Below are 72,089 nucleotides of genomic sequence, written 5' to 3' on the forward strand. Positions count from 1 at the left end.
ATGTAAGGGTAGATATACAAAAGTGTTTTATAAACAAAAGAGTGGGGAAGAGGTAGCCTGGTCTGTCAGGCATAATAGCAAACATAATCATCACATGAGCACGAGACATCGTGCTCGACAAAGAGTGGAGTATCTCTGATACCACTTAAATGTCACACCCCGGTCCAGTTCATAAGGGCCAAGTGTGACTGGATGTCTCTGATATCCAACCAATCCACTAGGATTGCAAGTGCAGTACCCTATTTACAACAATTATCACAACACAGAATTTAAACGCAGCTGAAGCAATTTAAATAATAGGAATAATGGCAATAATAAAGAAATCTAGTGATAAAGCAGTTATATATATATAAAAGTGAAGCTTTGAGTTACACAGAAGGATTTACACCGTAACCCAAGACAAAAGGGTACAAAACTATGTAAGGGTAGACATACAAAAGTGTTTTATAAACAAAAGAGGGGAAGAGGTAGCCTGGTCTGTCAGGCACTAAGAGAAAGCATAATCATCACACGAGCATGAGACATCGTGCTCGACAAAGAGCGGAGTATCAACTCCATGAGCTGTAGGAGGGTCCTGAGCAGAAGAAGCTCCCACAGAAACAGCCACAGCAGAAGAAGTATCATCTGAAAAATAAGGTTAACTACAAGAGTGAGCTCCACTGAGCCCAGCAAGGGAAAACATACAAGCATATGCCGATAGTCCATGATGTATGACATAAGTTAAACATGCTCCTAACATGGATATTAGGTCTCATGAGGTATAAGTACTACTGTAATAGAATGATAGCCTCGGTCTCGGAAACACATAACCAGACATTGGTCACCCAAGCGAAACCATTCTCCTACGGGGGAGACTCGGTAGCTCAGGCATTATACATCTGACACTAATGAACCCCCAGTGACTAACCCTACTATTTGTCCCCATTCCTGTAATGTTCTTCGGATATGGGACAGTGAATGGCATTCCAAAATCATCCCTTCAGACCTACCACGGGTTATCCAACACCTCTCCCCTGTTGGTAAGGGTCGTCGTACTGGGTTCATACTAGTCCTAACCATGTGCAGTTTAATATGATGACATATATTTCTATAAGAGTAATATAATAAGCTGTCCAGTGATATCATCATAAACCATACAATTCCAAGAACAATAATATGTGCAATGCAATATGCAAATGCATCCTAAAGCATGCATATCTAATGCAAAGAAATAAAAGCTAACAAACTATATGGTTAGAGTTGTAAGAATGATGCATGATATGGCATACTTAACAAAATAGCAATTAATTTCACAAACACACCAAATTAAGGTCAAATTCCCTTACCTGAGATAGAAGATAATCCTAGATAGAAAGAAACTCAAAGGCCCAAGAAATCCATAGCAAAATAGAGTAAAACAGTCCTAGGTAGACACAAAACATCATCAATTAGTTATGGAAGGAGCCCTAGGTCAAAGCCCTAACATCTGGGTTCAAGACTGGGCCAAAATAGTGAACTAGATTCACACCAGGGACCCTACGGTCAACTGGTTGCAAGCCTGTAAATCCATCAGGTCCACAAACCAGAATTGGGGATTTTTGCTGTCTTCCATGGATCTAGACATGCAAAGGTTCAATTTCATAATTCAAGCCTTAATTAAGGTGGGTTAGCAGTATTGAGTTAATTAAACTCAAAACCACATACTAATTTGGTGATTTGTTCTACTAGTTGCAAAACTCTTGCAAGTAGACTTGGCAATCAATGAGGTATTATCTGAATTCCCACTTAGACTCACAGAAGCATAAGATATAATCTTAACAAGAGATTTGTTGCCAAAAGTTCCACTCCACATACAGAAGCATTGGTTTTACTCTTGGCCCTAACACCAACCGAAACCCCACCATATCTTACATTTGTTGAAGTTCCACTAGCCCCTCCAATAGCTGAAATTCTATATTCAATAATATCAAGCAAACTTCTAACAACTATAGGTCCAACAATAGCCCCAACAATAGTAGTAGCAGTAGCACCAAACTTTTCAATAGAACTACTTTTGACTCTGCTATTAGCAGCACCTCTTATAATCTTCTCTCTGTTCATAGTCCATCTCAAGATCATATACATGCAATTGGAATACATCAGCATCATGCGAATTCAACAACCCAAGAATAACACTATCATCATTCAACTCTTGCACTGTTCTAGTTGGGAAGATACATTTCATTTTGAAATTGAGTGTATGGTCAACAAATTCTTCTCTTAACACTGTGTTGTAGATGTCACAGACCATGTCCAGGTAGTTATACATGTCTGGATCTACTATCTTCTGTGTAGATTTACCTTGCCAATTAAACTAGATTTTACAAATTAATTCCATGGTGCTTCATATATGAAAATACAAAGGGAGATGCAATCAAGTTAGCTAGGCAAGAAGATATGAAATGAATCTCATACCCTATGAACACATAATATGTAGGCAAGGAAAGGAGAATCAAATTGATGCCAAATTGATGTCTTAGTTAGGGAATGAAAATGGGAAATCAATTAAACAACCCTAGAACTTCAGCCACTAAACTTCAGTAATCTAATTTTAGACAACCCTAGAACTCAAATTGATGTCTCAGTTAAGGAACGAAAAATGTGAAATCAGTTAAACAACCCTAGAACTTCAGCCATTAAACTCCAGTAATCTAATTTTAGCCAACCCTAGAACTCAAATTGATGTCAAATAGCAAATGGAATTAAGGGGAAAATCTTACCTTCAATCTGAATTGGTAGCCACCTAGCTTTACAACTTTAGGAGAGTTGAGGAAAAGTAGCCATGTCGCTTCAGGTAGGTGAGCAGTTTAGACTTGCAGAGGAAGAGTAGCCATGTCGGAGTGTGAGCAGTTTACATTGGCAATGTCCTTGCCAGTGTTCGACGATGGTGATGGCAACATTGGCAATGGGAATGGCGATGGCGACGTTGGTTGTTCAGCGATGGGAATGGCGATGGTAACTCTGTGTTCAACTTTTACGTTTGAGAAGCTGGTGTTTCAAACAAATGTGGGTAAATATGGAATAACACCTTCATTAAGGGTATTATGGGCATTTAGTTTATATTTGGGTGATGACATCATCACTTAACTGTTCTCATCTAATGTTAGGGTTACATTTGTAAATATCTTTCAAAATACAGGGGAGGTTTATGAAATAGATGAGATTTTAGGACTGGTAGACATAATTAATTTCAGGGATGGTAAACATAATTATTTGAAAACACAGGGATGGTAGCCGTAAATTTTCAACAAAAAAAAACAAATGAGGGAAACCCAGATTTTTATCGTCTCAAGTACACGTCAAGTGCACCCCTAGGATGAAGACGCGTGGCAAAGGGAGATCCAATGGTCTAAATTAGAATGGAGAATTTCACTTTCATTTGACGTTTCAAATTTCCCTCCATTCTCTCTCTGTCTCTCCTGTCTCTGCTCTCTTAAGACGATGACCTGAATAGAGCTCCACGGTGGAGCTCCTCTCTCACGAGGACGACCTAACTAGATTCACCGTAAACTGCATCCTCACACTGTCGTTCATCTTCCTCGTGTTTTTCGTTTCTAAATCCCTAAATCCCTCTCTACCAAAACTCCAGGCGTTCATCTTCCTCACACAAACGAAGCTCTTTGCCCCTGCTACTTCAAGTAAATGGGAGTATTTCACTTGAAGTTTTATTTAGGTTTGCCCTAGACCTAAACCATTCTGAATTTGGGTTTGTTTTACAGACCAAACCCTCATCTTACAGACTCCTCTCCTCCAAGGCGTTGGAGGCGACGATGGCAACTCCTCTCCTCCCAGGTGATGGCAACTCCTCTTCACACTCCAGGTATCCCCCATTGCTATCTCGCCCTCTCATGGTCTTTCCTTCGTTCTCTGTTTCCTGTACATTCCCTTGGTTGTAATTTTTATGCACACATGCTCCTGTACTTTGAAGACAGAGATATATTTTATAGTTTTGGTTTGCATCTAATCACATGCTTTCTTTTGAATTTTAAGTGTTGAATAATTAGAATGTTGAAATGGTGACCTAATGGAATTTCAGACATTTTTTTGTTTCTTTGTTTGAGTGTCTTGCTTTCTTGTTGGTTTGTTTTTGTTAACTAAATAAATGGTTCTAGGTTTCGTTTTTTCACTCTATTACTTGGCCTTCTTTCCATCATATTTGTGCCACAATGTGTGTGATATATTATCTCCCATATATTTAAATACTAGGAGTTCCATCAACTTGGCCATGGATATGAGGGTTGAAAGTTGAGACAATCATTTGAACTTTAAGAAAGTTAAAAGTTAGGAACTGTAGTGCCATAATTGATGTGATAGTCTTATATTTAGTTTGCTCATCAATGTAGAAACTTAAGAATCCATCTCCATTTTTTGTTGGAATTGTGTGTCCATCAAACCTGAATTATTAAATTATTGAATTTAATTTTTACATTTTATTATTTTATTTGGGCTTATAAGAATGTTCCATAGGTCTTTTACCTAAAACTGGTCTGAACTGGGAATGGGGGACATCCTGTTTATATGGTTTCCATATCACATATCATGAGAAATGGTGATTTTGGTGCATGGATGTGGGTACATGTCGAGAATATGTATAGATGAGAATCTGGTACGTATATCTTATCATTTGCTACTGGTTGTGAGTGTGATATACTTACCCGCCACTCGATGGCCCTTTGACCTAAGAGATTCCATTTGTTGCAGTGTGGCATTACGAATTTTGGTAAGCCAATGGTTGATGTCCAATCGGACTATAAACCAGTACACTGGATTCATGATCCTGCATTATAAGCAAAGAGGTTTCTCAACATGGAATCCACTACCCGTTTATGGGGAATATCTAGGAGAGAGAAAGCCGGTGATTGGTCAAACAGAAATCTGGATCCAGTGTTCATTCAAAATGTTTTATAAATTTATTTTCAATACAAATTATTATATAGAATATATTGAGAATTAATTTCAAAGTTTTTCATCGTCCGATCATGATCACATATTCTCTCGATCAACGTACATGATGAATTGGGGATTAGTAGCATTAAAGTACATACCCGATAATTCATTATGAGATATTAGGAAAGTAGAAGGATTTATGTGTAATAAAAGAGTTTATTGGACACATGGCATCATAAGGGAGAATAAAATATTTATGGTTGAATATCTTTTTATATTATGGCAAGAGATATTATGACAATATCTCATGAACCATAGTTTAGAAAGATTGTATCCCTTTTGAGATTCTATGTCTTCACTTTAGTAGCAAATTGGAGTTGCAAAAATTAGAAGATTCACAAAACACCAAAATGGAAGGTTGAGCCAAAGCCAAGATGGTAGGGGGTTTCTTGAGATTCAAGGATCTCCCAAATTATAAAAAGGGAGAGGGAGGAACTTCTCCATGTTTTTTGGCAGTGCTCCTCCCCCCCCCCCCCCTCCACGTTTTCTCTTCTCTCTCCCTCTCACTTGGTGTGGTTTTGAGTTAGATAAAATTTTGATTTTGGAACTTAAAGGCTTTGGTGATTTGGCTTCTTCTACAACTTGCAAGGATTGATCAAGCTTCAAAGTGTTGAACAAGTTTTTCAATCTCCATATTTGCACAAGTTGGAAGACCTATTATCTATAGGAGAAGTTACACTTGCGACTCTAACCATAATTTTATTTTGAAATTGTTTCATCCCTACTCTTGATCATGAACTACAAGTATTGATCCGATCCAAATTTTGCTACGCATCAGGTTTATTTCCAACATTTTTCGTATCAGTCTGTGTACTGCATTTCTTTCTGTGCATCTTAAATGATTACTTTCCCTGCATATTCTCTCAGTGATTTTTCAGGGCGCTTGTTCCAGATTGGGATTGACTCCTCTCCCATTGCATCTTAACTTGGGTTTGACATTTTTTATGCTAATGTTTTATTGTGCTAATGTGAGTTCTGTGTTGGATGCTAATGTTCAACTATTTGTTGGTTTATTTTTTGTGCTAATGTTTTAGTATTGAAGTGTTATCTGCGGGTTTATTTTTTATTTTTTCTCTCTTGGTTTTTTTTTTTTCTTGTGAATGGACGTTTGTGTTGGCTGTTAAGCAATTTTATATGGATATTCTTGAATGAAGAAGAAGGAGAAGGTATGACTAAGCATCCCACCTACTTGATCTTAAGTGTTGTATTTGGAAACCATCATTCATTAGCCTTTTTTCTTGGACAATTTGAACTAGTTTGACTCTAAGGTCATGTAGGATTTTTCAAGGTACTTGTGGAGTCTTGGAGAATATGGAGTTATTCCCATTTCTCTGTCAATTTTATAGAATAAAGTGTCTATTAAATGTGGAGTCTTGGAGAATTTACTCTTATCATATTAACTGTGGCTTTATTTTGTTTGTTTACAAGGATTGCACTGTGAAACTGCTGAGGAATTCCGTGAAAGTCTTGCGAACCCATACTCAAAGAGGTTCTTGTGGGCAGAGAGCACTCCAAGAGGGCCTACTTGGTCTTATGTGGATGACATAGTTGTTAGGGAGAATTATTACAAGCGTTCTATGAAGAAGAGTACTCCAAGGGGCTAGAAGCTTATTTTCTGGTTTCATAATTCTTAATATGGGCAGACCAATTCAGTCAATTGAAGAACTGTTATCTGTACTTCATCTTGTAAAAACTTTTATAAATGGTTGATATGTGAGGATTGAGTTCCTTTTTTTTGTCTAGTTTGTCTGAAAATCCAAACTTTTATAAAAAAACAGGTTCCTTTGACTTCTCTTTCTTGGGTTTTCTATTTCTAGTATGTTCTTCACTCTTTTACTCATTCTGGGAGTTTGAAGTAGTAAAAGAGATCTATTACTTCATATCAAGGCAAGGCCATGCTAGTACTAAGGGAAGCGTAATAGTTTATCCAAGGTAGCTTCTCTGTGCTTTTTTTTTATTTTTCTTAATTTCAATGTTCATACTCATGCTTTCATGGAGGTATGTGGGCCTATTTCTGGAAATCAGATGATTAGGTTGTTCATCTTAATCTTGAAGGACTATTGGTGCATGTGAGTTTGGTTGGTGAGAATATTTCCAAGTTAAAGGGAAATTGTTGAGGAGGATACTATTACTATGTCAGTTTGGAAGGATAAGGATAATATTACTATGCCAGGGATTTTTTAGGATGCTTGAAATGTATTTATGTTTTATGTTTGTTGGCTTCCAATTGTAGGCCAAACTACGGTCCAGGGATAAAACCATGGTTCCCTAGGGAAACCAATTATAAACCAATTAGGGTATTGCACACCCTGGGTTAGCCCATGGTGTCCCATGGCCGCCCCATTTAATTTTTAGGGTTTCCCATGGTTGCCCATGGGAACCTTGGTGCAACCCTGTTAGGGTTTCTCCTTCCCTCATGTGTGCCACGCAATTATAGAGCCCATTAGGGACAGAGAAATAACATCTCTAATCCATCACAATGCAAGAGGGATCCATCCCATACTCGAATGCGCAGCGAAGATAAATTGATTCGAGTTTCTTTCACATCCCATAAATATTAATAATTAATAACTGAAGGAATTAAACAAGAATTGCTAACCTGGTGAGCCTCAAGTGTTGCTCCTCCAATAGACAATGGTTCTTCCTCCAGTGACCGCTCCAAGTAAACAGATTTGAACCTCCAATGGTGCTACCAAGGCTCTTCAAGCCAATCCCAGATGCTCTCAAATTCTTTAGCACAGATCTAGGGTTTCACAAACCCTAACTCCCAAAACCAGATGAGAGACACTAGAAGAAGAAGAAGAGATCTTAAAGAGGGAGAGAGACCAAAACACAAAAGAGGGGTCCAGGCAAAAACGTGGAGCACTGCCCCCGTCCTACGTTTTCTGATCCTTTTATAGATCTGGGGTTTTAATTAAACCTTGGATGGATTACTTTAATCCCAGTGAGAGTTTGTCTCTCTCTCTCTCTCTCAGTTTGGCAGTTCTGTTTAAACTTAAAGTGCTTCAAAAAGGGAAAGAAGCAAAATCTTATAGGGACAGTATTAATTAGCTACTTTATTTAATTATTAATGGATAATTACAATTAGCACCAATTCCATTAATTAAATAAAGAGCCAATTAAATTAACAAATTCTAAATAACTCCCTATATGATAACTATTATCATATACAACCCCCCCCCATTAATCAACACCATCATTATAGAATCTAGGGCATGTACACATATACTGCCAAACCCCAATCCATGGTACAAGTCCATATGCGAGGTCTGTGCATCTGATCGGGTCCCGCAAAACTCGATAAAATACTTTGTTCAAATAATTATAAATAATGTATCTTTTTATGTAAAATAGATTTTTGTAAAACCATTTCCAAAATGGCACTGGATCCAGATTCTGATCCGACCATGCACAGATAGTCTCTATCTTGGTGTTCCCTAATCAGGCATTGGTGACTAGTTGGATAACTCCTTCACTCACAAAGTGTTCACGCATTCCCAGAACACTGGCTTTGACTCGCTTGAGTCTCAGTCATTGATGAACCAAAGAATGCGATCACACTTTGCAGTGACAGGGTTCCCTCAGGTACAGGGTGTCGGTGACACATGTCTATCCCTTCCTACATCTGGCAGTAATACATGTGGGAATTGACAAAGTAGATTATTCATCAATGCACACATCAAACATGTGAGCACTCGCATTCGTACCCTGACATCACATGTCTAGGCATACCCAATGCAACGACCATATGATAAGGGTGCCTAGCCCAAACCCTAGTCGCGACTACCATTTTAAGTATAACTTACGGACACATAATGCTCAAAAAGTTTATATCGCTTGTGACAATATTAAACTAAAATGTATAAATGTTCAATACAAAGGTGAACCGGGTCGAACCAGACTGAATCGGGTTTGATGGACACACACTTGTCCAACAATCTCCCACTTGTACATCAAAGCCAATTCCCCATAAATTTTAAACCGATGCCCTTCATGTGTTTCTCAAACACTCCTGGTGACAAACCCTTTGTCATGGCATCAGACACATTTTCAGTTGTGTCCACTTTGGAGATACTCACGTCGCTCTACTGGATAATCTCTCTAATGAGGTGATACTTCTGCTGCATGTGTTTGTTCCTCTGATGAGCCCTAGGCTCTTTAGCTTGTGCAATGGCCCCTCTGTTGTCACATAACAGGGGAATAGGGCCCTTGACAATGTCAGGGACTACCTCCAAATCTGATAGGAATTTTCTCAGCCAAACACCTTCTTTTGCTACATCACAAGTTGCAAGGTATTCTGCTTCGATAGTAGAATCGGCTGTAGACTTTTATTTTGCACTCCGCCATACAATGGCACCCCCACCCATTAGATATACCATCTCGGACGTGGATTTTCTGTCATCCTTGTCAGTTTGAAAATCCGAATCTGTGTACCTCAATACTAACAACTGATCAGATCCAAAAACCAAGAAATATTCCTTAGTCCTTCTCAGGTACTTAAGGTTATTCTTGACGGCACTCCAATGCTCGCGTCCAGGGTTAGATTGATAATGACTTACCATACCTACTGCATAGCAAATGTCTGGCCTCATACACAATATAGCGTACATAAGACTCCCTACTGCAGAGGCATAGGGAGTCCTCTTCATCTCTTTAATGTCTGTCTAAGACTGAGGACATTGAGATCTGGAAAGACTGACTCCATGTCTGAAGGGAACACTTCCCCTCTTGGAGGTCTCCATGCTAAATCTGGCCAGGACTTTGTCTATATAGGTAGCCTGTGACAAGCCTAGCATCATTTTCTGGTAATCTCTTACGAGTTTGATCCCAAGGATATAGCTAGCTTCACTAAGGTCTTTCATCGAAAACGCTGTGGATAACCATTGTTTTACTGATGAAAGAAAACCTACATCGTTACTAATCAGCAATATGTCATCTACGTACAAAACAAGAAAACATACTGCCCTCCCACTGATCTTCTTATAAATGCATGGTTCATCCATGTTTTGATCAAAACCAAATGATTTGATTGATTGATCAAACCTGACGTTCCAGCTCCTGGAAGCCTGCTTCAGCCCATAAATGGACCTCTGCAATTTGCACACCTTTCTTTCTTCCTCCAAGGAAGAGAACCCCTCTGGCTGTTCCATGTAGATTTTCTCTTGAAAGAATCCATTCAGAAATGCAGTCTGCACATCCATCTGCCAGATTTCATAATCAAAGTGTGCAGCGATAGCCAATAAAATCCTAATGGATTTCATCATCGCCACTGGTGAAAAGGTTTACTCATAGTCTATACCTTCTTTCTGGGTATAGCCCTTTGCCACCAGTCTCGCTTTGAATCTTTTGACCTTTCCATCTACGCCCTTCTTCCTCTTTAAGATCCATTTACATCCAATCGACTTAACGCCAAGTGGTGGATCGACTAGAGTCCAGACCTTGTTGGAATGCATCAAATCGATTTCAGAGCGCATTGCCTCTAGTCACCTAGTGGCATCAATATTCTTTAGAGCCTCAGAGTATGTCATCGGATCATCATCCGATTCAACCGATACCATGTGGAACTCTTCCACAGTTTTCTCTTCGGTTAGAAGAGTAAGCCTGGTGGGTGGTCTAATAGTCCTCCCACTGCATCGAGGTTCTTCAGGTATTGGTATTTCAGCGGGTATGCCAATTAGTCTCACTTCAGGAAGTGAAGTTTCTAAGCTATCTGATAGCTCTTTAATGACTATTGGTTCGGACCTCTGGGTCATCATTTCTTCCTCAAAAAATATGACGTGTTTCCTTACAATGACCTTCTGGTCAATTGGGTCATAGAAATAATAGCCTATCGTGCCTTAGGGGTAGCCTATGAAATGGCATCTTGAAGCCCTGGATTCCAACTTGTCCGTCTGTTATTTTCGCACATGTGTTAAGCAACCCCATACCCTAAGATGTTGAATACTAGGCTTACACCCTTTCCACAACTCAAAGAGTGTCTTGGCTACAGACTTGGATGGAACCCTATTCAAGATGTAAATTGCCATTTCTAAAGCATACCCCCAGAACGAGAGAGGCAGCTCACTATAAGTGAGCATCGTCCGGACCATATCTAATAGGGTCCTATTGCATCATTCGGATACATCATTTTGTTGTGGTGTGCCTGGATTAGTTAGCTGACTAACTATCCCTTGGGATATGAGATGATCTTTAAACTCATCCGATAGATACTTCCCTCCACGATCTGATTGTAAGGATTTGACGCGTTTATCGAGCTATCTTTCGACCTTGGCTTAGAATTCTTTGAATTTATCAAAGGCTTTCGATTTTCTATGCATCAAGTATATGTAACCATATCTAAAGTAATCATCAGTGAATGTGGTAAAGTACTCATACCCATATCTCGCTTGTATGTTTATGGGTCCATACACATCAGTGTGTATTAACTCTAACAGATTTGTGGCTCTCGTACCTTTATTGCTAAAGGGTTTCTTGATCATTTTGTCCTAAAGGCATGACTCACAGATTGGGAATGGTTCCACCCTCAGACTCTCTAAGGGTCCATCCCTCACCAATCTACTGATTCGGTCCACATTAATGTGACCTAATCTTAGATTCCATAGATATGTTGAGTTCACTGGAGCTGCTTTCCATTATAAATCAACATTTGAAACAACATTCGTTCTAATAGGGAAATCTAGAAAATACAAACCACTTTGCATATATCTAGATGCCACAAAGGAATTATTAAAATGAATAATTAACTTAGAATTAAAGAAAAAACTATATCCGTTCAAAATAAGTTTTGAAACTGAAATTATCTTCCTCTTGAAAGAGGGTATATACTAGCAATCCTTTAAAACTAAACAAGCAGAACTAAAATTTAAAATAAAAGTTCTCACAACCATCGCCATGGTCTTAGCTCCAGTGCCTATCCGAAGACGCACCTCATTTCTTTCTAGGTTCCTTATCTCCTTGAACCCCTGCAAATCATTGCAAATGTGAACAGTGGAACCACTATCCACCAACCAACAATTGGTCGGTTCAATAGATAAATTAGACTCATAAAGAATGTGAACATCACATGTACCTTCTTTAGCAGCCTTTGTTTCATCCGGCTTCTTATCTTTCATAGTAGCTAGGTAAGCATGACAGTTTCTTTTCCAGTGACCCTCCTTCTTACAATAAAAGCACTTGCCTTTGCCTTTATTGCTAGACTTCCCACCCTTGGGTTTCAGGGTCTTACCCTTACTTCTCTTTTTCTTCTTCTTCCCACTTGAAGAAGGCTTTGCCTCAGTTGCATTGACCTCAGCCTTATCCTTTTTCAAGGATGCTTCAGCCTCTACCAGTGCATTAGCAAGCTCGGTGAGCTCCATCTCCTTATCGGACATCTTGTAGGACATCTTAAAGGGTGCATAGGCAGAAGTGAGTAACGCTAAGATCACATCGGTCTTGTATCGCAGGCTAAAATCAATCCCCATGGATTCCAGTTTTTCAAACAGATTGATCATTTTCATTACATGATCCATCATTGGAGTCCCTGGGACATCTTGGTGTTGTGGATTTGACTCACCACGTCAGAATGGGCGTGTGTCAACTGCCTGTTGAACAATTCAGCAAGCTTATCCATCTTACCCCCAGCAGTGCGTATATCCTTGACCGAGTCCAAAACTGACTTTTTCAACGATCCTAGGATATAAAGTGACGCCTTAGAATCTCTCATGAGGAACTCCTGCATCTCTTCATTTGCCTCAAAATCGTTCGGGTCGGGTTGAGGAGGAACTTGTTCATCTAGAACTGTATACAATCCTTCAGTAGTCAGGAGCAACTTAATGCTCTGGTACCAATCGACATAGTTTGTACCATTAAATTTGTATTCGTTAATGAGTGTCAAAAGGTTAGAATTAACGGCAGTCATTGTATAATTATCTACACATGCACAAGTGAATAACCACATGCTAATTAATAACCATTAAAAATAATAAATTGAGCACACACATATCAATGGTCTTTCATTATTTGGGTTTCCCTCATAACCCAAAAGATGAATTGGATACCTACAACCCTTGCATGCATAACTTACCCTGTCGGGAGTCATTATACACACCGTGATAGTGTGGACCAGGCTGTCCGCCTCATGGGTTTCCAATATTTTTGGCCACCTGGGTGCCATGTCTAGATCCTGTCGGCTGACATACACCTAAGTCATATACTTATCTATTGCATTAGTTAGAATCATGGAATCATGAAAAATGGCCCAATGTCACAGTGCCCTCTCACTATCCATACCCTAACGTATCTAGATAGAGGTAAATATAGATAAGTATGTGACAGTGGTCTTAGCAATGTCCTGTCGGCGTATGCGGGGCATATCACACAATCTCTATATTTATCTTCAATAGGAGGCCATGGTCATGTCTACCGATTAAGACTAGCCCATATCATACATGTATTATGATTAAAGAGGGATTAACCAACTCTCACATACATGGATAGATTTAAACAATATAATGAATCAACAGTAATTAAAAGTAATTATAGGATGGCGGTATTTTTATCAGAAGCAATTAAAGAACCCTCCCAATAAAAATAAAACTAATAACTTTTGGTGCATTTATCATGCCAAGGATGCCACGCCTCAATCATCTCCTCCGCCCGATCATGTCTTCAAAGTAGGTGACTTGCATCTCCATAAGCTTTGAGCGCCACATGTGGATCACCATCTACATGCCCTGGGAATCCTAACTCCTCTAAAATTACAATAGAAACTTAGAAAAAATTCTATACACTTTTCTTTCTATAATAATAAAGAAACCCCGCATGGAGAAACCAATCCACCATTTAGGCTGCCCATGGGGTAGAATACATTTGTTTATAAAAAAGATAGAGGGAGAGAGAGAAAGAGAGAGAAGCATCACATCCACCCATAACCTCATGTATCACATACATAAACAATCCATCCATTTATTAGAATGTCATTCCCATAATCACATCATAATATAATTTCATGCATGGGCATTAAAGCAAGTAAACCAATAAAAATTACATGGATTCCTTCAATTATTGAACCACCACATCACATGTGATAACATGTATCCAAGCTCAAAAATTAAAATCATATTTTAATTGCAAGTGAGTGGAGGGAGGGATCCCTTCACCCATCTTTTTCCTTTAAAACCAAAAATTCTATTTTTCCCGTAGGCAGTAGCCACTGGCACCGTAGGCAGAATCGACTGGCACCGTAGGCAGTAGCCACTAGCACCATAGGCAGAAGCTACTGGCACCATAGGCAACAACCTATTAAAAAAGAAAATATGCAAATGGGCAGGGAAAAAGGGGAAGGGGTGTGCATAGAAGCTTGGCAGCGTGTGCTCCCCCTTTCCCCACACATGATTAAAATTTAAAAAAAAAAAAAATCATCTATTTGGATACATGCTTCAATAATTGAAATAAATAAATCAATAATCAAATCCATCATACATGGGTAGGTTGTTACACCAACAACCTTGTAACTACCCATGTGTACATGGGAAGGTTGTTACAACAACCATATTCTAACCACCCATGTGCCAACTTGCATCCCACTCATGATAATCATATTAACCATTAATTATTCAATATTCATGGGTGGGAAAGGTGGCTCTGATACTACTCTATAGGCCAAACTACGGTCCAGGGATAAAACCATAGTTCCCTAGGGAAACCAATTATAAACCAATTAAGGTATTGCACACCCTGGGTTAGCCCATGGTGTCCCATGGGCACCCCATTTAATTTTTAGGGTTTCCCATGGTTGCCCATGGGAACCCTGGTGCAACCCTGTTAGGGTTTCTCCTTCCCTCATGTGTCCCACGCAATTATAGAGCACATTAGGGACAGAGAAATAACATCTCTAATCCATCACATGGCAAGAGGGATCCATCCCATACTCGAATGCGCAGCGAAAATAAATTGATTCAAGTTTCTTTCGCATCCCATAAATATTAATAATTAATAACTGAAGGAATTAAACAAGAATTGCTAACCTGGTGAGCTACAAGTGTTGCTCCTCCAATAGACAATGGTTCTTCCTCCAGTGACAGCTCCAAGTAAACAGATCTGAACCTCCAATGGTACTACCAAGGTTCTTCAAGCCAATCCTAAATGCTCTTAAATTCTTTAGCACAGATCTAGGATTTCACAAACCCTAACTCTCAAAACCAGATGAGAGAAACTAGAAGAAGAAGAAGAAGAGATCTCAAAGAGGGAGAGAGACCAAAACGCAGAAGAGGGGGCCAGGAAAAAACGTGGAGCACTGCCCCCCTCCTGAATTTTCTGATCCTTTTATAGATCTAGGGTTTTAATTAAACCCTGGATGGATTACTTTAAACTTAGTGAGAGTCTGTCTCTCTCTCTCTCAGTTTGGCAGTTCTGTTTAAACTCAAAGTGCTTCAAAAAGGGGAAGAAGCAAAATCTAATTGGGTAAGTATTAATTAGCTACTTTATTTAGTTATTAATGGATAATTACAATTAGCACTAATTCCATTAATTAAATAAAGAGCCAATTAAATTAGCAAATTCCAAATAACTCCCTATATTATAACTATTATCATATACAACCCCCCCACTAATCAACACCATCATTATGGAATCTAGGACACGTACACATGTACTGCCAAACCCCAATCCATAGTACAAGTCCATATGTGAGCGTCTGTGCATCTGATCGGGTCCCGCAAAACTCGATAAAATACTTTGTTCAACTAATTATAAATAATGTATCATTTTATGTAAAATAGATTTTTGCAAAACCATTTCCAAAACGGCACTGGATCCAGATTCTGATCCGACCATGCACAGACAGTCTCTATCTTGGAGTTCCCCAATCGGGTAGTGGTGACTGGTTGGATAACTCCTTCACTCACAAAGTGTTCACGCATTCCCAGAACACCGGCTTTGACTCGCTTGAGTCTCAGTCATTGATGAACCAAAGAATGCGATCACACTTTGCAGTGACAGGGTTCCCTCAGGTACAGGGTATCGGTGACACATGTCTATCCCTTCCTACATCTGGCAGTAATACATGAGGGAATCAGCAAAGTAGATTCTTCTCCAATGCACACATCAAACATGTGAGCACTCGCATTTGTACCCTAACATTACATGTCTAGGCATACCCAATGCGACGACCATATGATAAGGGTGCCAACCCAAACCCTAGTCACGACTACCATTTTAAGTATAACTTACGGACACATAATGCTCAAAAAGTTTATATCGCATGTGACAATATTAAACTAAAATGTATAAATGTTCAATACAAAGGTGAACCGGGTTGAATTAGACCGAACCGGGTTTGATGGACACACACTTGTCCAACACCAATTTATCAAATGACAAGCACCATAAGTCAAAACTTGGAAGTTGGGCAGAAATGATAAAATTCCAATAAGTTGGAGGGGGAAAATAAACCCAAGTTATTAGTTGTATTTGTCACGTTATGGTTTAGCTTCTATCCTGGAACCTTTGTAAAAGCTTGGAGATATAATGCTTCTTTGCTTAAGCTTTGTGGTTCTATCTAAATTTTGACCCCTTTGGTTCCTACTTTTTTACTTTTTCATGATCATTCTCTTTGGTGATTGATAGCTCAATGAAGACAAAAGGATTTGAAGAGAGCTACAGCCTTAGGGCAAAAAAATTGTAGAAGGAAAACTAGACTGTCCCAATCAAACCAAAAATTGAAGAGCCTGAACTAGCCAGGTTTAGGACCCTTTGACTGAAAGGAAAATGCAATGAATTGCACCTTGAATATTGTAGCATTTTATTCTCTACAATTATTCCATTGAAGTAACTACAATTAGTATCTTTTCGTTGCAACTAAAGCATTTATTTATCAACAAAGAAAAACAATTGGTAGTTCTAGGGCATTATCTAAGATAAGCCAAAATAGTTAAAGGAATGTGGCCCCATTCTAACTTTCTTCTCTAGTCATTTTCATCCTACAGAGAGCTGAGAACTCAAATTCAAATTCATCAAAATCTTCTTCCTCTTCATTCTCTTCCATTGGCTCAAAATCACTAGCATCTTCCTCAACTTCAGCAGGACCAACAGGTCTTACAAGATAATCTGTTCCCATATCCTCCTGTGTAATTAACATACCATAATGTCAGAAAACAAGACAACTAGAACACGAGATCAAGAATGCAACGCAAGAAAAGTATGCACATTAAGAGGTGAAAAAAAACAAGAGCGAAAGAAAAATATTCCAAGCAAATCATCAGACTCCAAAACAAAAACAAAATACATATATGTTATTATGTATGGATCTCATATGCCAAAAGAGAACCCTATTTGGGTGAACCTAACAGGACAATTCATCGCATACTTAAACAAAAAGAAAAGAAATGTAGGGAGAGAGCTAAGGGAATACTAATAAACCAGCATATTAAACAGGACAGCATACACAACCAAAAAAACCTATAAATAAAAAAAAATTAAGATTACCCACGTGTATTTGAAATAACCAACACCGCAATTGGAATGGGAAAAAAATGTGTTACATCCACACTCCAGCTAATCTATTCTTGAACCCTTACTAGTAGATCAAACCCATGAGGATTAGACTTCACAATTGGATTTGTGCCTTGAGAGTTGAAGGTAAGATGATTCTCTACTTAATTGGATGATTAGACCTCATATCATTTTATTTAAATTTTTTAAACCACGTGATTTAATTCTCTTTATGCAAGCTCTTTGATATATATTTTATGTGTATTATTGTTATCCATTTATACCCATTAAGACCCCCCTCACATGTATATACATTTATGAGAAGAGCCCCCAAGCCTTGGAGATTAGTCTAAGCCAGAATACCCTCTGCGGAGGCACGATCTGGGCAGCCTGCAGAGCCTCCACAAGGGCTAAAAACAGTCCAAATCCGATTGGTGTTGCTTTGGATCATTTGGGCTCGAGCTTGGGGCTTCACCCTTAGTTGACCTAACTCATTTATGACCTAATACACTTATCTAAACCTTGAGATGGGAACCTTAAGTCCTATTTGGGATTCCAACTTCTTAGAACCCATTTTGGACCTTAAAAACTCCCTAACCAAACATGCCCTTAGACACTTAGCTAAACTAACCCAAAACCCTATTCTTCTCCTCATTCTCTCTTTTCTAACATTCAAGAAAAGGAAGAAAACATGGGAGGCTGAGGAAGAAGGAAGGAGGAAGAAGAAGAAGAGGAAAGGAAGAAGGAGAGAGAGAAGGAGGAGCCCCAACACCATTGGAGCCCCTCTTGAGAGCCATCTTCACCCCCAACCAGTTGGAGATCTACCTCTTGGCCTAGGAGCTCGTGGAGAAGGAGGGTTGCAGCCCATTTCTAGCTTGGAAACTTACCCCCTTTGCTGTCCTAAGCTAAACTCTTTGTAACTAAGCTAAACCCCATCAATCCTAGCCTAGACTCACTTGGATTTGGTTGAAATTCATTCAATCTTCAACCAAACCATGGGGCCTCTTAGCCTACTATAAAGGAACCCTATATTTAATGTTAAATACATCAGTTAATGATCCTAGAATACCCATATACAGCCCCTTGGCTTAGATGCCATGAAACCCCCTTGTGAAACCCTAATGTGGGAACCTTTGGAGAAGTAACCCATCCAATCTCCAACCAAATCTTAGGGCTTATTGTCCTACTATAATTAGATCTCCTATTTGATGATTTTAATAGTAATTTGTGGCCCTAAGCTACTATAGAACCATTCCATGGCTGAATCACCATGTGAGACCCATTGTAGGATCTCAAAATAGAAAGACCTTGATGCTAAGACTTGATCCAATGTATGGATCCTATTGAGGATTGAACCCCTATGTAAATAGGAGTTTAGAAGGCTAGAATAACCCTCATGAAGACCTCCAGCAAGCCCTTTAACCTGAGCCCAAAGCAAATGCCCAAGTTGAGGTAAAGAACAACATTTCTGGGTTGTGCGGAGGCAGTTTGTGGGGATGAATTCTGCCTCCGCATGTGCCTCCGCAAAGGCCAGAATGAACTAAAATGCTGCTATTTCTAGGTTTGACATCTGCTTACTATATCAACCATAACTCAGTCGATATATAAGAAAATGATGCAATTCAAATTGCATTGTAAACTAGACTTAAAGGGCTTCATTTCATATGAAGAAACATTTTACCCAATCTGAGTGGAAGACCTATTAAAATGAGTCCAAAGCGGGCTGTTATGCATTGACAACATTGGTAAGACTAAAATTACCTCGGTGACCTCGTCCACTTCTAGGAGGTTTAAGCAAAGGTTGTGAGGGATTTTAATGGAAGTTGTTTATAAATATTAACATCATCTAAACATATTAAATTAGTCAAACACAACTGTCTAGACTGATCGTACGAGTACGCGTGCGAATCGGATTTTGGTTTGAATCACCGATTTGAAGAACAAGGTGAGTGGATTAGATATTTGGACTTAATTTATGGAATACTTTTGTGATGACCTGCTTTGAATTCCATTCATGTCAAACCTGCCCCAGACTGACTGGGATTTTGAATGAAGGATAGAAACCTGTAACCAGTCACCCAAACACACTGTGGAGCATCACTCCAGTGGTTGAATTCAGTAGAGAACCCCCGAGGATGTCATCCTATATGCCTGTTGGAAGATGGGTTGTAGACCCATGCAACTGCACTACTCACAATCTGATGTACTGCTCCAACTCCAGGTACTTTCTCTCCTACCCAAATATGTGGGGTCCCACACCTGTTCAGATGTGTGTCAGGCCTTGGAAGGGGTGTTGGTGCAATGCCCAAGTCATAGGCTTAACACCTGTGCAAGCCTAAGGCAAAAACAACAAAGCTGTATTCTCTGGGCGATGCATTAGGCGATTGGCCCAAAGGCCTAGTGAAACGCCTAGAGTGCCTCAAACTGGTTTATTGGACTCCAAACACCTAGGGATCATACACATAACCTGTGAACACCCCCCAGAGGTTAATGGGAATTTTTTACGCACCCCTGGAATCATGTGGACCCCACCAGTGCAGCCAGAATGCACTCAAAAATGCATTCTTGGGAAGTGGGACCTAAGGACAAACAAGCCTTAGTCATCCTAAAACTATAAATAGGGAGGACCAGCTCCCATTTTCGTTTCCTACTGCTGCTAGTGAATTAGAAAGAGAGAAAGAGAAGGAGGAGGAAGAAGAAGAGAAGGAAAGAAAGAGAAGAAGGAAGGTGAGACCTGAGCCATCTCTGACATTGAACCAGCCTGCAAACAAGATCTAGGCAATGATCTCAGCCTCTGTATACTATTGTTCACCATGATTGACCATAGTTCTCTAGTCTAATTGATGTGTCTCTGACCTGTATTGCTCAGAACACCACTGGGATGCCTAGGGAAGCTTGGGATCTTACATGCTTGATCATTGCATGCAAGATCTGATCATTAAATGGAATGGTATGCTGCTGTTTCTACAGCTAAGACTGAAGTCAGTCTCTGTGCTTGACTGCACTGCATATTTGCACCCAGAGCATGCAGTCTTGGCATGGATCTCTGCATGCAATGAGATCTTTGCATACCTTAGCATAAGATCAGTGTTATTTCATGAAAATACATGTAAAACAAGCCATGCATCCAGCCAAAGCTAGATCTAACCTGTGCTGTCAGAGCTCCCCCAGCTTCCAAATGGGAAAAATAAACTTGAATCCACTTGGACCAATGGATTTGCTTTATTTTTCATCCATGGTCATCCCATTTACATTCTTGATCTAGACCATGGCTGGTCCTACTGCAAAATCCAAGATTTTGAGCCTAAACTCGTGTTAAACAGGCTCTGGGCGATGCACTGGACGATTGGCCCAAACGCCTAGAGATGGCATTTGGGCTCAGATGTGAATTTTGCCTTTTGGACCTTCACCAATGGACCTAGGGCAGTATGGGAAGTATGTAAATGACCAAAATACCCCTCTCTACTAGTCCTTGCTGTCATCCATACCCCGGATGCTCAAGTGGGCCCCACAGGGCTAGGTAACCATGCCCAAAGCTGGATTCAGCTGGGCTGTGAACCCTTGCATTGGTTTGAGAGGTTGTTTGGGCCATGCATAGGCAGGCTATGCTATGGAAATACCAAGAAATGTGAATCTTACATCTCTGGTTGATGCACAAGGAGATAGATCCAAAAGCCCAGTGTAAAACCCAGAGAATTCTAGGTAATACCTGTATAAATACAAGGTCAGTACGATTAAGCCTAGACCAACTCTAGGACACTAATGTAATCTTAAACTTTATTTGAAACACTTTTATGATCCAATAAATTAGGTTTTGATCCCAAGGTCGAGGTGCATAGTCAATTACCAACCGGGACCGAGCCGACAGCTGAACCAGTAGGACTAGAATAAGGTGAGTGAAATTATACCGTGTGTGTAGATGTAACATGGCTATCGAGTCATGACAAATTACAATGATGCTACTTACTCTATTTATTTATTTCAAATACTGTAGATTCTATTAAATAAGGAATGCTTGACTGGTGAATACTGTGAATGAACAATGAATTGCTAGACTAGGTGCCATAGTCAGCTTGAAAATGAGACCTGTGGTAGCCCATAGAATAGGATGCGGCTGATATCACCTGACTCATACTATGCCATATAGATGCATTGGGCTAGAGTATCATCACCTGTGCTACGCACCCTTGCCAATAGGGGTTAAGGTGTTGGATGCCTATGAGAGTGACCATATAAAAAAGAAAAGAAAAGAAAAAGAAAGAAAGAGAAAAGAGATGAAAATGTTATGCACCGAAAAGGTGGTTATGAGGCTATATGCCAGCAAAAAAAATGTGATATGTTGAAATGTGGATGGATGCCTCACAGGTTAATCCCAGAGGGCTAGTCAGGTTGACCTTGGTGACTGATGTGGGAGTTGATCGATCCTCTCTGATAACTCAATGGGTATATCGAGGGAAGGGGTTAAAAGTCCGCATCAGGGATACATGTATTGGGGATTGTAGTAGCACTTACCCGCCTTAGTTGTGATGTTAGGTGGCTAATAAATAAAATGAACTGCACATCATGTAGGACTCATATGGTTATGCTTGCATGTGCATGTATGGTGATATTTCATTCACGGGCTCGGTGGAGATATATTTTTGTTAGATGATCCTGCAAATGGATGTCTCTGTAGCGGGGAGGTTCATCTCCTAGAGATGGGCTTTGGTTACCATGACAATATTGCTATGGACCCGGACGGAGGTCATACCACTGGTGCGAGTCTTTTCAGTGATAGTTGAGGAGGACCCGTGAGGGGTGTGCAGTTGACTCTATTTTTGACTATGGGATTTCTTTTTGGTTTTACTGGGGATCCCTCTTTTGTACAGCTTTGTTTTGGGCTCGGGTTGCCTTGCCCTATTTATATTCTTTTGTAAAGCTGGGTCGAATAGAGTTGGGACTGCTGATGTTCTGAGAGAGAGAGAGAGAACTAAAAACAATGTTGGTTGTACATATTTGCTTTCTTTTGTTTTTCTTTCAAGCTTAATGTAAATATTAGTTTTTTTTTTCCTCAGCACTCTGTGTTATACATCTTGTATTATTGTGGATGTGTGTGTCTGTAAATGGATTAACAACTTCTAGATCCTTGGAGTTTGACGGATTGCTACTGTGCAATTCGGGTCACCTACCTAATCCTCCCAGGGGTGGTTTGAGGGGTGTGATAATTCATGCATGTATGTGATAAATGATAAGATGATCTATGCTAATTTCAATGCATGTTATTAATGATGGATCATGGTAAGAATGGTTTAAGATTATCATGTTGAATGCTAGATGCTTAAGGATTTACAATTATGCTTGAACTGTTATTGTAAATGTGAATGATGGATTTGTATTGCGACATGAATATGAGATATGATTTTGTAATGATTATGCAATGAGATGTGGATGTGAATACTGGTTATGTGTTGGACATGCGATGTTTATGTGATGAGTTGTACGGGTATGTGATCGGGCTGACTATTATTCGATATCACATCCATCGTACTCCTGCATGTGCATGTGTAAGCTAGAGGGGGCGAGAGGATAGCCGGACCGACTGTGATTTTGGTACTATGGACTTGACCTCTGGCTTATACATGAGGGTGCACCTTTTCATAGATGTATGGTTAGGATTACATATTCCCTTGTGCTACACCTCTTACCAACAGGGGGAAAGGTGTTGGGTAACAGATGGTAGCTTCCAACGGACTGGGGTGCCATTCTCAATAGACCACCATTTTTGGGTGAGAGCTTGGGTTATCTTGGGAGCTTGCAGATAACTCGGTGAGGGGGTTAGGTCTTGTAGGTTTCCAACCGCAACTCGGGTGTATCATCGGATTGTTACCGTATTTGACTCATGGGGGATACAACCTAAGGGATGTTGCAGTAGGACTTTACCTCATGGACTAAAGCATTTTGATTGTTAGGTGGATGCATATTAAAACTGAATTCATTATGCATGACTATAAACTGAATCTGATGTGCGAATTGTCTTGGTGGTATGGAACGCTGTGGTATTCATCTGTCATGTCATGTGAGTCTAAGGCAAGCGTGCCAATGCGTGCTAGGAGAAGCGGTGAGCTAATGTAGGCGTACTTATTGCTATTAGAGGTGCGAAGCGGGGATGAAAGTCACAATTGTTTGCCCGGCCGGATAAACTGGAGTTAGGAGTGGAGAGAACTCAGTCTAGTTTGCTCTGCCCTTTCAACAGCTAACCTTCCTTTCTATCAATCGCTTATTGAGAATTTGACATGGCACGAGAAGGAGAACCTTGTCTATAGTTGCATAACAATTTGATCAAATTTTAGTAGGAAAAAGATGCCAAACTCATATTCGAAACCATAATGGTTACCTCTTCATGCATGATTTGCTTAGGCTTGAACTCATTAGACTTTAACCGGATAGCTTCATCCTGGGTTATCACCCACACGTTCACCAAGGCAGTTGCTCTTGAGTGAGAACACAAATAAAGTTCAGCCAAGAAATCATGTTGACTGGATTATGTTGTTAAGAACACTGATCTTGCAAAGAAGACAGACTAACACATCTGATCTCCTGGCGAGTAAGGCATGAAGCATACCACAGCTTAGCAACTACGCTTGGCAGTTGTTCGTATATAATCATCCCCATAAAAAATAATTTGAAGTTAAAATGAAGAGTTATAAATTTAAAACGCTACTTCTAATAATAGTTACAATGTTAAGAACAGTGATCTTGCTAAGAAGACATACCAATACTTCTGATCTAGTATTCGCTCATTGGCTCCCCCCTGTTCAACCAGTTGGACTGGTGGGAGGTCAAGATGGCTTTGACCCTTAAAGCTAAAAAAATTAAATGTATAAATATTGAGAGATATGTCTAATAATAAAGGAAAATGTGTAACACAAACAAAAGTATTGCTGCTTTTTTATCTGTATTTAGGTTGTAATGGGTTAGATATGCTCAAAACTTGCTAACAGCAAGTTACAATTTACAAAGTACGCATATTCCAGATGCCCATTGTTTTAATAATCCAGCTTTATAGGCCATCGGTTCAACCATCTTTGATGGTAGGTCCGTTAAACAAGTTAATATGCTTGAGTGAAAGTGTGGCATTAAGGTTGACCATTCCTTCTTGTGGACGATAGTAAGTTGAACAGTTTAAAAGTTTGGATTCCACACTAATTTGTCAGCAGTACACGTGCATATGCACATGTGGCTGTATGGTGGAGTGAGAGAAGTTATGTTGTGTAATCTCAAATTATTAGCCTACAAACTAACCCAAGATCTCTTCGTGAGTAAGGCATGAAGCATACCACAGCTTTGCAACTACGTTTGGCAGTTGTTCGTATATAATCATCCCCATAAAAAATAATTTGAAGTTAAAATGAAGAGTTATAAATATAAAACGCTACTTCCAATAATAGTTACAATGTTCATTAACATCAATTCTGAAATAACTTCAAAATACACAGTTTTTCGCCATGCCTTTTAGCTATGCCTATCTATTCCTTCTCAATTCTTATCTTCTTCTTTTGCTGATCTTGATTGTCTTCTAAATCAATGATTCTCTTCTTTTCTGCATATCTCCTTGAGTTTCTCTGGAACAATTCTTTTTGATGTTCTACTTGAATAGTTTATATTATCAATTTTGAAGTAGAAATCATATATTTTAGATATGCAACACTTTAAAGAATCTTTGTGCTGCAAAATAAAAAATAAATATTAATTGTTTTATATTTAATTTTAGTTTTTTTTATTTATTTAATAAATTAGTTTTTCAAAATTAATATAATTTATTTATCTTCTCTATTGATTTTGTATATTCAACTGCTGAAACTCCGGTAATTGTTTCAATATCATTAAATATTGTCACAATTATTGTTCCTGTATCATCTGAGACCTTGAATTTCACCAAGTACCTGTCAATGTAAAGTAATTATTTATTTAAAATACTCTTCAAATAAAAAAGTATTGTATTAATTTATTGGTGAAAACGAATCTTACTTCTGTGTGTACTTTGTATCATCATTTGCACATTTTTCGCATGTTACTTTTGCTCCTTGGAGGTGGATTTTTTTGCTACATTTTGTGCATGCGTTGTACCATGGTTCTTCAATGTCAAGTTTTTAGATTATTCCTGTAATATATTAATATTTTTTCTGCAAGTTTGATTATGTTAGAATCCTCAAAGTAAAATGAAAACAATAGTTATGTTTAATATTTTACTATTTAAAATTATAATATATTAACTTATCAAATTTGCAAAAAATGATTTGTCTAATAGATCCTCAATTTTAAGAAGCTCCGCTTCTTTGTATTTTTGTTCTTCTGATTTTGCTTGATTTATTTTTTTGATTTCACTGTTTTCTTTGTACCTGTAACATCATTTTAAAAAATTGAGGTATATGTATTTATATATAATTTTTGAGACATACGATTTTCTAAATTCTTCATTTTTTGGATTTTGAGACATACCATCTTCTTAATTCTTCAGTCTCTGAAATTTTCAGATTTATTTTCGTTAATGTTGCTCCAGTAGTATTTAGTGAGAACCCTGTAATTTGAAAAACAGTATTATTATTATACTTTATGAAAAATAAGTAAAATTTCTAATTTGTACATTACCTTTGTAAGTTGATGTTGCAATTGATGAGAAGGCCACAATTGGATTTTTTGATGCGAAATTCATTATTTTGCTTCCTTCATTTGTAGTATATTCTCCCCATAATGTTAACATTATTGGGTCCGAACTATTAATCAATATGAATAATAGTTAAAATTAATATTAGTTATTGTCTAAAAATATGTTTTAAAAGTATTTAGAAAAACTAATCTTACTCCATATTGATGATCTCTATTTCTCTTTTATCCTTTTTTCCATTGTTTTTTGTTGCTATTGTGACCACATTTTTCACTTTTGTAACTATTCCAATAACACCTGTCAAAAGATAAAAATAATAATTAAACAAATATAGTTAGTATATTGAGTTCATCAACAACTAAATTTAAGTTAATTTATATATAATATTTAATTTTTTAAACATTATAATTACTAACCAAATGTTGTCTCCTTTTTCTCGACTTGCTTTTATAAATCTGTGAGGTTGCTGAAGCTGTATTTCATGTTGACTATTGATGTCCCATCCCTAACTTCTTCTATTATTGACGTGTTGGTCAAAGTTAATTCATGTTCCTTATGAACATTTGGATAATTTAAATTTACCTTTTTCACCAACCCAACCGTGATGAAATATGTTTTGTCAACATTTAGTGTATTATGAAATTTATCTGCAATGTCATTATACATCACTATATGTATTTTTGTTCCCTGCAAAATCAAAATTTGACACTTCAATTAGATATTCTACTAATAAGACTTAAATTTTGGTTTTGAGTGTTATATAAATAAATCACGACATAAAAGTATTTATAAATTTATTTAACGTACCTCATCATCACTTACAGTTATCTTTTGAATTTTTTCTGATCCTTTTTTATTAAAATATTCTTTGATCATATTTTTGTGCAGTACCACCACCTTCAATTTTCAATCTCTTTCGTTTGTCTTTAATTGATTTATGTAGACAATATTTATCATTTTTCCTGTAAAAAATTATGATTTGTTAGTAGGACTTAACATATTGAATAAAAAAAATTTAAAAAATAAACATTGAATTAGAACTTTAATTGTAAAATGTGACAATGATATCTGCAAATATTCTACCATCAAAGGAAACTGTGAGAATAATGATTAGATACCAAATTTGCTTATGACTCTTATATTTCGTTTAGTCAATCATCATTCTTGCCATTTAATGCACATCTTTTTATACGGTCACATTTAATATTAGTTATGTTTTTATCCAAAATTAGTCATTTATAATTTTCTTGTCTCTAATCACTTAGGAACTGTGGTGCATAAAAATCCAATTTCTTGATATCGACATTTACTGCATTCATAGGTAATGACATAAAAGACAGCAAGCTAATATTTTAGCATTGAAGTAGTGTCTTAAAAATAAATGTTTAAAATATATTAAATAAAATAATATAGCATACTTTATTAATGTACATTTGTACAGTTTGTATGTATAACTCTCAAGACGTTGACGATCCCCCTCAGCTTGATATTCTCATGGTACTCAATTTCTCATTTTTCCTGTGATAATAGAAAAAGGTTTAATAGCAAATGATAATATATTTCTATAATTTGAACAGTTTATAATTTTTTTAAATTATATGTACCTATTCTGTAGTAATACTTCTTTGTAGACCACATTTTTGGTATAAGATCCCTTCTCTTTCCTTTCCTTGTCTTCTGGTACTAAAACTTTTATTGTTGACATGGCTATTCCTCTTGATAAAATTACATACAGCTGGCCATGTGAAAATACCGATTGTGATAGATATACTCCAACATGTGGTATAGTTTGGCCTTGTGATTTATTTATTGTCATAGCAAAGCAAAGTCTAATTGAAAATTGCTCTTTTTTTAGATGGAAAGGGTATCTTTCATTTTCTGCTGGACACAATGGTATTCTTGAAAGAGGGGCAAGGTTTCCAGAAATTGTCCAACTGCTATCTCTGCTAGAATAACATTTCTTTTGAATTCACGGCAAACTAACATTGTTCCATTGCATTCTCCCTATGATGGATCTAGATTCCGTAGCAGCATTATTGAACAGTTTTTCTTTAACACCAATCTATGAGGTGGAAGTCCATTAGGCGCCAATAAATTGAGGAATTCTTCTGGGTAATTTGTTTGTGCATCATTAGTTGCTGAATCGAAGCTATAATACGTAACACTATCTCCAGAAAATTGATCAATAAGCTTCTCATTCAATTTATCTAGTGTTTCATTTTTGCTTGCCAAGATTGCCCGTTCTTTAATATATTTAGTCGAATGAGCCTTTTCATGTAATGAAGGAAATATTGTCTTTATCAATTCTTCTTCAGCTTCGATCAAATCTCTGTATTGGATCAACATTTCATCTGGAATGCGTATCATACCTTCTGATTCAGTTAGTTCTTCACCGTTTCCTACTCATAATAGGAATTCACTAAAACTTGAATCAAGTCTTGCCCTCATATTTGCTGTTAGTTGCATCTTTATCATTTTTTTTACCATAGATATGACATTACCAAACTTGCATCTACCATTTCAGTTCTTGTAGCTCGAGGAACAACTGGGAGACTTGTCTGAAGTCGCCTCCGAACACCATGACTTTTCCTCCAAATGAGTATGAATTTTCTATAATATCTTGTAATGTTCTATCAACTACTTCTATTTCTTGTCTTTTAGCCATTGGAGCTTCATCCCATATAATAAGTTTTGTTCTACGTATCAATTTAGCTGTGATACTTTGTTTTGAGAAACTGCAAATACTTGAATCATTGATTTTTGTTGGAATTTTAAATCTTAAATGTGCTATTCTTCCTCCTGGCATTATTGCAGCTGCTACTCCTGAAGTTGCTGTTGCAAGTGCTATTTCATTCTTTGATCGTAGTGTTGCTAGTAGTGCACAATATAAATATGTCTTCCATGTACCTCCTGGCCCATCAATAAAAAAAAATTCCACTCTTTTTGGATTCTACATACTCTAGGATTATATTATAAGCATGTCTTTACTCCAAATTCAGCTTATTTGGTGCATTATATTCTTCCAATGTCATTTCTATTGCATATTCATCTGCAATCTCTCTTGGTTGAGAATCCTTTGTATGTTCTGCAATTTTTCTAATTTTTGGCAAGCCAGAGTCATTTATGCTTCTGCCCACGCTCTATACGAAAGAATTTACATCTGTTATTGTTTGTAATAAATGAGACTCTGATGTCCCAGCTGTTCTTCTGATATCTTCTGACATTGCTTCAAAATTATCATTCCATAACTTCATAACATCTGTTGGCTCACAATAAACAAGTATCATTGTAAAAAGTTTTCGAACAATCCTTGGCATTTGGAAGTGACCTGATTCTTTTAGACATTCAGAAATTGCATCATCACTATTTAGCAGGCCTCTTCTTTGAGCAGCTTTTTTAAAAGTAGAGTATTTGACTTTATCTACACACAATATATCTGTAAATGATGTTGGTCCTCTTATGTGATTTAATAGTAGTCTTAAATAAAATCTTTCCCCTTCTGTAAGATTGGCTGAATTAACACGCCTAATTGATTCCTTTATTTATCTTGTTGTTCAACATTTCGCTTGTTTGTTCCACACATAATGCTCTGGAAATTCTCTATAGAGATATTTTGTCATTTATGGATAAATAGAGTTCATACGAAAAAATTTTGTAAGCATTGTCTTTGATGTATTTTCTGAATGTAGCACATTTTGCAAATTCTGCTTCTCCCAGTACTATATCATTTGTTTATCAGGTAAATGCAATTGCAAGTTGATGACATAAGGGAACATTTTTAATTCAAGTTGAATTCAAAAATTCTCTATATTGCTTCCTATGCAGATACCCATCTTCCATCTCTGAACTGCTTAATTTCATCCATCATGTATTCACCATTATTATATGATACTGAAAATGCCACACGGTCATGACCTTTGTATACATATTTGTATAGGTACTTTACTGCCTTTAAACCAGAGCATATCTCAACATTGATGTGGCAGTCATATCTTGTGAGTAAGTAAGGATTATAAGGGGCAACCCATCTATTATCCAAAAAATGCTTACGTACCTTCACTTTTCTTCCATTATTTCATGTCCTGTAAATAGGATCTGAATCTTTTCTTTGCATTGTTTTCTCATTAAAAGATCTAGGATATCGATTCTTACATACTCCATTTCTCATACAAGCAATTTTCTTATTAAGATATCCGCAAGGTCTATACATCATATGTTTCACAACCTTTTCATATAAATCTGAATATTTTTCTTCCTCAGAAATCTCAGCACAGACGTATCGATCAAATTGATCAGGATTTGTGATCTTGAAATTATTTTGAAGAATGATCAATATATGTGCATGTGGTAATCCCCTCTTCTAAAATTCTATAACATGCACATATCCAACTACTTTGCCAAAGAAGGATTTCTTGAATAATTTATCTTCCAGATCATGTAACTTTGCTCGAAAGATTCTTGCTGTAAGATCTGGTCTATCTTGTGGAATCTGCCCTCGGTATAATTCTTCCTGTATTTCTCTCCACTCTGGGTTGCATGTCATAGTAATAAATAGATCTGGTTTTCCAAATTCTTGAACTAATGTCATAGTATCCAGGTATCTATGCCTCATATCTCTGGGTCCTCCAATAAATGATGCTAGTAGAACAACCTTTTTCCCAATTCGATCACCTCTTGTTTCTCCAGTTAATACACTATTAACAATCCCTTGATATAGTTATGCTCTGATATTCGATTGTTTTGATCGATAGTAATCCAACCTTGTTGATTCTATTTTAATATACATATCAACCACAAATTGATGTAGCAATAGGTCAGCATACAGTAGAATAGATTGATCAAAATCTCGTATTTGTAGCCTATGACATTAATATGCTCTTGGAGATATCATGTTTTTCTTATTCTCATCAAAGTTTGCATATAAAAATCATAAATCATAAATATAAAATATTATCTATAATACTTTTGTTACTGCTTTGCATATTTTCGACCCGAACACTAACCCGAATCCCATTGTAGGCCCAGAACCCGAAGTCGTAGCCCCATGTACCCTGTGGAACGTGGATTGGATGTTTGAGCGAGTAGACACGGAGTTGGAATTTTGGCATCGATACGTCACCTGCCGTTAAAATGACGTGTACCTCCCCCGTGCAATTGTAAAGTTTACAAACAATTGTACAACTCTCGGTAAGCGACCCTAACATGACCACACTCTGATTTAACACTATTTATGCTATTTTTTTTTAAATAAAAAAAAATAGTAATAAACAATAAAATAAAATATTACTTTTTAATAATGCAAGACTTGTTGTGTTATTATTAGTGTTAGTATTTGTATTTTATTTTATTTTTATATATATATAAATCTTTCATATTATAAAAGAGTTTTTTTTTTTTATTTAACTATAATACCTAAGGATACATATATACATGTAGGTATATGGATATATACCAAGTATATAGAAATTTGTATATCATATTATATTATTTTTATTAAATTGCTTAATATGCTAAATAGGTCTTTGACATGTGGAGGAGTGGGTTAGTGTCTTTCTCTAAAAGCAAACACATGGCTTAGGAGGGGTTAGGTGTCATTGGGACTAAAAGAGGAAGATTTATCTAGAGGGTTTAGAAGGGGTAAAAAGGGAATTTCAGGGAATGGATTTCAGATCTGAAATCATAAAAAGCAAAACAGAGAATGGATTTCGTTTTTTTTACATCTCTGTGATTTTGGGAAGGTGTAGAAGAAAGGAGAGGAAAGAAAGAGAGAAAAGAGAAAAGAAGAGAAGAAAGAAGAGGTTTAAGGGAGCAGTTAGAAGAGGACCAACTCTTCTCCATAGGTATTGTTTTTTTTTTCCGTTTCTTTATTCTGAAATTTTCTGAAATTTTTACCTTCCTCTGAATTCAGATTTGATAAGGGAGGTAGAAGAAAAACAAAAGGATTAGTGAAATCAATGGAAGGAGTAGGAGAGGATAAGAGAGAGGATATGGGTTCTAAAAGGGAAGGAAGAAGAGAAGAAGAGAAGGGGAGGAGAGAGAAGGAAAAAAACGGTGGAGAGGGAGAGGGAGGTTCGGCCATGATGCTCAACCCCCACCTCTCCCTTCTTGATATTGGGGATGCTGGCTCCTGCCGCCTGAAACCAACCACCACAGATGGTGGTGGTTGTGCCTCTGTTCAATCTCAGTTTAAAAAAAAAAAAAAAAGAAACAAAAACCTGCTATACTCCAAGAAACGGAAATGAGAAACAGAGGTTGAAGATCTAACTAACTAAAATCTGTTTGGTACTATCACTAAGTATAACTATGGGCCCAACTAATATGTTATAAAAAAACCAAACAGGACTTTAAACAGTAACTTAAAATATGGTATGAGGCTTGTTTGGGAAACAGCAAATGAATGTGATCAGAATCAAAAGCATGAATTGAGTAACCAAACGGTACTCAACACATGAGACAAAAACAAAACAAAACAAAATTCCAGAATGGACAACCTATACGGAAACGGAGATATCTCACTCTCGAGGACCTCAAATCCGCTGATTCCAAAACCTGTGTAAACCAGACTTGACGACACACATTTTTCGTTCAGGAACCGAAATCATATTTGGAGTTTATGGATCTCGTTTCGGCTGGTGAACATACCCGATCGACAAACTAGAATTTTTGAACTGATCTAATGGAAACTGTGATAACTCACCAATGGTATATCGTAAATTCACGAAACCAACGCCAAAATTTTCGTAACAGAAGCATGTTCGAAAACCATGTTTCGGTCCAACATCCACTCCAAACAAAAATTCCCCAAATCTGATATCGAAGTCAAGGTTTAGACAAAGGCATGGATTTTGGAGAGTTGGGCTATGTCAATCATGTGCCCCTCACCGTAAATGACTTTAGCTCGATTCTAGTCCTGTTAAAATCACAACAGAAAGAAATACCATTTTCATAAAGATGCTCAAAACCGAAACTTAATTAACATTTGAGGTTCGACAATACAACAAAGTCACCTGAAATTCAAATGAACAAGAAACAAATAAAGATTTAACAAAATACCGATTACGGATTCTAATGAACTAAACCTTGTAACAGGAAGTTAAATATTCCACCAGGACCAGATCCGAAGCTCATCTCTGACCCAAACTCGGTAGACTCCGTGCTAAAAAGAAAAGGTAAGTGGGGATAGGCTTGATTGTTTTAATAATGTTGATTCCATTCTTATATATAATTGTCATTGTTTAAATGCATATTTAATTCCAGTTTTACATATTATGATCTTATTATTATGATTATAAACGTGAACAATGTACTGTGAAATGATATGCTATGTGAATGTTTGTGATAGAATAGACGCCGTAGTCGGCTTGGAAACGAGTGGTATGGTGTGCCATAGTATGGGATGCTGGAGCACAGTACACCTCATACGATGCCATTTAGATGCACATGGCTAGGGATATCAATTCCTTAATGCTACAACCCTTACCAACAGGGGTTCGGGTGTTGGTGATCGTAGCGCCTTGTCCTGAGGAGTACATGTCGGGGGTGGGGTCTAGGCTATGATTATCAGGGGTCTACCCACGGGAAGGTATACCGTACTGATGATCGATGTGGGCCTCATACAACAATTGAGGTTACATCTCGGGGAGGTGCAAAAGGAACCGAGATTGTTTCCCGAGTTGTTGGCGTGGCATTAACCTAGTGACTTAGGCATTGCTTGTTAGGTGAGAATTAAGATTAAAATTGAATTCATGCATTTAGGATTCATGCTAGTGTATGTGTGGTCTATCCTTCACTTTCTGGGCTCGGTGGAGCTCACCCCCGTGAAATTTTATCTTTTTAGATGATACTGCAGGTGGATATTATGGTGGCGGAGAAGATAACTTCGAGCTTGAGGGTTATGGTGATGGTATGCATGCTGATATGGACGGAGAGGGGTGTGAGCCCTATTATCAAACGATCAAGGTGTCCCGGGAGAATAGGGACTAGTGATGTAGACCGACCTTTCCATTTCTTTTGTTTTTCCCTTATATTCTTTTGATGGATGAAAATCCATTGTAAATACTAAATAGGTTACCTTCTTCCTTTCTGGGATGCTATGTATAAAGGTAATCTGAATGTAGGGACTAGGATGTGGACAATACAACTGGAGCTTTATGTAAATATTACAACTTGGGCGCACTCTGACAATAAAACCATATTTATATTTTAAACTTTATTTTGCTTGTGACTTGTATTTACTGCATCTGGATCCTGGAGGTGTTTGGATACCTCGGGTATTCGGGTCAACCATCGGATCCTCCCAGGGGGTGGTTCCGGGGTGTGACAACTTTATTTTTAGTAATAGATTAATGATATAATCTTTGTATACATACCTTGATCGTTGACACTTTCATCATCAAATATAGCTTTCTCTCTTGTTATATCTTGTAAAACAGTACATGGCTCAATTTTCTTCTTGATACGTCTATGTCATCCAACCTCTCCATTTGGGTATAGAAGAGGATATTGTAACGCATCATAACATCCATAATAATGATTCACTCTATGTTTTCTACCTGAAAGTCCTTGAATTAATATATCACATTTTTGCTTTCTGATAAGATTATTACCTTCTATCCAAATAGCTCCAACTTGGTCCACTGATGGTGTATTGTATACTCTCTGATCAAGATTTATGTCGCTTCTGATCAATATTTCGTAGCTCTCTAATGACTGTACATCTTTCAAGCTTCTGAAGAAACGTGCATATGGATTATTTTGAAGTATATCCATCAGTTTTTGCGCAATAGGTTCTTTTAGATTAGAATCTTCTATTATCTTCATTCTATTCTGAAGTTCATTGTATGTATCATAAATGTATAGCTGCGAGAAGCATGGTCGGTCCTCTTGTTCTGGGGAGATTGGAGGCATAAAAGAGATGCAGCAATGTTGAAAAGACAACTATCTCACTTGCAAGCATATTTGGGTGGAATCCAATATATGACGGGGTTGCCTGATATTGTAATCATCGTTGATCAGCAAGAAGAATATACGGCTCTTCAAGAATGTGTCACTTTGGGGAGAACCACCACTTAACGGCCAAAGCCAATCACCCTCCATGATTAAGTGGGGTCTCTACAGACAGGGAAGTTCTACCAAAGGTCAAAGGCCTCAACTTAATCGGAATTAAATCCATAATACAATCCACAATGATGGTATATACAGCCAACTGAAAATAAAGAAGACCCAGTGGATGGTGTCTTCTTTATTTCTTTTTCTTGTCTGAAATAAATACCCTATTGCACTGTCAATGCGTTTCCAAATACAATCTGTGTAGGGTGCATAGAGAAGACTGGGATGTGCCTCTTATTTTCACCAAATCGTTTCTAAACTGTAGGCCTCAAATGCAATTTTCTGTGATAATATATGATTAATTAGTAAGTGTTTGAAACCAAATTCTCTTCTGGTTATATATACATCCTTGATTGCCTTTGATTCACCATTTGTTTCTGGTTCTGATTCATTCTCAGAATTGGCATAATTTGGCTCTTGTTGAGAACGTGTTTTCTTGTATTGATTAGTTTTGACCCTAAATTTCTGGGGTTCGATCTGGAGCTTTTTAACGATGAAAGAAACTTCATCTTACACAAACTTTTTTTTTTTAAAAAAGAAAATACTAAAAATATTTTCGTTTTCTTCTTCTATTCTTCTATAACTTGAATTGTGTGTATTCATGCATTTATGTATTTGGTTAGAATCAGTTTTCCTATTGGGATAGTTTCTTGACGTCCCATCCTGGAATTTTCTCCTGTATTTGCTCCTAATTCACATAGTTCCACCAATGGCCGGCTTTGATGAGAGCTTCTAAGACAGAACGAGATACAGATCGATGTGCTCATCTTCAATGTGGTCCATTGTGGAACTTTGAATTAATCTGTCCTTCCCCTGCTATTATTGATTTCTATTTTCTGCTTCGGTTTTCAATTTCTCATCCTCCACACAGTTGGGTGCATAGAAAGAAGAATTCAAGTTGAATGAGAAATTCCACATAAAATGGAGTGAACTTATGTCACAGATTCGAATAGAGCATGATGTTATATTACGAGGGAAAATATTGAAAATAATGCTGAAACAGTAATAGAGCAATGCAGGAGGAGAGTAAGCATGTCGTGTACGTACCAAACTCGAATAACTTTTCCAAACTTCCCTTGTTTCCTGGAGCTTGAAGAGAATGCAATCTGCTGGGTGAGAGGGTGGTGGCAGATTTTATACAACCTTGGACAGTGCCGATGGGAGGTGTCCATTCTCGGAACCCAGAATTATAGTGTGCGACGGTTAAGTTGATGGACAGAGAAGGCTGGCTGTGGGGTTTGATCCCTGTTGAAAAATCTGAACAAAAAAGGAGAGGACAGAAAGAAGGCCTGAGTCGACGAAATCGTTCGTCCTTAAGACAGATTTGCACCCTCCTAATCCGCAAGGGTTGCAGCAAACCTGCCTCCCAAGATAAATCAGCGGACTTTATTCGGTTGCGAGACAGTAACACTCGTGAAGCTATCAGAGAATCTTTTTCTTCTTTTTAATCCTCGGTCGAGAGAATTTGTGGCCCATTTATAGGCCCACAAGGCCTGTTCGGATGGGTCACACCCATTGGCTCATATGGCTTGACTCGACAGTCATGACTATTGGGTGGGCTCCCTTGGCTGTTCGTGTGGGCTGCAACTCTTGGGGTCAATGTTAAACCAAGGGTTGCACTCCCTCTTTGATCAGCCACCGATCCAACGGTCGGATCGATCCTAAGCACCCTTTGATCGAGACACCGTCGATCCCGAAAAGATTAAGGCGACATCTGCGACGAGCGCGCACGCGCGAAGTGCAAAGTGCGCCATCAAAGCGCCACATTGCGCTCACGCACACGCACAGCGCGCAGCGCGCTCGGACGGGTACCGCCCCGCTCGTAAGTGCACCGTACAATCTCTTCTAACATTACATGTGATAATAATAACTACTTACTACGACACATATAAATCCAATGAGCTTTCCTTTCATAGCCGATGTGGGACTAAAAGTCCACATCAATATTTTGAAAAATTCCAACAATTTCCCCCAATTTTTTAAAATAATTGAGCCTCAGTCAATAAACTCTCTGTACTTCTAAATCATACTTACATAAAGGTGTCTTTCGACTTGAACCTTTATGTTGTCAAAATACATTAGTACTTGTCAAAAACGAAGTAGCCGTAGCCTTGAACTTAGAATTTTATAGCGACAAATCTAATATACTAGACATATGACTTACTTGAACATAGTTTCAATAGCACATTTATGGCCTTGTGCTTTCATCTTAGGTTTTCATAAGTGCCTTAGAGACAAGCTTTGAATCTCGCAGAAGCGGCCCCACTTCCGCACTTATATAGGTGAATCTAATCAAATGCAATTGTATGACTTGCATTTCCTATAAGGCATAGACTCATTGAAGGATTGATCCTACCCTCTGTCGGTTTCTCCATACAAACATGCACTACCTTGAGATGTCAAGAGATCTTATCTCTACTAGTTGAGTGCATAACCGGTTATTACTACAAGTGTTTTTTCATTGAACTAGTTGACTAGATGTTGGTCTAGTGTCTAGTTGGTTTTCACTTGCAGGTTATCTCTCATTTAAAAGCTTTAAACCCATCTCCCTGGAAGTCTTCCATACCACATCCCTACCCAGGCCTTTTGTAAAGGGATCAGCCAAATTTTCCTTTGACTTTACATAACTAATAGTCACAACTCCTTTGATGAGTTGTTCTCTTACATAGCTATGTCTTAAACTCGATATGCCTTGACTTTCCATTGTAGACTTTATTATAAGCCCTTGATAATGTTGCTTCATTATCACAAGATATTGATATAGCAGGTATTGGCTTAGGCCACAGAGGAATCTCTCGTTAAGAGGTCCCTAAGCCATTCGCTTCCTTTCTCGCCATTGCTAAAGCGATAAATTCAGACTCCATAGTGGAGTGTGAAACTACGATCTGTTTCTTGGATCCCCAAGAAATTGATCCTCCACCCAAGGTAAATATCCAACCACTTGTGGACTTTGATTCATCGGATCCCGTGATCCAATTAGCATCTGTATATCCTTCTAGTAATCAAGGAAAATCCTTATAACTTAATGCATAACTCATTGTGCCCTTTAAGTACTTAAGTACTCTAGAAACTGCATTCCAATGAATTTGTCCAGGGTTATGAGTAAACCTACTCAAAACACCAACCGCAAAAGCTATATCGGACGAGTGCACCGCATGGCATACATTAAGCTGCCAATGATACTAGCGTATTCCAATTGAGATATACAATTCCCTTCATTAGAAATTAATCTAATAGAATGATCATATGGGGTAGCAATGGTTTACAATCCTCATGATTGAATTTCTTTAATATTTTCTTTATGTAATGAGACTGTGTTAAAGAAATACAATCAGAGGATTTAACAATTTTGATTCCCAAAATTATATTTGCTTCACCCATATCTTTCATATCAAAACACGAAGATAGGAAAGCCTTTGTCTCCAAAACAGTGCTTGCATTAGTACCAAAGATTAACATATCATCAACATATAAACATATTATAACACCATGTCCATTCTTGAATTTAGAATAAACACATTTATCAGATTCATTTATTCTAAATCCATTTGCTACAACCTTTTGGTCAAATTTATCATGCCATTGCTTAGGAGCTTGTTTTAGACCATACAAAGATTTGACTAGTTTACAAACCTTACTTTCCTGGCCTTTCAAAACAAACCCTTCAGGTTGTTCCATGTAAACTTCTTCTTCTAAATCTCCATTTAGAAAAGCAGTTTTAACATCCATTTGGTGTATAACAAGTTTATTAATCGATGCTAAAGCAATTAACAATCTAATTGTACTAATTCTAGCAACAGGAGCATATGTATCGAAATAATCAATGCCTTCTTTTTGCTTAAAGCCCTTTGCTACAAGCCTAGCTTTAAACTTATCAATGGTTCCATCGCTTTAAGCTTTCGCTAAAAATCCACTTACAACCAATAGACTTAAAACCAGGAGGTAAATCTGTTAAAACCCATGTTTTATTACCCATAAGAGAATCCATTTCATCATTTATAGCTTCTTGCCAAAAGCGAATCTTGAGAATTCATGGCTTCTAAAAGTCAATGGATCATGTTCAACATTATACACACAAGAATATGTAACTTCATTTCTGTTTCCTTCTACCAAGAATTGATAGAAATCGGACTAAAGGATTTTTCCACTCTAACTCTTTTACTTCTTCTAAGTTCAACACTCTCATTATTCCGAGAATTTGATTGAACAATATCTTGATCCTCCTTGTTTGTATTTTCATTCTTCCGTTTCCTAGAGAATGAATCCTCAAAGAACTCAAGCATCTCTAGATTCCAAAATTGTATTTTGGCTAACGGTCTCTAGAGATTCCATCGTTAGAAATCTATAGGCCTTGCTATGTTGGGCATAGCCAATGAAAATACATTCAATTGCCTTTTCACCTAATTTAGGTCTTTTAGGATCAGTTAATCTTACCAATGCTCTACATCCCCATATTTTGAAATATCCAAGAGAAGGTTTTCTCTTCATCCAATATTCATAGGGAGTGATATTAGTCTTTTTATGGGGTATACGGTTAAGTATATGACAAGCATCATTAATGCTTCCCCCATAAATTCTTTGGTAAGTCGAAGTAAGTAAAAGTGTATTCACCATTTCGTTAGAGTCCTATTTTTTCTTTCGCTACTCCATTCGTTGAGGACTATAAGGTGCCGTTGTTTGATGGATAATTCCATAAACTTCACAAAAATCATCAGTGGAGAAGTATTCTCTTCCCTATCGTTCGTAAGATTTTAATCTTACGATCCAATTGGTTTTTCCACTTCGGCTTTGTAGATTTTGAATTTCTCCAAAGCCTCATCTTTAGTCCTTATGAGATATACATATGTGTATTTTGAACAATCATCTATAAATGTGATGAAATATCTTTTACCACCTCTAGTTAGAATACCTTCTAATTCACACAAATCAGAATGTACTAATTCTAAGAGTTGTGTATTCCTTTCTACTTTCTTAAAAGATTTTCTAGCAATTTTAGACTTGATGCATACGTGAACATTTGTCATGACTAGAAGATGTGCATTCGGTAATAAACCTAATTTAACCATATTTCTCATGCACTTATAATTAACATGCCCAAGTCTAGAATGCCATGTATCAAAAGTAGAAACAATGTAAGCAGAAGATGAGTTTTCATTAATCATATTAAATTTATACATCCCGTTCGATGCATATCCTTTCCCAACATAAACTCCCCTTTGGATACTATGATGTTCCCGACTCAAACAGATTTTAAATCCATGTTTGTCAAGCAAGCTTACTGAGACATTAAGTTCTTCCTAATATCGGGAACATGAAGTACATCATTCAAAGTAGGCTTTTCCCGGATGTGAGATTCAGAACCACTTGTGCCTTTACCTATGACCTTAGCGGTTGAAGAATTTCCCATAAAGAGATCTTGTCCATCTGCTATAGGTTCATAAACTTTGAACAAATTTTTGTTCTTGGCAACATGTTTGGTTGCACCGAATCGATCCACCATTCCTCATCATCACCCTTGCATATACCTCGGATATCATAGCAGCCCAGTCATCATTGTCAATCATGTTGGCTTGGTCCTTTTGTTGCTTCTCCTTGATATAAACTCGCACTTGTTTCTTGAAATGACCGGCTTTTCCGCATTTCCGAAGCCGCTTTGGGGTTAATAAATGTACCCTTTTTCTTCTCGAAACATTGCCTTTCCCATCATACTTTCTCTTCTTGCCCTTAGAAGATGCATTTTCTATGACATGAGCCTTTGGAGATTTTTCCTCAAATTCAAGTTTATCCGTTTGCAGAATTCTCTTCAACTTGGATATACTTAATCAACTCTTGCATAGTCATTGCATCCTTCTTCGTTTCAACTCTTTCCGACAATCTTTCCAAGCAAAAGGTAACTTTGAAATAATAGATGACACTTGGAAAGATTCGTCAAGAGAATGGCCCTCGAGAGATGATTTGATTCATGAGACCTTGCAACTCATAGGTTTGTGAAATAATAGACTTATCTCCTACCATCCTCGTAATCAAACAACTTACTTATAAGAAACTTCTTGTTGCCGCATCCTCAATTTTGTACTTTTTGTAGAGATCCTCCCATAGTTCTCTCGACGTGTTGTCGTAAATTTAGGCTCATACACATCATAAAGTGTGTTTGATAACCCATTGAGGATGTAGCCCTTGCACATGAAATCGTCTTGCTCCCACTTCGCGTCATGCTTTTCGCACCGGTGTCTCTCCATTTGAAGCTCTCGCAGTGGTGTGCGTCGGTGTCGGTGCTCGGCTTCTCTTCGTTCAGACATGAGCAAGTTTCAAAGCGGTGAGGAAGAAATACATCTTCCCTTTCCAACGTTTGAAAAATGACCCATCAAACTTCTCAAGTTTGCTTATCTCGTTCCCTGTATCTTCATGATTGCGTCTCCTCCATTGAGTAAATATTGTCTTAAGATTGTTGAAAATCTGAACAAAAAAGGAGAGGACGAAAGAAGGCTCGAGTCGAACGAAATCATTCTGTCCTTAAGCGCAGATTTGCACCCTCCTAATCCCGCAAAGGGTTGCAGCAAACCTGCCTCCCAAGATAAATCAAAGTGTTCGGTTGCGAGACAGAACACGTGAAGCTATCGAGAGAATCTTTTTCTTCTTTTTAATCCCTGGATGAGAGAATTTGTGGCCCATTTATAGGCCCACAAGGCCTGTTCGGATGGGTCACACCCATTGGCTCATATGGCTTGACCGACGGGTCATGACTATTGGCTGGGCTCCCTTGGCTGTTCGTGTGGGCTGCAACTCTTGGGGTCAATGTTAAACCAAGGGTTGCACTCCTCTTTGATCAGCCACCGATCCAACGGTCGGATCGATCCTAAGCACCCTTTGATCAGACACCGTCGATCCCGAAAAGATTAAGGCGACATATCTGCGACGATGCGCACGTGCGAGTGCAAAGTGCGCCATCAAAGCGCCACATTGCGCCTCACGCACACGCACGCGCACGCGTACGCGCTGGGATGGGTACCGTCCTCGCTCGCAAGTGCACCGTACAATCTCTTCTAGCATTACATGTGATAATAATAACTACTTACTACTAACACATATAAATCCAATGAGCTTTCCTTTCATAGCCGATGTGGGACTAAAAGTCCACATCAATATTTTGAAAAATTCCAACAATCCCTGCGCATGAGAGGGAAAGTGGGAAGAGTAGGGGATGTGTCGGTTCGCGTGGGAATGAGGATTTGAGAGGGGACTCGGGTGTGTCTTGGGCATTGGAGGGGATTCCAACATTCTCTCTCAGAGCTTGCGTATGAGATGGTTAGTGGGTCGATTTCAGGAAACCTCAACTATGATTCTTAAAATTTTTATTTCTTAAATCTGATTCCCGTACTATTTCTTTTTTTTTGTTGTCAAACTTTACTGGAATATTCTAAAAAAATATCCCTAAGGTGTTTGGGTTGCTGTAACGCATCTCAAATTTGAGAAAGTAAAATAGGAGGTGGTGCGTGCTCCCAAAGTTTCGGCGAGTATATGCCATGGAGAAATTCATTTTTCTGAAAAACCCATTACGCTTGACATGGTGCCCCTTTGTTTGAAAGGGTACCAGGCTGTTTGGCATGGGAAAGAGAGTTTGAAAGGGGAGCCAGGGGTTATTTTGGGAAACTAAAAAGTTTGACAAAAAAGAAGAGTACGTATTTTTATAGGAAACATAGATATATATAGTGTGTGTGAGTGTATACAACAATATGTTGGATTAATGTGTCAATCAAATCCGGTTTGTTTTAGTTTGGACCGGTTTACTTTGTATTGAACCATGTGTACATTTTGGTTTAATATTATCACATGCGATATAAACTTTTTGAGCATTATGTGTCTATAAGTTATACTTAAAATGGTAGTCACGACTAGGGTTTGGGTTGGGCACCCTTATCATATGGTCGTCACATTGGGTATGCTTAGACATGTGATGTCAGGGTACGAATGCGAGTACTCACATGTTTGAAGTGTGTATTGACGAAGAATCTACTTTGTCAATTCCCTCATGTATTACTGTCAGATATAGGATGAGATAGACATGTGTCACCGAGACCCTGTACCTATGAGGACCCTATCATTGCAAAATGTGACCGCATTTTTTGGTTCATCAATGACTGAGACTTAAGTGAGTCAAAGTCGGTGTTCTTGGAATGTGCAAACATTTTGTGAGTGAAGGAGTTACTCAACATGGTCTCCACCGCCCGATTGGGGAACACCAAGCACAAATATATGTGTTTGGTTAGGTAAGGTGGGAAACTTCAAAACAATCTCATTAAATGCATTTATTCTTGTCTGATGAAGTGGCACCCCATTTTTTCCCACCCCACCCACTTTCAAAGTCCTACCAAAATGGTAGGACTTGGGCACTATTCATGGAAAAGTTCATTTTGTGTCTCTCTCTCCTCTCTCCCTTAAAATCCCACCCATCTCCATTTCCTCTCTCTCCACCAAATCCCACCCCACTGTAAAGTACATATTCCATTATTTCCTTCCCTTCCCTTGTCAACCCAAGTACCCAACCCACTACATGTACCACCCATCCGCACAATTTTCCCACCCCTTTATATCTGTCAAACAAATGGAGCCTTTAGATTTTTTTTTTAAGTTTCGAAGCATTTCAAGCTGATACGGGCCGATCTGTATCGGTATCGTCTGACACCGATACTGATACCGATTTCTTAAACCCATAGTTCTAAATCTCGCCGAGACCTCTATGAAATCTTGGAAAACTCGAGCTTGTTGAAATGAGTTCTCTTACGAGATTTCAGTACTTCTGTACTGTCTCGCCGAAATGGTATAAAATACCTTATAAAAAGGCACAAACTCAACCCATACTATGAAATTTCGAAGTAAACTTGTCACAATCGTGGGTTTGGACCTAGAGAATTGGGAGCCTTGGTTCTTGATTTTTTTTTGCAACATCATCACTCAATATTATTGGGGGTTGCCACATCACTACGAAGAGATCGATTGTTGCTTACTGTAGAAGATTTGGCTACATTCAACTATTTCAGGTAAAGTTACTATTCCCAAAAATTATTTTTTGAAAAAAAAAATGTGACAAATACTTGTTGTATGAGGTTGTCTGTGAATGGTCGGATCGGAATCTAGATCTAGTGCCATTTTGGAAATGGTTTTTGCAAAACCTATTTTACATAAAATGATAGATTATAGGGCAAATTTCATGGACACCCCTATAAGTATTCAATATGTCATGGACTTACCAAACTTTGGAAAAATATCACAGACTACCCTTACTTTATGTTTTTATTTCAACTTAGTCCACTTCGTTATGTCTGTGCAGTTAAGTTGTTAATTCTTTTGTAATGACAAAATTACCCTTACCATAGAGTGAACTCCATATAATACCCTTACATCTAAATGCAGAACTTCCCATTATACCCTTAAGGCTTAATCCCCAAAGAAGGAAACGCTTCATCTTTGCTTTTAACGGTGAATGAAACAGTGAGTAATCTCGCCGGAAAAGAATCATTGCTGATAGAAAAGAAATACCGGAAATGTAAAAGGAAAGATGGGTTCATCGAGGGGGGAGTAAAGAAGTTGCGTGTGTTATAGTGCTCCGCCTTGTTTGACCGCTTCTCGGGTCTCCACTGTGGACTCTCAACTTGTTTATATTGCTAGGATTTGATTAATGGAGAGAGAAGCAAATCATTGGGGAGGAAGAGTAGAAAAAAAATACCCTACTATGGTTCCCCTTCTCTGAATCTCTGCTGCAAATTTTTTTTTTTCATAGATCAGATAAATTTGTTCTGTGTTTCTTTCTTCGTTCCCCAACACCCAAGTTCCTGTTTTGGTGCTGTTTTAGGGTTTCGATATGAAAGACCCATTAAAACAAGAAGTCCAGCTTGAAAACGGTGAATCTGTCTTCTCTACACCTAACTCTCTCCCGTCCATTCACCGCAACTCCCCCTCTCAGATTTTCTTGTAATGTAATCTAAAATCTCAAAGGTGTTCTAGATGGACTCATCAAATTTCAGTTCCTTTTTCGTTTTGGGTCTCCAAATAAAATTGTGGGTTTGGGTTACAGATTTTTTTTTTTCTCTCTTAGAGGTGGGTCTAGATGGATGGGAGATTTTTCTTAAGCTTGGGGTCATGATTAAAGAATAGATTTTTCTTAAACTTGGGTCATGATTAAAGAACAGATTTTTCTTAAACTTGGGGTTACAGATTTTTTTCCCTCCTCAAATCATAGGATGAAGTGGATGCTTAAGAATTTCATAGGATGAAGCTCTGAGCTTTCCGTTGACTCTCCGCTGCCCATTAAACTCTCCATCCATTCATTCGAGTCAAAAATCGCCACCCGTGGAGCCACCTAAATCGAAGTATCTATACCCAATGGGATGATGTTCTCCCAACTACGGAAACGATAGTACTACATCCCCCGGATCAGTGTTCCCAGCCACCGAAAATGGGTTTGAGAATCCGGCGTTGTTGAGACTATAGCCGTAAGATGGAGAAGTAGTGATGGCTTGATGGATAACACTCCATGGGTTCAAGGAGAAAGTGTTTACGCCGAGGATTTGTTGTTGTTGCCACTGGTAATGGTCATCGGAGTTGGAATTGCCGCTGGTAATGGTCGCCAAAGTCGGAGTAGGTGATGGTCGCCCAAAATGGATTTGCAGCAATTGTCCAAAACAGTAAGAATATGGAAGAAGAGGAAAGAAGATGAAATGATAGTTTTTTTATTTAAATAACTAAGGGGTAAAATGGATATTTCACCTTTGGGTACTAATTGTGCTTAACATCAGGGGGAAGGTTGCCATTTTGACCAAGTTTGGTAAGTCCGTGACATATTGAATACTTATAGGGGGTGCCCGAGAAATTTTCCCTAGATTATATGTTATTTAATTAAAATGTTTTATCAAGTTTTATGGGACCCAATCATATACATAGACACTCTTATATGGACATGATCTATGGAATGGGGTTTGGCAGTACTAGTGTACATGCTCTAGATTCTATAATGATGGTGTTGATTAGTGGAGGGTTCGTACATGATGATTTATTATCATGTAGGGGTTTATTTGGATTTTACTAAAATAATTGGTTATTTATTTAATTAATGGATATGGTGCTAATTATAATTATTCATAAATTAAAATGATTAATTAATTATACTATTCCCTATTAGATTTTGCTTCTTCACCAATTAGAAGGACCTCAGGATTAAATAGGATCAAGCTAATGAGGAGAGAGAGTGTCTGACTCTCAGTGGGACTCAATCAGGATTTTAGAAACCCTGTCTTTATAAACACCCAAAAACGTAGAAGGAGGGTTGCTCCACATTTTACCTAGGGCAGTGTTCCGCCCCCCCCCTCTTCCACGATTTTGGTTCTCTCCCCCTCTCTCTCTTGTGATCTCTTCTCTCTACTTCTTCTTGTTCTTTAGTATTTGAGACTTAGGGTGTTGGAAACCTAGATCTGTGCTTGAAGAACTGAAGAGACTCGTGGATTGGCTTGGAGAACCTTGGTTGCACCATTGGAGGTTCAGATTTGTTTACCTGGTGTGCTCGTTGGAGAAAGAACCACTATCTATTGGAGGAGCAACACTTGAGGCTCCTCAGTTTAGCAAATTTCTGTTAATTCCTGTTGTTTTAATTATGTGATTATTCATTGGATGCAAAAGAAACCCGAATTGATCTCTTTCCGCTGCGCATTCGGGTATGGGATAGATCCCTCTTTCCATGGAATGAAAAAGAGAAGGAATTTCTCTCTTAGGGATCCCATAATTTTATGGGACAAGAAAGAGAAGGATCTGGTAAAAAAAAATTATACCAAATACCATTAGGGTTCCCATGGGAGACCATGAGAATCCCTAAAAATTAAATAGGGTGCCCTAGGGCAACCCTAGAGTGCTCTGGGGACAACCCTGGAGATCCCAAGAGTTGGGACTCAAATAAAACATGTCATTAGTTTCCATGGCAAGCATGGATGATCCCATGGACTGTAGTTTGACCTACAGTTTGGTATCAGAGCCGCTTTTCTCACCCATGAATATCATATAATTAATTGCACGTAATTGTTATGTGTGTGAAGCAATGTTTTTGAATTAATTATTCTTGAATGAATATGGAGATGGATGTTTTGCGCATGGGCTGTTATAATGGTTGTAACAACTTTCCCATGTGACACATGGTTGATTGCAAGATTGTTATAACAACCTAGCCATGTGCACATGGGTGGTTATGGTTGTTGGAACAACCTTGTCCATATAAGATGATGGAATTTTATTTTTTTAACATTATTTTATTTTATTCCATCATAGGGTAAATAACCTATTTTTTCCAGAATTAAAAAAAAATGTGTGCCCTAGCCTCCCTGCGCACACCCTGCTGCCCCTGCCTGCCCGCAGCAAGCACCTAGCGCACGCGCAGTAGGCAGCTGCAGTAGGGTTACGGCCTGCAACTCGCGCACGTTGTGCGTGGCTGCGGTAGGGCCGCGGCCTGTACCAAAAGCGTGCGCGATGCAGGCTGCAACCTGCCCGCGGTTTGCCCCTGTGCAAGCTACGTGCACCCAATGTTGCTATCCATGGTGCCCTGTGTGTGCGATTGCTGCCCAGTATGTTGGTAGTATTTTTCCCTCCAAAAATAAAAAAAAAATTATAAAATAGAATATTTTATTTATTTTATTGTTTTGTGGATTAGAGGAAGAAGATGGGTGAAGAGATTCTTCCCTTCATCCACTTGGGAATAAATTGGGTTTTATTGTGGTTTTGAGTACATGATTTCATATGAGATGTGATGTTTTGTTTCTGGAATAATCCATGTGATTGTGGGCCCCATACATAATGTTACATTGTCTATGTGATTATGGGATTTTTTTTTTTTTTGTCTATCCTACTCAGGCCCATATGTCAACTATAAGCTAAGGGGGAAGGCTAAGACAAGCCCATAATCTACAACTAAAGGGGGGGTGAGGGGGAGGGGAGAGGGGGTGCCTTTTTTGGCACATGTAATCCAAGAGAGTCGATCCCTTAATCTCCTGGGGGGCATGCACTCAACTTGCAATGCCACCAACCAACCGAGCTAGCGGTTGTTTGCTGATTATGGGATTGGGTTTCTAATAATGTGGATAGCTTATTTATGCATGTGATGCGCTGGTTTCTTTTTGGGTTTATGGGTGGATGTGATGTCTCTCTGTCCCCCTTTTTTTTTTATAAACAAATGTACACCCCATGGGCAGCTCAAAATAGTAGGTTGGTTTCTCTATACGGGGTTTCTTTATGATGGAAAAGAAAGTGTATAGAATTTTTTCCTAGGTTTCCATTGTAATTTTAGAGGAATTAGGACTCCCAGGCCATGTTGATGATGATCCACATATGACGCTCAAAATTTATGGAGATGCAAATCACCAACTTTGAAGACTTGAAAAGGTGGAGGAGATGATCGAGACGTGGTATTTAGTAGGGCCATGGCATGATTGATGCACCCATAATTCATAGAAAGTTATTAGTTTTATTTTTATTGGGAGGGATTTTTTATTGTTTGTAATAAATATGTTGTCATCTCATAATCACTTATAATTAATGGTGATTAGTTATGTTCTTTGATGCCATCCATGATATGTTGTGAGAGTGTTTCAGTATCCCTCTTTGATTACAAAATATGTATGACATGGATTGGTCTAGGTTAGTAGACATATCTATGGCCTCCGATTAAAGATGAGTGTAAAGGTTGTGTGATAGGACTTTGCATACGCCGATAGGACATTGCTAGACTCATTATCATATGATCATCTATATTTATCTCTATCTAGATACATTAGGGTATGAATAGTGAGAGGGCACTGCGACAGTGAGCCATCTTTCATGATTTCATGATTCTAACTAAAGCAATAGGTATATACATGACTTGGGTGTGTGTCAGCCGACAGGATGTGGACATGACACCCAGCTGACCAAAAATATTAGAAGCCACCACAGTCCTGACAGGGTAAGTTATGCATGCAAGGGTTGTACTTATCCAATTCATTGTTTGGGTCATGAGGGAGGCCTAAATTATAAGAGCCATTGATGTGTATGCTCAAATTTTTGTCGATGGTTATTAATATGCATGTGTTTTTACTTATACATGTGTAAATTCTTATTGAATGGCTGCCATTAATTCCTATTAGGGAAATGCAAATGGCCCTATACACTCCAAGTCATCTTCATGATGACATAGATGTTTTGATAATAACAAATAAGACCACCCTTGGACTAATGCTAATGTTTAAGTTATTTAGATTTGAAGCATAGCACCAAGTGAGGGGGAGCGTATACAAATACATTACAAGAACATACACAAGATTATATACATTACAAGAACATTGCTCAATGACATCTCAAAGACATGGAAGTCAAACCTTGAAGACTAAAAGGCTTTAAGCATTTTGAAGATTGAAGATTTGAAGACTTTGTAATTAAACATGTGTAATATTAAGTCACAATTGATGTAATGCACACACGCACTCATACATCCATTTAGAATGTCCTTAGGTGGTAATTTGACCCCTTCGACATTTGACTTTTTGGTGTTGGAACCCTCCCAAACCAAACCCTTTTTAACATTGGACTATTTACATTAAAAATGCCCAATTCGCCATACCGGATTCCCATCCAAGATACCGGATTAATGGGAATCTCAGAAAATGGCCACGATGGCTCTTCTAAGCAAGTGGATAAGGATCCAAAGATACCGGATCTGCTGCCTGCATATTTCCCCGATCCGGCATACCGGATGGCTATCCAAATATATCGGATTAGTGTATTCTGTGTTTATATTTGACCATTATTCCTCTCGTTTAAAAAGGAAATTAGGTGATTCGGCATACCCATTTACATCCAAAGATACCGAATTATATATGGCTTGTTGAATCCGATCCTTACTTAGATTCCTAATTAATTCAAGCCACTTAGCCTATAAAAACCCACTTGTTTAAGATTCTAAACACCACTACTAATCATAATTAAGAGCCTCCAAAGATAAGTCAATCTCAAGTGAGAATTCAAGCACTCATTCAAGGCATTCAAGTCTCACTTAGCTTCCTTCACTCATTTTGCATAAAGCTTCATAGTTTGAAAGGTAACAAAGCTTCACTAAGGTTGAGGTAACTTCAATCTTAGTATTTATTTATATTTTATATATTATTTTGAGTCCTCTTGCTCAATAATCAAGATTGTTTGTTATTGAGTCCTCTTGCTCAATAATCAAGATTGGTTGTTGTAGAGTCCTCTTGCTCATTTTTTCAAGAGTTGTATGAGTCCTCTTGCTCTTACTCAAGATTTGACATAGTGAAATTCTCTCTAAGGTGAGAGGAGTGGATGTAGGCAAGTGTTGGCCGAATCATTATAAATCTTTTATGTCACTTTTATTCATTGTTTGTCTTTACTTTGGTGATTTATTTTAATTTTTGCATAAGTTTTTATAATTCCCTAGATTCACCTATTCACCCCCCCTTTAGGTGAATTCACATTTGGTATTAGAGCAGGAGCTCAAGACCGTGATTATTTTTAATCTAACAAAGAGTATTAAGACCATGGGATCCTCTGTCAATCGCAAGGTTGAAGGATATAACATTATCCGACCTCCCTTCTTTAAAGGTGAAGGATTCTCCTATTGGAAGAATCGCTTCAAGAACTTCATGTGCGCTATTAATATTAATGCATGGGAAGTCATTGAAAATGGACCAAACTCTATAGACAAGCCCAAGGAAGAGCGGACCCCAGCTGAAAAAGCAAAGGTTCAACTCAACTATGTAGCTATAAGCTATATTCAGTGTGCCTTAGGAGAAAAAGCATATAACAGACATGTATGTGTGACTCCGCTAAGGAGATGTTTGATAAACTTGTTGTTACTTATAAAGGTACTTTCGAAGTGAAACAATCTAAAATTGATATGTTAGTAAATGAATATGAGCTGTTTAAAATAAAAAATGATGAAGATATATATGCCATGTTCACTCGCTTTACTAATATTGTGAATAAGTTGAAAGGTTTAGGAAAGGTTTACTCCAATGGTGAGAACGTTCGAAAGATTTTGAGATCTCTCTCAAAAGAATGGAGACCCAACATTACAACAATAAATGAATCAGAGGACATCGACAAACTAAGTCTAGATGAGCTGTTGGGATCACTCTAAACTCATGAGATGGAGCTCAAACAAAACACCAAGGAGGATGAGCCTAAATAACCAAAGAAGAAAGTTGTTGCATTCAAAACCTATGACATCATCGATGATGATGAAGAACTCTCGGATGATGAAATTACCTATCCATCCAAGAAGTTTTCAAGATTCTTGAAGAACAAGGGTAAAACTTCATTCAACAAGAAAAGATTTTCTAAAGACCAAAAGGTTAGAATGTCTCTAAGGATAACACGATACTTCTTCAAAAGATATTGTATGCTATGAATGTAGGAAGCCAGGACATTACAGAGGAGATTGTCCAATGATAAAGAAATATAAGAACGCATACAAAGCTGAACACTCCTTTGACTCAAGTGATGAAGAGGATGAGGATGAAGCATCACAAGAAGAAGAAGAACAAACAAATTTGGCACTCATGGCTATTGAAGATGAAGAAACCCAAAATGAGGTAACTCCTACTTCCCCTTCTCATAAAGATAAGGATTTTTTAGAATTAGAAGAAACTTTTAAAGATCTTTACCAATGTAATATGGAACTAGCTACTACTAAGAAAAATCTCTTAAAAGAAATAAACATTCTCAAAGACCAAAACACAACTCTAACTTCTCAAGTAAATATCTTGGAAGAAGAAAAAGAGAAATTGTGTAAAGCCTTAGAGTCCTTTATAAATGATAAAAAGACCCTTGATATCTTACTTGAAAATGTCTCCAAGGCACCCTTCAATAAGGAAGGAGTAGGCTATAATGTGAACAAATATTCAAATCACACCAAAGAGGCAAGTTCAAGTAAAATAACAAGTAAGAAAGTAACGAAAAAATTTTACAACTATTGTAGAAAGAAAGGACACTCAATTGAAGAATGTTATGCTAGAAAGAAAACTCCTCAATTTAGCAAACCAAATCCCAAAAGGAAGACTCTGCATAACCCTAAAATTATTGTATACAATAATTGCAACAAAAAGGGACATACTATTTGAGAATGTCATCATCAATCCTTCCACTATCCTAGAAGACCTTATAATGGTCAAAATAGGAGGAGTCATCCAAAGATACCAAAATCAACTAGAACTCCAACTAAGGTGCAAAGACCACTCAATAACCAAGGTTCATATAGAATACCTCAAAACCAAAGGCCTTGAAACTCTCAATCATACACAAGTTGGTATGGGAACCAAAAGGCAAATGGTCACCAAACGGTGTGGAGACCAAGAGGAATGTATAATACTAACAATGATGGACCCAACACTTAATGGGGACCAAAGTTTTATTAAGCATTCTTGTCTTGTAGGTGTACTTAAGCAACATGGAATGGTATATTGATAGTGGTTGCTTGAAGCATATGACATCCAACCCAAAGTTGTTTTCAGAACTCAAGAAACAAAGAAGAGGATGGGTATCTTTCGGAGACAACAGCAAAGGAAGAATCATTGAAAATGGATCGATTAAATTTGGAGGTACAGTAATTTCTAATGTTAGCCTAGTTGATAACCTTAAGTACAACTTACTTAGTGTAAGTCAACTATGCAATAATGGCTATTTTATTAACTTTAATGCCTCCAAGTGTGAGATTAAAGATTCTAATGATAACATGATTCTTGAGGGTTGTAGAAAAAATAATGTTTATATTTGTACATTTAATGTAAACTCTCATGATGCTTGTCTCATATCTAAGTTTGATGATGCAACCTTATAGCATAGAAAATTGGGACATATTAATCCTAAGATAATTAGATCCATTTTCTCTAAGAACTTGGTAAGAAACTTACCTAAGTTGAATTTTGATAAGCAATACACTTGTGGGGCATGTCAATGAAGTAAACTTACAAAAGCTTCTCATAAGGCCATTAATTTTGTTGCTACCTCAAGACCTCTATAATTACTTCACTTAGACTTGTTTGGACATATATAAACCACAAGCTTTGGAGGTAAGAAGTACATATTTGTTATTGTAGATGATTACTCCCAATCCACATGGACCCTCTTTCTCAAGCATAAAAATGATGCATTCGAGGAGTTTGTAGCTCTTTGCAAGAGAATACAAAATCAAAAGGGTTACTGCTCACTTCCAAAAAAAGTGACCATGGAGGTGAATTTGATAACATAGAAGAATTTGGTGAGTTTTGTCGAAAATAAAGTATAACACATAATTTCTCGGCTCCTAGAATACCATAATTTAATGGTGTGGTTGAAAAGAAAAATAGAACTATCCAAGAAACAACTAGGACAATACTCAATGAGTATTCCTTGCCTATGTATTTTTGGGCCGAAGCTGTTCACACATCTTGTTATGTGTTAAACCAGGTTTTGATAAGACCTATCTTGTTAAAGAAACCTTATGAATTGTTTCATAACAAATTGTCTAAAGTTGATTATTTCAAAGTATTTGGTTGTACTTGTTTCATTCTTAATACTAAGGATAACTTAGAAAAGTTTGAAGAAAAAACTGATGATGGTATCTTTCTAGGCTATTCCACAAATAGTAGAGCATATAGAGAGTTTAATAAAAGATCACTAATTGTGGAAGAGTCTATGAATGTTAGATTTGACGAATCTATGGCAAAAGAAAGGTATAAAGACCTAGAAGAAGATGATGAAGATGAATTACTTGAAATTAGGAAAAGAGTTGAAAAAGTTACTTTAGATGAACCTAATGATCAAGTACATCAACTTCCTAAAGAGATTAGAACTGTTAAAGACCATCCCCTTGACCTTGTCATTGGAAACCTAGATAAAGGTATATAAACTAGGAGTAAAATCCAAAATATTTGTTCCAATGTGGCTTTCATTTCTACCATTGAACCCAAGAATATTAAAGAAGCACTTTTGGATAGTAATTGGATAATTGCTATACAAGAAGAGCTTAACAAAGTTGAAAGGAATCAAGTTTGGGACTTAGTGCCAAGACCCTTGAACTCCAAGATTATTAGAACCAGATGGGTATTTAGAAATAAACTTGATGAAGATGGTAACATAACTAGAAACAAGGCTAGACTGGTTGCCCAAGGCTATAACCAACAAGAAGGCATTGACTTCGATGAGACCTATGCACCTTTAGCAAGACTTGAATCGATTAGAATGTTGCTTGCATTTGCTTGTCATAAGAATTTCAGGTTACATCAAATGGACGTGAAGAGTGCATTCTTAAATGGCTTCATCAATGAAGAAGTACATGTCATCCAACCACTTGGATTCGAAGACCCTAAGTTTTCGAACCATGTATACAAGCTGAAGAAAGCCTTGTATGGCTTGAAACAGAGCATGGTACTACAGGCTAAGAAATTTTTTAATCGATGATGGTTTTACAATGGGTAAGATAGATACAACTCTCTTTGTAAAACATAAGAATAAAGACTTCATTCTTGTTCAAATATATGTAGATGACATCATATTTGGATCTACAAATGAATCTCTCTGTCATTATTTTAGTAAGAGTATGAGTTGTGAATTTGAGATGAGTCTTATGGGTGAATTGAACTTCTTTTTAGGACTTCAAATAAAACAAACCCCTAATGGGATTTTCATTAGTCAAACTAAATATCTTAAGGAATTATTAAAGAAGTTTGACATCAATGGACAGAAGTCATCCAGTACTCTAATGAGTACATCTGTAACTTTATCTAAGGATGAAGATGGAACCCTAGTTGACCCAACAAAATATAGAGGTATGATAGGTAGTTTACTTTACCAAACGGCTAGTAGACCAGACATAATGTTTAGTGTTTATGCTTGTGCTAGGTTCCAAGCCAAACCTATGCAATCCCATTTGAGTACTGTAAAAAGGATCTTTAAGAACTTGAAAGGAACTCCAACCATTGGCCTATGGTACCCTATGGACAATGACTTTGACCTTATTAGCTTCTCTGACGTCGACTTTGTCGATTGTCATGTTGATCGTAAGAGTACAAGTGGATCTTGTCACTTCTTAGGATCATTTTTGATTTCGTGGTTTAGTAAAAAGCAAAACTCAGTTGCTCTATCTACCACCGAAACTGAATACATCACCGCAGGACGTTGTTGTGTACAAATGCTATGGATGAGGCAAACTCTCCAAGACTATGGAGTTAAATTTGACACTTCCTCTATCCAATGTGATAACACAAGTGCAATTAACCTTAGCAAGAATCTGATTTTACACTCTTGAGCTAAGCATATTGACATTCATCATCACTTTCTACGTGATACAATTCAAAGAGGTGAAATCCGACTTGACTATATTGAGACCGAGAAGCAACTTGCGGAAATCTTCACAAAACCCTTAAGTGAAGAAAGATTCTGCTCTCTTAGAAGAGAACTTGGCTTGTGTGACCCATTTGAATAACTGAAAATGATTTCAAAATTGTTGTTTTTCACTGTTTTTGCCTGAAACGGTATACTGGATCACAAAACGGTATACCGGATTAGCATATCTGGCAGTTTTTTACCGTTATTGCTTGAAACGATATACCGGATCGTCAATCGGTATACCGGATCATTGGTTTTCTGATCGTTTTATGGCTGTTACATTTGATTTCAAGCCTATTTAAATCTCTCATTTTGTCATTTTCTAGATCACTGTTCACTCCACCTTCACTCTCTAGTCTCACTCTATCTAGATACTTAAATTTCTCTCTCTCTCTTTCTCTCCTTCAAACCTCTCTTTCAATATGAGTAGAAGAGGCAAGGATGTTATGCTCGAAAGGCAACAACCATCCAAAAGGGGAAGAACCGGAAGCTCCTCGAGACAACCATATGCTCCAGGAGAAGATCGTCTCTTTCGCTCTTCAGAATGTCATGCAAATTGGCTCCTCTATCTTGCACGAAAAATCGAAGAAGGCCGTGAAGTTGACATCTTTTCCTTTAATAGTATTCAACTTGAGGAAATGTTTAAAGATATTGGTTGGGAACCTCTTCTCAATATGGTTGAACCGTGCTACCCTCAATTAGTCAAATACTTTTATTCCAATCTCTACTTCAGCGGGGCGGATGATTCTTTGAAACTCCACTCTTATGTGAAGAGTGTTCACATAGAGCTTTCCATTGCCGATTTTGCTCGCCATCTTGGACTCTCTTGCGCCTTGCATTTTTGGATTCCAAAAAGCATTATCTTTAGAGACTTCATCAACCATGAAGAAGTTTACTCGTCCATCTTAAAGCAATATGATCCTCAGGCGGCAACCGTGGTAACTGGAAGACTTCGCCTTATTTCCCATGTCATTTGCTATATTATTCAACACAATTTTATCCCTCGGGGAGGCGATCGAAATAAGTGTCTCACCCCTCAAGCCTACCTCACTTATTGTGTATATACCAATACACCCACTTGTCTTCCATACTTCATTATGAGGTATATGGAATCTTGTGCTCACCCCCAAAAGCATACTAATCTACCCTATGGGAGGCTTCTCACTCGTCTCTTTCGAGTTTTTGATATTGATCTTACTCAAGAGGAGGAATCCACCATCACCTTTCAACACATCACTCGAAATAGCTTCCACACAATTGCTATTCCCCCTTCATTCGATGTGTTTGTTGAAGAAGAAGAAGATTTGGATGCAAATGTGCCCCCTCCTCGTCAAGCACAAGAAGGCATACCGGCATCCTTATAAGAATGGGTGTCAAGCATCGATGATTACCTGGACGAAGCAAATACTCGTATCATGGAACTTGAATTTGGTCAACAATGAATTCAAGAGGATGTGACATCTCTTCGCAATGATGTGAGGACCGGATTTGACTCTTTAAATGTGTGCCAAGACAAAATCCTAAATGCTATTCATTCACTTGCTTTCAATCTTGGTCATTTCTCTCTTGACAAGCCGAGAGCCACTCCTTAAGGAGTTCGACCACCTTTTCGTGGTGCCTCAAGCTCTATTCCACCTCTTCCACCCTTTGATCCTCATGCATGATGAGAAATGCCCCTCTTTTTGACAATGACAAAGGGGGAGAAGTATTGGGGTTTGGAATAAATTGTAATGGTACTATTTGATTTGGTGTAATCCACATGTTTTGATAATGATCAAATTGTTCTTGCTTTTATGCATTGCTATCTGCTCCATTATTTTATTCACACTTGGATTATTTGTCATCATCAAAAAGGGGGAGATTGTTAGGAAAATACAAATGGCCCCTCCAAGTCATCTTCATGATGACATAGATGTTTTGATGATAACAATTAAGGCTACCCTTGGACTAATGCTTGTGTTTAAGTTATTTAGATTTGAAGCATAGCACCAAGTGAGGGAGAGCGTATATAAATACATTACAAGAACATACACAAGATTGTATACATTACAAGAACATTGCTCAAAGACATCTCAAAGACATGGAAGTTAAACCTTAAAGCTAAAAGGCTTTAAGCATTTTGAAGATTGAAGATTTGAAGACTTTATAATTAAACATGTGTAATATTTAAGTCACAATTGATGTAATGTACACACGCATGCATACATCCATTTAGAATGTCCTTGTTGGAAGCCTCCCAAACTAAACCCTTTTTAACATTGGACTATTTACACTAAAAATGCCCAATCCGACGTACCGGATTCTCATCCAACATACCGGATTAATGGAAATCTTAGGAAAATGGTCACAGTGGCTCTCCTAATCAAGCTAGATAAGGATCTAGCATACCGGATCCTGCCTGCCTGCATATTTTCCTGATCCGGTATATCGGATGGCTATCCAGCATACCGGATCAGTGTATTACTGTGTTTATATTTGACCGTTATTCCTCTGTTTAAAACGAAAATTAGGTGATCCAGCATACCGGATTTACATCTATCATACTGGGTTATATATGGATTGTTGAATCCGATCCTTACTTGGATTCTTAATTAATTCAAGCCACTTAGCCTATAAATACCCACTTGTTTCAGGCTTTAAACACCACTGCTAATCATAATTAAGAGCCTCCAAAGATAAGTCAATCTCAAGTGAGAATTCAAGCACTCATTCAAGGCATTCAAGTCTCACCTAGCTTCCTTCACTCATTTTGCATAAAGCTTCATAGTTTGAAAGGTAGCAAAGCTTCACTAAGGTTGAGGTAACTTTAATCTTAGTATTTATTTACATTTTATATGTTATTTTGAGTCCTCTTGCTCGGAATCAAGAGTAGGATGAGTCCTCTTGCTCAATAATCAAGATTGGTTGTTGTTGAGTTCTCTTGCTCAATAATCAAGATTGGTTGTTGTTGAGTCCTCATGCTCTTACTCAAGATTTGACATAGTGAAATTCTCTCTAAGGTAAGGGGAGTGGACGTAGGCAAGTGTTGTCCGAACCACTATAAATCCTTGTGTCACTTTTATTCATTGCTTGTCTTTACTTTGGTGATTTATTTTAATTTTCGCATAAGTTTTTATAATTCCCTAGATTCACCTATTCACCCCCCCTCTAGGTAAATTCACCATTCCAACCTATTAACACTCATTAGTGAATACAAACTAAATGGTACAAGCTATGTTGATTGGTACCGGAGCATTAAATTTCTCCTAACTGCAGAAGGTCTTTTCACGGTTCTTGATGAACAAGTTTCTCTTGAACCCCACCAAGATGATTTTGAGGCATATGAGGAGATCCAAAGTTTCCTTAAGAGGGACTCCAAGGCATCGCTTTACATCCTAGGATCATTAGAAAAATCAGTATTGGACTCAGTCAAGGATATAAGTACTTTAGGGATAAAATGGATAAGCTTGCTGAATTATTCGACAGGCAGCTGACACATGCACACTGCGATGTAGTAAGTCAGATCCATAACTTCAAGATGTCCCAAGGAACTCCAGTGATGGATCATGTCATGAAAATGATTAATCTATTTGAAAAATTGGAATCCATAGGGACCAAGTTTGATCTGAGGTACAGGACAGATGTGATCTTATCATCACTCACTTTTGCCTATACACCCTTTAAGATGTCTTACACAATGTCAGATAAGGAACTGGAGCTCACCGAGCTTGCTAATGCACTAATAGAAGCTTAAACCACCTTGAAAAAGGATAAGGCTGAGGTTCATGCTAGTGATGTGAAGTCATCTTCAAATGGGAAGAAGAAGAAAAAGAAAAATAAGGATAACGTCCTAAAACCCAAGAGTGGAAAGTCTGACAATAAGAAAGCTAAATACAAGTGCTTCTATTGCAAGAAAGAGGGTCATTGGAAAAGAAACTACCGTGCATTCCTAGCCACTATGAAAGACAAGAAGCTAGATGCTACAAAGACTGCTAAAGAAGGTATATGTGATGTTTATATTCTTTATGAGCTTAATTTGTCCCTTGAACAGACCAATTCTTGGTTGGTGGATAGTGGTTCCACTGTTCACATTTGCAATGTATTGCAGTGGTTCAAGGAGACCAAAAAACTGAAAAGAAATGAGGTGCGTCTTCGGGTGGACACTGGAGCTGAAGCCATGGCGATGGTTGTTGGGACTTTTACTTACATATTAATTCTATTAATTTAGTTTTAAAGGATTGTTACTATGTATCATCTTTTAAGAGGAAGATAATTTCAGTTTAACTTATTTTGGACGGATATAGTTTTTCCTTTAACTCTAAATTAGTTATTCATTTTAATAATTCCTTTGTGGCATCTGGATATTTGTAAAATGGATTGTAGTTCCTAGATTTCCCTATTAGAACGAATATTGTTTTGAACGTTGATTTGAAACGTAAAGCAGCTTTAGTGAACTCAACATATTTGTAGCATCTAAGATTAGGTCGCATTAATTTGGACTAAATCAGTAGCTTAGTAAGGGATGGGCTTTTAGAGAGTCTAAGAGTAGAACTATTCCCTACCTGTGAGTCATGCCTTTAGGGCATGACCAAGAAACCCTTTAGCAATAAAGGTACTAGAGCCACAAATCTGTTAGAGTGGATACATACTAATGTGTGTGGACCCATAAATATACAAGCAAGATATGGATTTGAGTATTTCATAATATTCACCGATGACTACTCTAGAGATGGTTTTATCTACTTGATGCGTAGAAAATCGAAGGCCTTTAATAAATTCAAAGAATTTCAAGTCGAGGTCGAAAGACAGCTCAATAAACTCATCAAGTCCTTACGATCGAATCATGGAGGTGAGCATCTGTCGGATGAATTTAGGGAATACCTCCCTTCATAAGGGATAGTTAATTAATTAACTAATCCAAGAACACCACAACAAAATGGTGTATCTGAACGACGCAATCAGACCCTATTGGATATAGTCCAGACGATGCTCACTTATAGTGAACTACCTCTTTCTCTCTGGGGGTTCGCCTTAGAAACGACTATCTATATCTTGAATAAGATTCCAACTAAGTCTGTAGCTAAGACGCCCTTTGAGTTGTGGAAAGGGCATAAGCCTAGCATACAACACCTTAGGGTATGAGGTTGCATAGCACATGTGCGTAAGCAACAGACAGACAAATTGGAATCCAGGACTTCAAGGTGCTATTTCTTAGGCTATCTTAAAGGTACAATTAGTCATTATTTCTATGACCCAGTTGACCAAAAGCTCATTGTTTATAAACATGTTATTTTTTTGTAGGAAGAAATATTGACCAAGAAGTCTAAACCTGTAGTTATTGAGGAGTTATTGAATAACTCAGAAACTTCAATTCCAAAAGTGAGACCAGTTGACATACCCAATAAAAATCAAACACCTCAAGAACCTCGACGCAGTGGGAGGACTATCAGACCGCCCATCAGGTATACTTTTCTCATCGAATAAGAGAAAACAGTGGAAGAGTTCCACATGGTGTTAGTTGAATCAGATGATGATCCGGTAACATACTCTGAGGTTCTTAAGGATGTTGATGCCACTAGGTGGCTGGAGGCAATGCTCTGAAATCGATTTGATGCATTCCAACAAGGTCTGGACTCTAGTCGAACCACCACTTGGTGTTAAGCTGATTGGATGTAAATGGATTTTCATGAGGAAGAAGGGTGCAGATGGAAAGGTTGAAAGATTCAAAGCGAGACTGGTGGCAAAAGGATATACCCAAAAAGAGGGTATAGATTATGAGGAAACCTTTTCACCAGTGGCGATGATGAAGTCCATTAGGATTTTATTGGCAATCACAACATACTATGATTATGAGATCTGACAGATGGAAGTCCAAATAGCATTCCTGAATGGATTTCTTCAAGAAGAAATTTACATGTAATAGCCAGAGGGGTTCACTTCCTTGGAGGAAGAAAGAAAAGTATGCAAATTGCAGAAGTCCATCTATGGACTAAAGCAGGCTTCCAGAAGCTGGAACATCAGATTTGATCAATCAATCAAGTCATTTGGTTTTGATCAAAATATGGATGAGTCAAATGTTTTCAAGAAGATCAGTAGGAGGGCAGTATGTTTTCTTGTTTTATACGTAGACGACATATTACTTATGGGTAACGATGTAGGGTTTCTTTCATCAGTTAAGCAGTGGTTGTCCACTACTTTTTTTATGAAAGACCTTGTTGAAGCCAGCTATATCCTTGGGATCAAACTCGTAAGAGATCGCCAAAAAAGGATATAAGGCTTGTCACAGTCTATCTATATAGACAAATTTCTGACCAGATATAATATGGAGAACTCTAAGTGGGGAAGTGTTCCTTTTCGACATGGAGTCAGTCTTTTTAAATCTCAATGTCCTCAGTCTCAGACGGACATTGAAGAGTTGAGGAAGATTTCCTATGCCTCAGCATTAGGGAGTCTTATGCATGCTATGTTGTGTACGAGGCCAACATTTGCTATGTAGTAGGTATTGTGAGTCATTACTAGTCTAATGGGTTGAGGTGTCATTGTGTAGTGGAGTGCAAAACAAAAATCTACAGCCGATGCCAATTTTTAAGAACATCTTGTATCATGTGATGCGGTTAATAAGGTGTTTGGATTAGGAAGTTCCTGACATTTCTGGAGTAGTCCTTGATCATGTCAAAGGCCCTATTCCCCTGTTATGTGATAACAGAGGGGCCATTGCACAAGCTAAGGAGCCTAGGGCTCATCAGAGGAACAAGCACACGCAGCGGAAGTATCACCTCATCAAAGAGATTATCCAGTAGGGCGACATGAGTATCTCCAAAGTGGGCACTACTGAAAATATGTCTTATGCCATGAAAAAGGGTTTGTCTATTGAAGTATTTGAAAAACACATAGAGGGCACGGGTTTAAAATGTATGGAAAATTGGCTTTGATGTACAGGTGGGAGATTGCTCGATTTATGTGTCCATTAAACCCGGTTTGTTTTGGTTCGGATCGATTTACTTTGTATTGAACAATTTATACATTTTGGTTTAATATTATCACATGCGATATAATCTTTTTGAGCATTATGTGTCCATAGGTTATACTTAAGCTGGTAGTCACGACTAGGGTTTGGGCTGGGCACCCTTATCATATGGTCGCCGCATTGGGTATGCCTAGACATGTGATGTCAGGGTACGAATGTGAGTACTCACATGTTTGATGTGTGTATTGGCGAAGAATCTACTTTGTCAATTCTCCCATGTATTACTGTTAGATGTAGGATGGGATATACATGTGTCACTGAGACCCTATACCTGAGAAGACCCTATCACTGCAAAATGTGACCGCATTCTTTGGTTAATCAATGACTGAGACTCAAGTGAGTCAAAGTTGGTGTTCTGGGAATGTGCAAACATTTTGTGAGTGAATGAATTACTGAACATGGTCTCCACTGCCCGATTGAGGAACACCAAGATTGAGGTTATTTGTGAATGGTCTGATTGAAATCTGGATCCAGTGTCGTTTTGGAAATGGTTTTTACAAAATCTATTTTACATAAAATGATAGATTATATGTAGTTATTTAATTAAAATGTTTTATTGAGTTTTACGGCACTCGATCATATACACAAACACTCTTATATGGACATGTTCTATGGAATGGGATTTGGCAGTACTAGTGTACATGCCTTAGGTTCCATAACGATGGTGTTGATTAGTGGAGGGTTGGTAAATGATGATTTATTATTAAGTAGGGGTTTATTTAGAATTTGCTAAAATTATTGGTTATTTAGTTAATTAATGGATGTGGTGCTAATTATAGTTATCCATAAATTAAAATGATTAATTAATTATACTATTTCCTATTAGATTTTGCTTCTTCACCAATTAGAAGGACTTCAGGATTAAACAGGATCAAACCAATGAGGAGGGAAAGTATTTGACTCTCACTGAGACTTTTCAATCAGGATTTTAGAAACACCCAAAAACGCAGAAGGGGGGCTGCTCCATGTTTTGCCTAGGGTAGTGCTCCCCCCCCCCCCCCCCTTCCACAATTTTGGCTCTCTCCCCTTTTTTTCTCTTATGATCTCTTCTCTCTCCTCTTGCTCTCTAGTATTTGAGGGTTAGGGTTTTGGAAACCCAGATCTGTGCTTGAAGAACTGAAGGGACTGTTGGATTGGCTTGGAGAACCTTGGCTACACCATTGGAGGTTCAGATCTGTTTACCTGGTGTGCTAGTTGGAGAAAGAACCACTGTCTATTGGAGGAACAACACTTGAGGCTCATCAGTTTGGCAAATTTCTATTAGTTCCTTTTGTTTTAATTATGTGATTATTCATGGGGTGCGAAAGAAACCCGAATTGATCTCTTTCCGCTGCGCATTCGGGTATGGGATGGATCTCTCTTTTCATGGGATGAAAAAGAGATGGAATTTCTCTCTCATGGGGATCCCATAATTTTATGGGACAAGAAAGAGAAAGATTTGGTAAAGAATTTTTATACCAAATACCATTAGTGTTCCCATGGGAGACCATGGGAATCCCTAAAAATTAAATAGGGTGCCCTGGGGACAACCTCGGAGATCCCAAGAGTTGGGACTCAAATAAAACATATGTCATTAGTTTCCATGTCAAGCATAAATGATCCCATGGACCGTAGTTTGACCTACACAATAATATGATGGAAAATGAGGAAATGAAAAAATGTAGGGTAATTTACATATACCACCCCTAAGGTTTAACGAAAGTATAATAATACCCCCCAGTTTTGGATAATTCTGCGTACCCCTGAGGTTTACAAACGTTAACACATACACCCATTCCGTCAGTTTATGACTAACAACGTTAAAAATATGACGTGAAATGACAAAATTGCCCTTACAACAAAAAAAAAAAAAAAACCTACAACTCATCTTCCCCAAATCGATTGAGGAAGATGAGTTGCATGTGAGAATTCAAAGCTTCTTCTCCTCTCCCACCATTCTTCTCCACCTCCTCGTTCACAACTTCGGAGCACAACCCACATATCCACTTGCCAGAGAACTTGTCTGGTTGCATTGGTTGCAGAAAGTAGGTTGTCTTCTCACGCTTAATACGGATACATAAACTTGGAATGGGATCTTTTTCCCGCCCATATGCCATATTTATGACTAGAAAGAACCTTACGGCTCCCCAACCATTCAACGCTGGGGTGGGTGGATGGGGGTTACGAAAACAGGACTGGTTGTTCGCTGTTCCGATAAACAAAACTGAAAAGTGAAAAAGCAGTCGTAATTCCAGCAAATCCCACTCCATAGAAGAAACCCTAGTTAGTATTTAGTACCCGATCTTGAGCTCAAAGATCCCATCTTTGAATGCTTTGAAGTACCTTTTATTTCTACTCAAGCCGTTGACAGGCTCAAAAGTTTCAGGTAAACATCACTGCACCGAGTCTACTTCCTTTTGATAAATGTTCTTAGTTCTAACTACTTTTTTTAATTCTTTAAATTTTGATGCAACTTTTCTGATTCTCGGCGTTTAGTTTAGTTTCGTGGCTTCATGAACCTACACTCTGTCCAAATTAAGAACATTCCAAATGTTCAAGGATTTTCAGAACTCATCTTCCTCAATCGATTTGGGGAAGTTGTAGTTTTTTTTTTTTTTTTTGGCAAGGGCAATTTTGTCAGTTCATGTCATTTTTTAATGTTGTTAGTCATAAACTGACGGAATAGATGTATGTGTTAACGTTTGTGAACCTCAGGGGGTACACAGAATTATCCAAAATTGGGAGGTATTATTATATTTTCGTTAAACCTCAGGGGTGGTGTATGTAAATTACCCAAATTTTTTTTTACCAAACACAGGTATATACTAATATATGTGGGGTACAAATGCCAAATGGTATTAAATAATTAAATTCGACGCACATATATAATGATGAATAATATAGCAAAGAACTAAAACTGAAAGTTTTTTGTGATCATTTCACGAAAAATGGGATGAAGGGAGTAATGGGTTCTCAAAGTCCACTCCACTAGTATGGGGGGATTATGGAAATCCCATCAATACCCACCTCATACAAGGGTTGAGATGAATAGTGTAAATTGGAAGTAGAAGTTTATAAGAGTACATAAAGAAAATCGGATCATTATCACCTACAGTGGGTAAGTGGTCATTTCAACTCCCATGTGAGGCATTGTAGGGGAATTGGAGGGTGTCAGAATTGTAGGAGATAAAAATTATAAAGAAAAAGAGATGTGACTGTAATAGGTAAATAGGATTCCAAAGAAAAGAATATCTCTCTCTAGGAAGACTATCTTCATTGATCAACTTGGGCCTATGGAGTATGCTCCCATGCCATCTTAGTAGGGAATTAAGTCTTACATTTACTTTTGGTTTCAATTACTTCACTTTGATGGAGAAAAAGTAAATAGAAGGCTTTCAATACTGAGGCAGCATTCATTGTTCTTTGTTTTATTTCTTCTTTTTTATTTTTCTCTAATGAATAACAAAGCCAAAAATGAATTTATGACCAGCCTTATTTATTCTTTGTTCTCATGCCTTGAGTTGTTTGTTATAAAAGGTTGAATATGATGGTGACATTAAAGGTATAAGAGTTCGTAATCGTGCGCCACCAATTACACATCTGTTATTTGCAGATGATAGTCTCCTAATTGCTGAAGGAAAGTTGGAAGAATTATATGCAATTAAGTCATGTTTATCTACTTACCAAATACTCATCCAAGGATCAAGAGATGGTTCTCCAGAATTATGAAAGTGCCATGAGGTTCTGGACCTAAATGTATTTTGGGCTTCCTACTAATTTTGGAGTATCTAAGTCCATTTTATTCCAAGATCTCTCTGATAGGGTGCGACAGAAAGTACAGAGATGGAAGTTTAAACTTTTATCACATGCTGGTACGGAGGTGTTATTAAAGTCTGTGGTTTTTTCTATGTCAAATTATGCATGTATGCATTTTAAGTTACCAGTATCATATCATAAACCTTTACGCCAAATGGCTTCAAATTTTTACTAGGGTGACACTGATTGTCGGCCAAAGATGCATTGGATTTTTTGGGAGCGCGTATGTTTATCAAAGGAGACTGGTGGTTTGGGCTTCCGTGATTCTCTCTTCATAATAGTGCAATTCTTTCAAAGATGGCTTGGCATTTATGGTATGATCCCAATAGCCTTTTATTTTGATTTTTATAGGCTATATACTTCCCACACAATGACTTTTTGGATGCTACTTGTGGACATCGGTCTAGTTGGGGATGGCGAAGTCTTATGGAAGGAAAGCGGGTTTTGGCTGAAGGTTTATGTTGGAGAATTGGAACTGGATTGAATGTTGATATATGGCAAGATGCTTGGGTAGGAATGCTGGCAGATTTTAAGGTTACCACACCTTATACACCGCTGATATGGCCTTCAAAGGTTTCAGACCTTATTGATGAGTCAAATAGGACTTAGCGCATGATGTACTTTCTTCCTATTTTAATGATGTTGATATAGAAGCAATCACTACAAGAAATTGATGCAATGACGGCACTTTGGGTTGAGTTATTGCGGCATATTTTACAAACGTCGTCATATGTGAAGATATACCGACATTTTAATAAAAATGCCGTCATATATAAAGGTATAACGGTGCATGGGTTTAAATGCCGTCATATATAAATATATAACGGCGTTTTATCACAATCGCCATTAAATAAAGCAATTTTCGCGGCGTTTTTTAACAAGCGCCACTGGAGTTTACTGTGTAATAATGGTTTAATATATTTTTTTTAACGGCGTTTTCAAAGAAATGTCGTTGTATTTCAAAATACAACGGCGTTTATCTATAAACGCCGTATAAAGTAATAGTTTTCAGCGAACAAAAACCCCAAAATCTTTTCACTTCCCCGCGCTTTCCATCTCCATCCATAAACATTTTCGTTTCCCCCGCTCTTTCCATCTCTCTCTCAAAGTTCTCTCAAGTCTTTTTCCCTCTCACCGTCAAACTTCTCTCAAATCCCTTTCCAAAGACAGAGCAACGGTGAATCGGCGACACCATTCTCGCAAGTCCCACAAGGTTCGATCCCATTAAACCCTTCTTCTCTCGCTTTTTCTTAGATGTTTTGATTTGTCGAAAGTGTTAGTTATTGTATTTGATCTGTTGTTAGTATTTCAAGTTTTTGTCCAAATTCTTTTGTTTAGGGTTTCTATTGTTAATTCGTTGTTTTAAATTTATTTATTTTTAATCTTAAACTCTCCTTTCTCTATTGCTCTCTCGTGTTTCGCTCGATTCATTCTCGTGTTTGTCTTTGGATTTGCTTATGTTTATATATGTAATGTGATTTTGATCTTTAAGGGGAGAGTATTTTCTACTTTTCTCTTTCGTCTTCGTTCATTCGATTCTTTTGCTTCGTTTAAGCACCAAAGAAGATGGGTTTGATTTCTAGAATTGTAATGGGGATTATCGTCAAGCATCGCTTTGAGGGCATGAGCTTTATGGCCTGTGGGGTGTTGATATATCGACTACAGACTAATACTATTGGGTATGGTCATATGGACTATGGATAGAGTCGATCGACCGCCACTAACTTCTCGTCAATGATTGAGTCAATTCACGAAAAAGGAGAGGAGGAGAAAGATGGAGAACCCAAGAGAAGATGTTGACATTTCAGCAAGCAATCAATATAAAATAGAGCAGTTAAAGAGATGGGTAAAACTTATAAAACATAAAAGGATGGTTAAAGGTGGAGGAGGGGAGAGGAGAAGAGTGGAGTGGAGAGATGCTATTCTAGTGAATAGGAGTCAACGTAGAAAGACAATAGGAGAAGTGTCAACCCAACCCAATCCCATAGAATTCAAATTCACCATTTTTATATTCTTTACTATTAGGTAACAGGTAGGACACTTTCTTTTTTAAAGAGGAAATTGAAGAAACCACCCAAGATTTCTGTTTTTTTTTTTTTTTTCTTTTCCACCTTTGAAGGTGCATGAAGGAATATCTCTCTCTCTCTCTCTATCTCGGTGTGCTGTAATGGGAGTGTCGAAGAAGATATAGAAAACAAATAATGGCATCCCTTGTATACAAACAATGGCGTACGACTAGAGATTAATACCCACCCACATTATGAAATTCCACAATAAGAGATTAAGAGTGCTTGAATAGCCCAACAAATGTGTATGATCAAGCCAAATTAATGAAGCTAACCGCATCTGCATTATATACTTGAGATGAACTCAACATGAAGGAAATTTCTATTTCTGTTGAGTTACTCTCCTTTCTAGGTTTAGCCAGAAAAAGAGAAGAACAAAAAGGATAGAGAAGAAAATAAAAGTAACTATTCTCAGTTCATCACCATCTATAATCAAAACAGCTACTCACAGTAAAGAGGTATAAAGGGAAGAACTTATAAGCACATGTACTTTGAGAGTACTATTATTAAGCAAAAACATCACGCTTTCCCCCTTCCCCAAAGCAAATTGACTACGTTTTGAGTCACTTACCTAAATTTTTTTTTCCTTTCTATTTGCCAAGATCATCTTTACTAAAGATGATTAGCGCCGCCTCCAAAGGATCGACCTGAAGCCGACTTCATTTCTCGGATCCAGGAACCGATATCAATACCATGTTGTTCTCTTTGTGATAACCCACCTCCCATGCTCCTTACCATCCCTCCAACACCTAAGAAGTCTCTTGTTAACCTATCAGATCCTCCAAGACTCACTGTAAGATTTTGATGCAACTTGGGTTCTTCCATGTTTCCAAAATTGGTATTCTGATGGTGTTGTTGTTCCAATGGCATTCTGTTTGTATTGAATCCACCAAAATTGGTCTATTGTTCATGTCCACCACTATTACAATTCACTCTAAAGGTAGGGATTCCTCCTGAAGCACCTCCAAAAATGGAGGAGCTACCATTTGCTAGAGAATTCATTAGATTTTGGACATGATTTTCATTTTCCATCTGTGACAATGTTTCACCCCCACCACCTCCAAAATTAGCCCTAAAATTAGACGTCAAGTGAGACCTGTCAGATTTAGGACCACTTAATGAAGAACCGCCAAAACCTCTAAGCAAAGAACCACTTCCACCGCTTGTCGTTGAACCCGTTTGAGCAGCTTTTTGAAGCAAAGTCATTGCGGACATTTGAGGAATAACAACTTCAGTTTGTACTGAATTGTTGTAAAGAGAAGAGACACTTGACCCAATGTGATCACCTATTAGGTTAGAAGAAAAGAGGGAATTTCCTTCTCCACAAGCATTTCCATTGAACTGTTCAGAATTAGTAACCTAAGAGGACAATTGACTCGTTGTTATTGTTGACATTGTTGCTATTATTGATGCCGCTATTGAAAAAAAGTGAGATTGAAGAGATTGGCAAGCATGCATTGCAGAAGAAGAGGAATTACTTGTACGCTTTGAAGTTCAAGTAGTTGCATTAGTCCTTAGAAGGTCTTATTTTGTAAGTCCATGGTGGGGCGCTTCATGGTATTCTTGATTTGAAGCTCCTGGTAGGAAGAAGGCAGATGAATGGGTTTGCTGAGGTGATCGAAACGATGAAGAAGGATTCAATTGCGAGATGAAATGATTAAATTGTGCTCCTCCGGCACCATCCCTTTGTAGAGGAGTAGAACCTCCTTGACCTTACATATTTCCTGCATCAAAATTCTATACAATTGATTTTCTTCCGCCCACCATCCCTTTTCCTGACGATCTATGCCAAAGCTTACAGATAAGATATTTTTTTAAGTTATAAATCATTTAAGTGTATCAGTTTTGGGTAGACAGTTTGACTCGCATTTGTATTTTTGAAAAATGTCGAAATTGATGCTACCCACTAGGATATTTGGGTGTTTTGAATTAGTTTGTTGGCACAATAGCTTATCAATGTGTGGGATCTTTCATATTCATTGCAAAGCCTCTCCCTATCGACTAGTTCTTGAGTCTCCTCTCAATTAGAGGAACATGAAGGAAAAGAAAAAGAGACAAAAATGAAAAGGACAGCTTATTGGATGTCCGCTTTCAGTAATGGAGAGCACCTTGATCTAAAAAATGAAAAAACAGGGCCCCGCTCTTACCGCCATTCATTGCTTCTTTTCTGAATTTCTTTGTCTTCCTAATCCCAATCATTTGTATCTCCCCGTCATACCAGACCTATATCATCCAATCAAGTCCTTCGGGCTGAAGATCACATCTCATGATAAATATCTTATTAAAATCGACTGTTTCAAGTTGTAGAAACAGTCGATATCCATCTTTGGATGTTATGAGATTGCAGCTGAGGCTAGATATCCATCTCCTTCGGATGGTTTATTGGGTTTTATTAGGCATGGTAATGGGGTAGGGTTATGAGATTGCAGCCCGAGGTTAGATATCCATCTCTGGATGTTATGCATAAGGTGAGTGGGGTCATTGCATTGGTTTTTAGCCATCATATGAAATAGCATGTAATGGAAAAGATAGATAAGAAGAATTTTTAATCCTCAATGGTGGTCTGGTTGGAGAAAAGCAAATTGGATAAAAGGTTGGGAGGGAAGAGTCTCTTAGGTGATTATAAGACATAGAGGTCCTCGCTACCTAGAGTCTCTTTGAGAATGGGCAAGAGAGAAAACGATGTCACATTGTTTCCTATTCAAAGTTTTTTTTTTTTTTATGAGAAGAGAAATATTATAAAACAAAAGAAAAGATTACACAAGATTGAGAAGAGTGTCTACTCTCACCAACAAAAAGAAGGGGAAATAAATAAATAGAGTTTATTGTAGCAAAAGTTACTCGAGAATTGAATGACTTAGAGTTTATTGCAGGTTTATTAGGTTTACATTGAGACTACGTAAGTAAGAACAGCTCCATCTACTATGATTTAGTCCTTATTCACTAGTCAAAAGCTTTAGCCCAAGTTTTAAAACCACCAAATTTGAGAATGCTTACGAAACTGAAGCAATATATTGTATTATATTGTATAACAATTATAATGGATCACCAAGATATTCATGATGTCTTCACTCTCTCACTCTTTCACTCAAAATGCAAACCCACCCCAAGGCTGAAAAAGGCTAAAGAGATCAACCCTCCCTTCTAAACTCATTTAAACATTATTAGGAAACTTAGGAAGAACAGACTAAGATTTAATTAGAAGAAGTAATCAACCAAAATCTGAAAAATAGGGCTGAATAGAGAAAACGTTTGATACCCACAGCAGAATAATAGAAGTAGCAGCAGTAGTGGGAAAAAGGAGCCAAAACTGAGTTTGAGCAGCCCTCTTAAAGGGTGGCATAAAACCCCAAAATTTTGTACGAACGTAACTTAGGAGAGACACCAATAGAGGATCGATTTTGCAGAAAAACCCCAGGTTATAGTAGGGCTCGAGTGGATCGAAAGTCGGAGTTCGAGCTTGAACTTCAGAGCAAGAGATGGAGGTCTTCTTGCGTAATAGCAGCGGTTTGGCAGCGATTAACTTGATGGGGAAACAGCCTTCAATTAAAGAACAGAGAACACAACACAAGAAAGAATCGCTAGCTTGAGAATTTATGCAATCAAATTTTCCCCCAAAATCTATGAAACAATCTCCACTCTCTACCAT

The 72,089-nt window shown here is 37.9% G+C and overlaps 1 long non-coding RNA gene and 1 pseudogene across 1 annotated transcript; one reads left to right on the top strand and one right to left on the bottom strand.

Annotated features, from left to right (window-relative positions):
• Nucleotides 1–16,950: 16,950 nt before the first annotated feature.
• LOC122652517 lies at nucleotides 16,951–40,743 on the top strand. The gene is made up of 3 exons (XR_006331610.1): nucleotides 16,951–17,067; nucleotides 23,860–23,870; nucleotides 40,733–40,743. It is a non-coding gene; the product is annotated as an uncharacterized LOC122652517 (long non-coding RNA).
• A 28,309-nt stretch (nucleotides 40,744–69,052) lies between these two features.
• Nucleotides 69,053–70,639, bottom strand: LOC122650633 (annotated as a pseudogene).
• Between the last annotated feature and the right edge of the window lie 1,450 nt (nucleotides 70,640–72,089).

This window comes from Telopea speciosissima, chromosome 2, assembly GCF_018873765.1.
Source record: "Telopea speciosissima isolate NSW1024214 ecotype Mountain lineage chromosome 2, Tspe_v1, whole genome shotgun sequence".
Taxonomy (NCBI): domain Eukaryota; kingdom Viridiplantae; phylum Streptophyta; class Magnoliopsida; order Proteales; family Proteaceae; genus Telopea; species Telopea speciosissima.